This window comes from Corapipo altera, unplaced genomic scaffold (genome assembly GCF_003945725.1).
Source record: "Corapipo altera isolate COAL_440 unplaced genomic scaffold, ASM394572v1 0, whole genome shotgun sequence".
Taxonomy (NCBI): Eukaryota; Metazoa; Chordata; class Aves; order Passeriformes; family Pipridae; genus Corapipo; species Corapipo altera.
The window spans coordinates 13,268,610-13,329,608 of record NW_020884872.1 but is presented as its reverse complement, the minus strand read 5'-3'; the positions used below and the strand labels follow the sequence as shown (position 1 = coordinate 13,329,608).

Here is a 60,999-nt window from a genome sequence, read left to right as displayed (position 1 = left end):
GGGCTTTCCGCGCCCGCCCCGCCTCGCTTCGCCTGCCGCGGCCGGGGGATTAGTCAGCAGTCTGCGGGCAGCCCCGCTCCCGCGCGAACTCCGCGGCGGGGGCGGGGAGCGGCGCTTGCCCCTTCCCCTTCCCGCGGCGGGGCGGCGGCGGGGCTGCCCCCCTGCCCCCCCCGCGGGCGGTCCGCGCCGCCGCTCCGCGGCGAGGGGCGGCGGGTTGGGAAGTGAGGCATCGAGGGGCTGGGAAACTCCTCTCGGGCACGGCGGCGTTGCGGGAGGACGGGCGCCCGAGCCGCCCCGCGCACGCAGCCGGGCGGGCGCGCACACACCGCACACACACGCACACGCGCGGCGGCGGCCCCCGGCCCCCCGCAGCCGCGGCCGGCGGGGAGGCGGCGCCCGGTGGGGCTGCCCCATGGTCTTGCGGGGGCCGTGGGGGAGCTGCGGGGGCCCCGGCGCGGCGCTCGCCCTCCTGCGCGCCCTCCGCACTAGGATGTTGCGGCAGGTCTTGCACAGGGGGCTGGGGACGTCCTTCTCCCGGCTCGGCCACTTCGTCGCCAGCCACCCGGTGTTCTTCGCCTCGGCGCCCGTGCTTATCTCCATCCTTCTGGGCGCCAGCTTCAGCCGCTACCAGGTGGAGGAGAACGTGGAGCACCTCCTGGCTCCCACGCACAGCCTGGCCAAGATCGAGAGGAACCTGGTGGACAGCCTCTTCCCGGTGAACCGCTCCAAGCACCGGCTCTACTCCGACCTGCAGACGCCGGGGAGGTACGGCCGGGTGATCATCACCTCCTTCCGCAAGGCCAACATGCTGGACCAGCACCACACCGATCTCATCCTCAAGGTAACCGCGGCGGGTCCCCCGGCCATCACCGCCCCGCGTCCCGCCCCGCTCCCCGCACCTGCCCGCCGGCACAGACCCACCCGCGCACGCCGGGCTCTGCCGCCGCTGCCACCGCAGCTCCCCGGTCACCTCCCTGCAACAGTTGGGACGCCAGCCTGGCGCAGGGAGCCGGCACCGCGCTCCCTGCCAGCGGGATCCGCTCTCTTCCCCCCTTTTTTTTTTCTTTTCCTTTCCTATTTTCCCTGTTTTGCTTTTACTTGCTTTGGGTGAGCGAGAAGGGCAGTCTGCTTGTTTAAGTAATTTTTCTGTATCTCTATACTCGCGCGGCGGTCGTGCTCCCGAGTTACGGCGTCTCGGGCTTTGATAGACTCAAACTTCAAAAGCAGTTAGGTACCAATCTGCCAGGCTGCCGAGAATGGTTTTGGGGGCTGCTGCTGTGTCTGGGCTGCACTTCTCCACAGAGAGGGGTAGCATAAAACCTTCCTCTCACTGCTCATGAAGGCAAATGACATAACTCAGCAGATTAGCGGGTAGTGTTTTTTCCCCCTTCATTCCCACCCCACCATCACAGAAAATGCTGGCTTCATAGACGAAGAGAAAATCTAGCCCTGCCGTAGATTGCAGGCATGGTGCAGCCTGTGCTGCCGGTTCAAGTTAGAGCGGGCAGCGTCTTTCCCTGTCACTTGAGCAGCACGAAGCGTGCGAGTTACAATCTAACAGGACGTCTCACCCGACTATGTGTCATAACATGTCGGAAACCTGGGAGGATAGATGCAAAAACTGTGTGCTGAGAGGGTCAAGTTCGCCCAGGAAAAAAGAAAGGAACATTTGGAAATAACCAGAGGTGTGGCTAGTTCTATCCTGCACGTTTTTGCTGTTGCCTTGAGGAAACCCAAGGGACTCAGCATTGCTTTTTTTTTCTTTTTCTTCTGAACGTCAAACTGTCAGCCCATATAAAAGCCAATGTTAATTCTTTTTAATTGCTTCAGGGAGTCTCTCTTCTAAAATGAGAAAACAGATGCAAACACCTATTGTAAAAGACTTCAGTCAGACCTCCCTCTTTACTAAACAAGGAAATAACTGTTACAGTGGATTTATTTATATTTTATTTCGACCGTAGACACATACAGAGCTATGGTACAAAGCCACTCAGTATTTTATGTTTTCTTTTTGACATATTACCCAACAGTAATGAGCAAACAGATTTAATGTGTCAACTCACTAAGTACAGTAACAAGAATGTTACTGGCCAATGAGAAAACTCCAGAGAGACAATTTTCATTCCTTCATTTTCTTGTACCATGAATTGCAGTCGCATCCAGTATGTGCACATTTACTCAGTCATAGGATAATAATGATAATGGATTTTTTCTCTGTACTGCCTTCTCTAGGGATCTGTAGTTTTGTCAATAGCACAGTGACACACAAATGAACGGTACTCAGAATCTTTCCGCAAGCAAACTTCTGCATAAGATTTATCACGTCAGCAAAAGAGGTATAACTTAGAAAGTTCTGACAGTATTTAATACAACCTCATTTTTAATGGACAGAATTGGCCAACAGAATGATTATTTTTCATTTATTGAGATAATGAACTCCATTACCGTTTGACTGTTTAGACATTGTCAGGCATATTTGATGCATTATTTCCAGCTCTTTACTTATCTAGTTAGTTCCAATATGCCTTGTGTAGAATAGATTATATTCTTTGTCCTGATTATTTTTCTGTTTGTGGGCAGAGACGCGCTCAGGCAGCTGCCTATCCAACCTTGTGGATAGCTCTGTGGGTCAAAGAACAGCAAAACATGAGGGAGGGCTCCTAGCTCCCAATATTGTAATATCTGTTGTGATACAAGGCTAAATCATTTTGTGTTAACAGGGCCCACGAAGAGAAGGAGAAAGGAAAAGGTGGCCATCAAAGTTTTCCTATATATATGCAATTGCATGAAGGGGAGAAGGGAGCAAAGGCAGCCCCAGAGCCAACCAACTCAAAGTACATTGCTTGGAAATAAGTGTCCTGGATGAAACTGTAGGTAACCCCACTCACATTTCTGAAAATGCTGCCTTGTAGGCACAATCAGGACAGAGAACCTAAACGGCACCATTTGCTTATGTTTCCTTTTCTGGAGGACGATCTCCCCAGGGGAGAGGTTTTGCTTTAGAATAACTGTCAGGTTGGATGCTGGCTCCTCCTGCATGGCTGTTGGTGCGTCTCCACCCACAAGCAGGAGGATGGGAGACACAGGAGGACGGTTGCCCCAGGCAGATGGTGGCTGCTCTTGCACACATCTTCTTGGTTTCCTTACCTGCCATATCCCACCTCGTCTGCCAAGGAGGGAAAAGAACGAGCCCTGAGCAGCTACAGCTGCCCTAGTCATGTGGCAAGGGAAGGAGTTTTCCCCTAATTCAGGCAGCTTTCATTTTTGTCCCCTTAAGTAAAGAGGTACAAAGTTTGGGGGTCTGAGCAGTTGAAATTGAAACATAGCTGGTTAATCCCTCTAATATCCTAATCAATTAATTAGTCAATGAAATAAGTTCTGTGGTGACATCTCTAAAACACTCTGGCTAGCTTAGTGCAATTCCTCATGGGCGCATTTATCAGAGCTGAGAAACTCGCCGTTACTGCAACTGCACAATGCCTCGTTGGCTGGCTGGGAAGAGATTCTGGAAATGGCTCAGCCTCACGACTGTCTCAGTCCCAGGTCTCGAGCAGTGCTCCCGGAGCAGGAGCTGCCACAGGACTCCCCTCTGACAGCACACATCTGCCAGGGCCACACTAGCTGCTCACATGACAGCGACGGGTCTTGCTGAATGTACAAGCTGCTTCACACAAGGTGTCTACTGCTCGTTAGCAGGGAGGCGTGTGGCTGCCTTATATAATAGTTTTGATTTGGAGATGAGGCCAAGTCCTCTTTTATTTAATATTTTTGTGTAAATCTCTATCCATAGTTCTGATAGCTCCCATAAATGCTTGAACCATTCTAAGCGTACCATCCCAATGTTGTGTTTCCAGCTGGCATAGTCATTTGCAGAAGAGAGGGAGAAATCTAAACATATCCTCAGTCTCTGGTCTTGAATAGGTGATCCAATAAAAAGCCTCGGTAGAATCTCAGATATGGAAGAGATGCATCCTGAGACTGATATACTGTGGGAGGACAATAATGAAATTTTACTCGCTGCAGTACCTGCTCTATAGCTAAGCACGGGGAACTGGCATCTTGTGCTTTCGGTGCACAGGACCTTTCCTCCTCAAGATTTCACTCTTGAGAGAGAGAGAGAGGTAGGAAATAAAAACGCTGAACTGAAAAAAGTGTGCTTTTAGCCCTGAATTTCCAATAACAGTTTGGAGAACCAAAAATAATTGGGATATTTGGTGTGGACGATCGTGCAGAAGTTCAGATGATTATGTAAAGTCTGTAGAGATCAACTAAGCCTAGAATCCCACCTAAGAATAGTGTTAAAACAGCCCCCTACCATTTCATAGTGGTGTTTCCACTTGCAGCTAGAAACTTTTTAGGTTGAAGTCATACAGACTCACTGGAAATACAGACCTAGACAAATATTTGAACCTCAGAAAATATGGTCTAATTTAGCCAGGATTTGAGAGCCATCCTTTTGAACCTGTTTGTTCCTCTATGCTTACAGTGAGTTAACTACGTTATACTGCTGAAGACTTTTAAAAAAAATTTAAGGTTTCCTTTTTTCCCCCAGAAAAATATCCTCTTTTCCACTTACATTACTGTGTTTATAACAATAACACAGTACTAATGTTTTTTTGGCAAAAACTCCACTTAAGATGTCAAGACATAAAGATGAAAAGGATTGAAATCCTTACTGAAGGCGATTGTATTTGCAGTTTACCTCTATGAAAATCTGTAGATAAGAGGTTTTCTTCTTTAAAGAAATCTCTACTAATGTAGTTTTTTGGAAGTGCTTATACATCGCTTTTCTCATATGGACTGGCCGTTAATTGACTTAGATAACTGATTAAATATCTATTTGAACATGCAAACGAAGTAAAATTAGGTATTTCCATCTAAAGGCACGTTTATTTAAGAGCTTCAGAATTTCTGATTACTCCAGAACAAAACAGTTTAACTTCAAAATCTTGCAGACCTCATACTTTTTGAGGTTTTATTTCCTCTCTCTGCTCCTTAATTATTCTCTTCCTGTTCATGTGTGCACCAGCACACTCTGTCTGCGGTCTTCACAGATTTCCTCACTTACTTTGTATGTGTGAGCAAACTCCTGGAGGAAACAACCATCTTTAGAAATAACATGTTTATGTTTTATGTCTGTGGTATTTCCAGTTGCTTTGCTGTACAGACATGGCATGCTTAAACCATTATTTTCAAAGTCGGTGGAAGTGGATTGTGGTTGTTCAGTGGAACCAAAACCTGGGTCTGTTTTGACCCTGACTAGCATGAGGTACCCTTTATTTTAAAACTTTGACTACTTCTGAATGCCTGGACACAAGCATTCAGCTGTGGATCTGGCAATGGATGTAGTAGGTCTTCACCTTCTCTCGGGCACTGAAAACACTTCCAGGGAAACAGTCTGTAGAACAAATAGTGCATTCTGCTGACAAATATAAAGGATGAAGTCATGTCTTTAGAGCAAGGCTGTAAGATGAGGGGAAGAGTCCTAATACAAGAAAAACAAGGGTGTGAAAGCAGTAGAAGTGCAAGCCTGTTGTCATAGCAGCACAATGCTGCAGGGCTAAAATGTATCTTATGCGAAAACAGATGAGAATTAAGATACGCAGGTAAGATCTGGGCACAGCTGAGGAAGAGGGAAGATAAATAGCATGTTGCAAGTGTGGAAGTGTGTACAGAAACCCCCCTGAGCTCCAGATGTCAGCAGCAGGAACTCCTCCGTGTGATTCCTGCAGGCAAGAGGGTTTGGTCTCTTTTGGAGGTGCTGGTCAGTGGCTAGAGCAGAAGTCCTAAAAGTTGCCTGTACCTGGGAGGACGACCACATCACACTGGTCCCCACCACCCCCATGCCCTGCTCCAGTAGCACCGGCCGGGACAGGGGCTCTCTGCCCTCCCTCCTGCTTCAGTCTGTGCTGTGATGCGCCCTACAACCCTGTGCTGCAGCCAGCCAGGCAGCCTGTGCTAGGAATACCCCAGCAGTCCATGTTGCCTCACCTTTCCTGCCTTTGGAAGGTCGAACCTCATCTCCCCTGTGACAAACAGATCACATGGGGGACAGGATTTTTCACTGCGTGGCCAGACGTGTGTATGTGACAGGGCATCACCCCTCTGGGAGAGCACAGCAGGTGGGCAGGGCAGGTGTGACAGGTGCATCACAACCATTGAGGCCAGGCCACTAGCACCCCAGGCAGTGCCACAAGGCTCCAGGAGAGCTGCCAGCAATCCCCACTGACACATCTGGGCTTCCCAATAGCAGTGACAAGGCCTTGCCTTTAAGTTGGAGTTTACAGCAGGAAACCCCCTGCTCTCCTGTTGGAAGAGAGAAGGAGGAGCCAAGTTGTTAATTAATGCGATGGGCTGTGAACTTGCAGATATTGAGGTTTCCCTGCAGCACAGAAGGGACTATTCCTCAGGCTTCTGCTGGAGGAGCCCTTGGCAAGAGCCTGCACCGTGTCTCCAGCCCTCTGAGAAGTAGTATAAAGGTGGAAGGGTGTTTATGGAGAGATCTGAGGTGAATAGAGAAAGCCACTGGTGGTTAAACTGATGCAAGATCAGACATAGGAGCAAAGTTTTATTCTTTTTTTCCCCATCATGAAAAAGCCATCTCACAGCTGCACACCAGGCTATGCAGAGGGGTTTCTGCTGCCCAGGCATCCTGTCCTGCAGCAGCAGTAAGCCCAAAAACCAGAGTGGACTTCTCTTGGTGGAACAAATAGAGGCAGATTTACGAAGGTGATTGTCAGAATTAAGATGGTATTGATTAGAAAAGCTTCTCCACTTCAGATTAGAAAAGAAAAATGATATCTAGCGATTTTCTGTAGCTACCAAGAAGAAAGATGGAAATGTAAATGCACGCACATCTGCCACTTTGAGCACTAATAGTTGTCCCTCAGTTGATGACTTGTAGCTTGAACAATTTTTAGATTTTATTTTTATGAAAATTGTTTGGAGAAAGTATAATTCACTGTGTTTTGGACAGCTGTAAAAAATTAGTTACAAAAATAAATACCGTGCATAATTAGTATCTTAGCATCTCTTCAGGAAACCTGATTGTAGGACTGATAGAAAAAGAGCCCAGCTACTCATAGCCATCCTCACTGCATGCTCTCCAGCTGCGACTTCTAATGTTTATCCTGAGCCATTAGGATCCATTGGCTTCCTCTGTCAGTTGTGTGCACGCTCTTCGTCCCTTGCTAGACTGGCATGGTCCAGGAGGCCACTGCCCACCAGCCTCCTTTGAATCCCTGCCCTGGACCCATGGTCAGCAGGGCACAGCCCTCATCCAGGGCTCCCTTGCCTTCCCTTCCTGCACCTTCTGTTGAAAATGTACTCCTGAAAGTTTCATTTTGCCCATGTCTGCAGAGCCCAGAGTGTTTTCTTTCGTGAATTAAGCTGGAAGCTGTGCAAGTTTTTTCCCTCTCATAACCTTTTTATGTTTTATCTGAGGCCATCTCTTAACGTGAATAAAAAAAGTACACTGCAAAGATATGAAATGCCAGAGATTACTGAGATCATAGAAAAAGTGGAGAAATTTATAGCTATCCATTAAAGGCTTTTTCTTCTCTTCATTTTCCTTGGCACAAGTTACCTGTAAAAATAACTAAAAGAGTAAACCAGCTTCACATAAAAATGAAGCATATATTTAAAATTACTGTCTTCATCCTGCTTTCTAGTTTTTCAGTCTTGAACCCAAAACAGTGATGAGATTTTAAGCAGTAATAGATAATGAGTTCAAAGCCTTCTCAGGGTTTCCTCCATAACCATGAGATCAAACATTCTTTACATTTCTTTTTTTTTTAATGAAAGCTGAGATAAAGAAAAAAAAAATCACAATACTTCAGGCTCCAAGAGTCAGAGAAAAAAATAGACTTGGTGAAAATGACAGTAAAAAAATTTTAAGAGTAGCAACACTGATGAGCAAAGCTAATATTTAATTTGAGCCATCAGATACCGACTGAAAGACTGAACAGAGTCATATAATAACAGTAACAGCAAAGTAATAGGGCATTGCAAAGATCATACTCCTGTGAGTAAAACATGTTTATGTGCCAGATCATTGGCAGTACAGGAAGACATCCATATATCTAGCTAGTTTTGTCTTGTTGATTATTTATCAACTGTATGTCAAGTAGCAAAGTATAATCGAGTCCTTACAGTGAGTGGTGTCCCCTATAAACATCACATGTTGCTCAGCAGCAAAGTCAAATGTATTTTTGAGGTATATATGATAAGCAGGAGGTAGTTGTACACATCCCTACTAATGAAAATGATGGCGGCTTCCAATCGGGACGTCTTTTCATGAGCTGGGTGTAGGACCTTGGCAAATATTGAAGGGTCCCATTGCATGTTGCTGTCACTGTCACCACGGAGTTTCCCTGGGAGCAAAGCTGTGCCACCAGTGAGGTGAGACCCCTGTGGGACACCAGTGGCCATTGCTGGGTCCTTGTCCTTTATCCCCTTTGCCTGCAACTTTGATTGGGGCAGGAGATTATGTAATGTGAGCTTAAAGGATTTCTAGGGTTGGATCATTTTGCAGGTGAATCAGCAGTTTCTAACCCCTCCCTGCTGGGATGGGATCTGTTTCCTTCACAGGCAGGCTGCAGACTTTTTTGTTACCTGATTAAATTGACAAAATTCTGGTAATAGCTGCTCACTTTTGAATTAAAGAAAGGATTTCTCAACAAAGCAAGGAGATTACATGTTTTTCTTGCCCCTTCTTGTATCTCTCTGCATCTTTTGCATGGAAGTAAGAATAAAAACAAGCTTTTCTTTCTGTCCTGACCATACATCTCCAAGTACAACCCCTTTGCCTTCAGGTTCAGCTTTGATGCCAGTGCTGAAAGTTGTGCAAAGCTCTGTACAGTGGAGAGCTGTCTCACAGAGCCCAGTGTGGGATTTGGCCATCCCAAGGCACCCAAACTGAGCCTGCAGAGGGGCTCTGGTTCCTGGCACCTGTCTTCCTGTGCTGGTGGCAGAGGTTGGAGGACCAGCAGACAAAAACAACTTGAAGAATTTTTAGCCGTTGCTCTCTGAGGCCCTGGTGCAAAATGTTTTAGCCCAGGATAAGTGAAAGGATTTTAGCTTTCGCTTCCTGGCATCTTCTATGCCCACAGGCAGAACCAGCTGGTGGAGCAGTGCGATTTCACCACCTCTCATCTCTCAGCTGTGCCACAGGCTTAAATGTGGCTCGGTGTGGAGGTGAGACCAACACAGCCCTCACCTGGAGGGATTTGCCAAAAGGGATTTGTCTCCCAATTGAAGCTGTCTTTCCTCGCTTTCTAAAATAAATAGCTGAGTGAGCTTGGGACTTAAAGTAAACAAAGATGTTACCAAGTGCAAATGACTAAAGGCTAGAGGAAGAGAAAACATTGTTCTAGAAATCTCTGGCATGGTGCAGGGCACACATTGGTACCATTTTCAGAAGAGAGGGCAAGTGCAAGTGATGGTCACTGTTTAAACGACAATGAAAGGAAAAGGTGGAAGTTACTATTTTGTGCCTGAGCACTTTCAGGGACCGTGTGCCACCATGGCAAGGGAACTGTGCAGTTCTCATGCTGCAGTGCTCTGGCATCTCAGCAGTAAACTGCTTTTTGGTTCCTTGCACTGCTAGCTAGCTGAAAAAGCTGTGAGTGATGAGCACACAGTGTATGTCTCCCTTCAGGAAAAAACGTTCATTCAGCTTTTATTATTCCTTTAAATTTCCCTTTCTCCTAATAGGATCAGTAAGGATAAGAAAACAGCTAAATAAATGAGAGTCTGGTAGTCAGTCGTTTGTCCCAGAACTAGATGCCAGGTTTGTTCAGAGTATGGTTACTTGCTATTAAAATCCTCTGCACTGAGGAGTGCAATATGCATTATGCATTATCATATTGTCCCCATCACACAACAGCGTTTAGCATACCCTCTTAACAGACTGAAGTTTCCTGGGGGACCTCCTGGTGTACCATAGGCAAGCCAAATTGCAGACTGTGTAATCCCTTGAATTCGCAGGATGTGTGTACCCTTGTAAGCTTTTGGACCTTCTGTTTTCTGTGGAAGCCAGTCACCCAGGGTTATGAGAGTGGGCACTGGATGCAAGTGGAAAAATATATGTGGCCACAGCTGAGTTTCCAGCATGGCAGCAGAAAGGAGAGTGCTGTGGGACTGCAGCTCTCGGCGGGGAAGAGGCAGCAGCCCTGTGGTGCACAGGCGGTCACAGGCAAGTAAAGGGAGAGAAGAGTGAGCCTGCAGCCATGCTGCAGCATGCCCTGCCCTGCCCTGCCCTGCACTGAGGTGGCAGAGGGTTTTTGCTAGGGTCTGGTCTGAAAAAGCAAAGTACAGATATAGTGATGTATTTGTCTTGAGGATGAAAGTCTAAGTCAGGCTTCCCGGAGTGGAATGCTTGGTCATTCTGGGGCAGTTCTCAGCCCCAGAGATGGGGTGGAATGGAGGGAAAGGCAAGTTTTTCTCCTCTTTGGCTGTTTGCTGCCAACTGGAGATCAAATGTTGTGACCACTGGCAAAGCTCAGGATATATCTCATAGCTGCTCTAAACTGCACAAGTTGGCAGCCAGCTCTGGGGGCTGCTCAGCTACCAGGGTGTGCCAGGACACAGAGCTGTCTGCCTGCTTTCCTCTCCACCCTGAAGCCCCATAGCTGGGAGGTTCCATGGGCAGTTTCCCCCCAAGCAGTGCCCAGTCCAGCCCAGCACGGTCTCGCAGAAAGCACAGGCCACTGCTGCAGAACGGGCACCTGAGTCAGAAAGGATCATTGCCAAGAGGAAAGGAGTATGTTAAGTATGACATTTAGCTTCTAGCCTTTCACTAAAGGTGATGTAACAGCTGTGACAGATAAGGTTATTTTATAACCTAAATATTAAAAAGAAAGTGCTTCAGATGTAGAAGGAAGCAAATGCAGCAGAGAGACAGGATGGGTAAATAGCAACACACACTGATAAAAGTTGCATGTCAGTTTAGTTTTTTCTGCACTGTGTCACTCCATGGATCCTCTCTGAAGGAGTTGTATTGTGAATTAATAAAGGCAGGAAATTCCTTCTATTCCTCCTCATTACCCTCAGCTGTGCTTCTTTATATGACGTCTGATTTTATAACTGTTGTCAATGAAAACCATACAGTAGCTCCCATTGTAAAAAAATTAAAATCAGATATCTGTCTTTGATTCAGTAAATCAGGGCATTCTCCTCATGCTATAATGATGTACATTTGAATTTGTATCCCATAACAGCTCTTTCAAAGTGGAGCTTTGCAACCCCAAGCTTGAAAGACGGGAAGAATTATCCATACAGGTTCATTTCTTTGGCATGTTCCTTCAAATATTCTAATTTGTTTGAGGGTTTTTTTATAAGAAAGCTGTGCAGAAGACCCTAATCTGTTGCACGGACAGTTATTTGTTCTCCCATCACAATGGAAAATTTTGCTCCTCAACATGGCCAGGTATCATGTTCTCACAGTACTGTGAAAAGATTTGTTAGTTTAGTTCATTTCTCAAACTTATCTTCCTAAGGTCAGTATTGAACTGTTATTTTTCTGTCAAAAAATAAAAACTACTCAAATGTGGAAAAATACACCCCCAAGCTGTTAGAGAAAAAGACTGAGAATATAGGAATGTTGTAATCTTTGCCTCTATGATGTCACATTATCCTGAGGAACAGAGGGAACATAATTCAATTTATACCCATCACAGATTGTGCAATGTAATCACAAAACAATCAGATTTATGGTACCATATAAATGATGGTTTGGGTATTTTTCTACAAATAGGTCTCAAATACCACACAAAAGTCACTATGACTATTTAGTTTTAACAGATGCAACAGTTTAGCCATGATTATTAGCCATTTTGTCCATTGCCACCAAAGGAGTGTATAAGCTCTACTGCTCTCATGTACGCGATCTTCTATATTTTTTAAACAATGTTTGTCATCAGAAAGGAGCCAGTTCCGTCAAATATCACCTGTTTCCAGCCTCTTTACTGGGCAGAAGAGTCTCCTCTTTGGATTACAGTGGAAAACAGCACATGCAGGTAGTTAAAAAAAAAAATCCCTGTAACCTGGTCTCTTGCTCAAAATCTGAAGGCACAAAATAACTATATCCCCCTTTAGAGAAAAGAGAGTCCTTCTGATTTGGCTGTTCAGCTCCCTTGAAGAGCTGTGGTCTCCCCACTTTGCAGGTGAACGAGGGCTTCTCTTTTGCCACCACACCTTTGCAATGCTCCTCTGCATCAATTCCCTTGGTGTAACAGGGACCAGAGGATAAATCCATGCAGTTCCTCAGAGCAGATCTCGTGATTTGCTCCCCCCAGGGCATCAGATGTGGCATCCAAGTGACCAGCTGTGCAGCCAGGTCCATGGGATCATTGCACCCAGGCAGCACAAGGAGTGTGTGCCCCTCTACATTGTCCCTGCTCACACCTTGAGAGGTCACATCTCCCACCAAGCCATGCACAAAGCAGATGCACAGGAGTGTGCAGGCGGCCCTGACATTTGGGTTGTTGGTTACCCCCTGTGCCACCTAGAGAAGAGTGGAGGGATCTTTCCTGGATCACCTTCTCTGGGGCTACCCACCATGAAGGACATCACAGCCACAGGGAAAGTCTGCTCAGACTTGTGGTGGGTATTCTAGTATTGGCCTCAGCAGCATCCTTATGGAAAATCTTGGAACTCTCTACACAGCTGGGGTGGCACAGAAGGAGCTAAGTGGTAATCATGGTGAGTGAGGCCTTATCATTTTGAAAGAAAAGTTTGCAAAAAAACAGCTTGTACTTTGCTAAGGCTCCAAACATTAGTGAACTCAATATTTTGGTTTTTAAAAACGTTGCTAACCCAGCCTATTAGGGCTATTCCCTTGCCGTTGTTGAGATTTCTTGTATCTTCTGTGTTGACTAAAATGGATTCAGAAAAGGTTGCAGGAGTTTTCTATATTTTTTCAGAAGAAATGGTGATTTTTCTGTCTTTCTCATGCTCAAAAATAACTGAATGCTTTTGGGGTCAGAGCTCAGGCATGGCAAATTTCAGAAGCATGCAAAACAACTTACAAAGAAGGCTGCAGTAAAAGCTGCTAGACCTAACAATAACCTATAGACCCTGAGGTTAGGAGACCCTCGCTAATCTACAGAACCTCTCAGAAAGAGAAAGGGAAAACCAGTGTCCATCTCTGTCATTGCTTCCTGCTCTCAGACTTACCGAGGATTTGATGGGGGAAAGAGGGAGGGGAAAAGAGGGCAAGTTAGTTATTGCCAGCTATCTTTTTCCTGCTGTGCCAACAGTCTCTATACGTAGGGCATGCAGCTGTAGCCCGTCCTTTAAGTGAGTGCTAGTGCCCTGCCACTGCCAGGCTGCTGGCGCATCCTGCACAGGTGGCACACCTGGTCATGTTGCTCTTCTGCCTTCTGTACCTCAAGTTCATTTTTGAGAGAGTCACTGGGCAATCCTGAGCACAACAATGTCCCTGGACATGGTTGGTCTCTAGATTTCCCTTTTGTTCTGGCCTAGATCACTTGAAAGTGGAGGTCTGGACCTTTTGAGTTTGCTTATTTAGAGAGGCCACACAGCAGATGCACATGGCACAGATGCAACTCACAATACAGCAAGACAATACAGTTACCAGCAAAGGACATGGGGGAATAATACTTCTGTTTTGATGCATGTTTCCTTTTTTTCTGCAATGAGTGTGCTATTAATACCGCCATCACCAGAACTTTTGTTGTTGTTGTTGCTTAGATCAAATGGGACAGGGACGGCGGCAAGGAGCTGCTGTTGTTCTGGCTGCTGCTGTGCGAGATAAACTGATGAATAACGTGTGTGATTTCTCTTTCCCTTGTAGTTGCACTCTGCAGTGACCAGGATCCAAGTTCAAAGACCTGGTTTCAATTACACGTTTGCCCATATATGTATCCTGAACAATGACAAGACATGCATAGTGGACGACATAGTGCATGTACTGGAGGAATTAAAGGCTGCTCGTTCTTCTAATCGAACTAATTTTGCAATCACTTATCCGATTACTCACTTAAAGGATGGCAGGGAAGTGTATAACGGGCATCAGCTCGGTGGGGTTACTGTGCACAGCAAGGACCGGGTGAAGTCTGCAGAAGCCATTCAGCTCACCTACTACTTGCAGGCAATCAACTCCTTGAATGACATGGTGGCAGAGAAGTGGGAATCCATTTTTTGTGACACTGTTGAACTTTTCCAGAAATCCAACAGGAAAGTCAAAATGTATCCTTTCACTTCTTCTTCGCTGAAGGAGGATTTCCAGAAGACGAGCAGGGTGTCAGAACGCTACCTGATCACAAGCTTGGTCCTTGTGGTCACCTTGGCCATTCTCTGCTGCTCCATGCAGGATTGTGTCCGCAGCAAACCCTGGCTTGGCCTGCTGGGATTGCTGACTGTGACCCTTGCCACCCTGACTGCAGCTGGGATCATCAATCTCACTGGTGGGAAATACAATTCCACCTTCCTTGGAATTCCCTTCGTCATGTTAGGTAACTATCTCCTATCTCCTCTCTCTCTTTTATGTGTTTGTGCCTACCTGACATTTCCCAGCAAGCAGAGAAGCATCACTGCATGGTTCCCATTGCCTCATCCCTGCAGTGCTGCCCCATGCCAAATCCACACTGCCTCTTTTCCTAAACTGTTTTTACAGTGTCGGGATGTTAAAATCACAGCAGGGGCTCCGGTATGGCATAGCACCCTGCCGTAGGATATGGAGCCTGTGCGGTAGCAAGGAACAAGGATATGTGAATGCCATGCTTTGTGCAGAGCGGGAGCACAGCTGCTGTTCTCTGTGGATGTTTGATTCTGGTTTCAGAGGTAGACCTTCACAGGGGTCCCTGTGCAACACTGACAGTGTCAGCTGTGCTGGCAAACCAGAGGGACTGCCCACACTGGACATTTAGAGAGTGCCGGCTCTTTCAGAGAGTAGAGCGGTGCTGTCCTGGCTTGACAGGCACCTCTCTGTGGGAAAAGGGGGGTGGTTGGTTCTGGGTTGCTTTTCTCCAGAAGTCCCTATGTTGGCTGAGCAAGCGTAGGGAGGGTTTCACAGTCCTGAGGGAGAGAGCTTTGACACCCCTGGTCAGGAACGGGTGTCAGTGCCAGCACATGCCATGACCGAGGGTTATGGAGGGAAGCAGTGTTGGCTACTCCCTGGCTCTTGTGTCAGCAGAGGCATCCTCATCACCCTGGCTTTTGTACTACCTTCGCTCACTGTGGAGTACAGAGTGGTTTCAGTTTGTTTTGTTTTCTTCAAGGGTAGGAAAAGGAGGAGAGAAGGGTGATCTTGCTCCCGACTTGAAGTCAGTGCCCTCTCCTGTTGGCACCAGGGCGTTTGTGGGGATGCTGCATATTGCACCCAAACAGGCAGGAGGACTTCACGGGAGACAAAATGAGAGCTCTGGAGAGTTCACAGCCTCTTTGTTTGTGTTTGTTTCATAACCAGTGTGAAAAGCTCTGTGCGCTGTAGGTGTTTAATATGTCCTTGTTCATGCCATTATTCATTTGTGGAGAATAATGCATGCATTGATTTGATCACAGCTTCCTCAGCTGAAAATCAGTGCTCAGTAATACTTCAGGTTTCAAGTGTGAGAGTGTCTCCACTGGCTTAGTTACATTGTGTAGTGATATGACACAGTTATTTTTATATCCAGCACCAGGTTCCTATGCCGTGGCGGTACTGTAGTACTGTTGCACTGTGGTATTGTTGCACTTTAATTAAAGACTATGCTTCAGTGCATTACACTACCAGTTAATGTACGGAATGTATTCAGTGACAGAGAGAATTCAGCTACATTACATCAACTCTCATTTTCAGATGACATCCATGAAAGTTAAATTATATTGTAATCTAGAGAACATGCAGCATGAGAAAATCGGAGTCAAAAGAAGGGTATTTCTCTGACCTGAGTCTTTGGTTTCTTATGCCTGTGCATGTATTATAAAATTCAATTCTTCAAACTAAGCAGTGTATCTTACATGTAACGTTACATGGGAGGGGATTTCCAGATATGTTACAAGAGTAGCAGAAAAGCAGTCTAAAGTTCAGCCATATGAAATGAAAGTACATGGGGAAAATTACTCAAAAATATGAAATATTACCTTTGTTTAGGGATCAAAGCATCTGCTCACTGGGACAGCTTTTCAGATCTTTAATTTACTAACAGTGACGGTGCTGAGACTTGAAATCCTCAGAGACTTATAGATAACTGTGAAAAGTTTCACATTTCTATTTTAGTACTCCTTTAAGTGCTGAGCTGTATAGCCGTATAGCCAGCTCTGCTTTTCTTTTCCTTTTTTTTTCCCCTGGCTTTTTTTTGGTCTTGCTTGGTTGAAGTATTCCGCTCTTAAAAGGGCATCTCAGCTCTCACTGTGAAACAAGTCAAGATAGAGCAACCAAGTTCAGGTGAATCTTGTTTGCTTCCCCAGCTGCTTAAAATCTCCCAAGGGATGGCAATATCAACAGGTGAACAGAAGGCACTGAAGGCATTTTGGAGTTTTTAATGAGAACTGTTTTAAACTGGCAGATAGCTAGAAAGACAGGGTTGCCTTCTTTTTGTTGCTGCAGTACAGCAGAAAGATTCATCATGCGTTTCAAAATGTATTTCATACCTATATTGTTGTTTCGCTTATAAAAGATATTTTAACTCAAGGTAACTGAAGGCTAGAGACACTAACCACACTCCATTATAGCCTGCTCAACTGCTTCCATTTAATTTCAGTGACCATCAGATTAGATCATAGATTAACTGACCTTTAGAAAGCTAAAGGATTTCTGGCTAACGATGTAGCCCTGTATCTATTACTCATAATCTCAGGGCTAAAAACAAAAATTAGATAGAAAAAATGATTACACTGGACACATTTCAGGCAAGGCCCCTTTACTGGCATACATCATTAATGAAGTTTTCCCAGTTTATAGCAGCTGAGGATTTTTAACTTTTCATCAGCATTGCGGAGGTGGAGGGACACTCTCCAGACATCATCTGCCCTCTGACACAGGACAAGATTACATCTTTCATAACAGATACTTTTCTCCATGCTCTTTGTCTTTTCCTGTGACTGCTTCCTCCTGTGTTTCACTGCACTACCGCTACAGCATTTGCATCATGTCTAACCTGAATTCCCCTTTTGCAACTCAGCTGTCCTCCTTATTTATCCACTGCGTCTGGAGCATAATTTCTTTTCTTTTTCTTTGCAAATTTGGGACCACTCTCACTTGCCCAGTCCTCTTCCATTTCATCTCAGGTTTCCTCAGACTGTGCTAACCAGACTTCCAGCAATCTTCTTGCTTTTGGCCATTCCACATCTTCCATGGAGTGTGGCGCCTAAATCTAGGCACAGGATTCAGGCTGAGGCTTTCAGCAGCAAGTAGAGTAGGAGGATGATTTTGCACATCTTGCATGTGGCACTGCTGTTCATACATCGCCATATGACGTTCATTTTTTTTCTCAGCAGTATGAAATGGTTAGCATTTGGTTGGTGGCACATGGTAATTCACAGATCCTTCATGTCATTTTCTACCCTGTTTTCACAGTCATTTATTCCAAACAACATGTAGAAGTTTGCCCTTGTCCTTGCTGAAATATAGCTTGTTTATCTCACGCCATTTCTCCTCGTCACCGACTTTATCTGGAGACTATCATTGCCCTTCCAAGATGTATTAGCTGAAGTTGGTCAGCAATGTTTTGCAATTATCGACTTTTTCATATTTTCTGGCATATTTTGGAGTTACTTTCTGAATAGTTCATCCAGTCACAAGCCCATTCTAATAATATAGGCTGTATGTCTGCAAAAACGTCTAGTCAAGGTGCTTTCCTTCATCCTGTTTTCTGTGACATCCCTTCTGCATCAGCCATTTCCAAGAACAAAAAAGCTGTAGTGAAGGGTAGCAGCCTCTGTAGATGTTGAATTCTTAACTTTTGCATCAACAGGACAATTTAAAATTTTGAATAGCCATGACTTACCAAATTGCAGTCTTAAGCTCAGGCTGTGTAAGTGTAGTCAGGAATATGTTTTGTCTACTCTGCCTGTTAAATATGACATAACAGTTTAAACACTTCATGCTTTGGTTTTAATCACCTTCATGGTAGTTTATTCTAATTTACTTTACTTTTTAATTAAGGCAGGTAACCCAGCTCACAAAAGGTGTCTCTGCATAGTCTGAGTATGTCACTACTGTGATGATTTTTATGTTGTGGCAGATTTCTTTGTCCCCTTCACTGGTTGCTGAGTGGAAAAAATTAGAAGCCAGGAAAGATGTTGCCAGAGACCTCCTTCCCCAGTAGGCACCAAAAGAGTAAAGGTCCCCTTTGGTGACAGGAGGTTGAGCTGTGAGAGCCAGGCAGGAGACAGTACCTGGGGCTGGCCTGAGACCCCACCAAGGGGCTGTGCTGGGGGCGAGGTAGCAGAGGAGGGCAAGCTGGCTGCAGCCACTGTTTTCTCTGGGGATATTTTGTCAAGTCAAATTAGGAACTGTTAGTCCTCAGCTCTGGATTTATGCAGGTATTTCTAACGTGAAAGTGAAGCCTAAAACCTGGAAAATTGGCAGGCTCCCACCATTTGTCTGGATTTACTTTGAATTAGTATATGCCTCCTTGGTTTTTAAAACTACCATCTACATTTATCAGTGTGTAAACAAGTAATTTAAGGACAAGTTTACTCACATGTCTAGTTCATGAATAGGAATACTTTGTTGAACTAGGGCTATTCATTTTTGACCCTGCGGACCAAAAAAATAAATTCTACAATTTGGTTGAATTTAAAATAGCAGATTATTAATGTCAGCTGAAAAACAGAATTAAAATTCTGATTTCCTGTTGCCTGCTTCATTAAAAACTACAGATGTTTGGTCTGGCACAGATGCTAACATATTCATCATAAGTTTCCCTTACGCATTAAACACTGTTTAATAACTGCCAGTTTTTTAAAAATACCAGTTTCCTGAAAAAAACCCACAGTGTTACCAAACAAACCATTGAACAAGCAGCACTGTCTGAACAAGTTTTTGGCGTGACTCTTTTTTTTCCCGGACGTGGAGTGGAACATAGGCACTCAAAAGAAAATTGCAGCATAGCCTTTTGCACTGAAGAGAAAACTAGCAATGTGTTTCCTATTCCTTCAGAAACAAATACAGCTTATTCAGGGAGAAGTGGCTCTCTTCAGCTGCCAAGTTCGTGAAAAGCATCGGCCCTCTGAAATCACGGTGGAATGCCAGGCGCTGCCAGATATGGGCAGGGACACAGGGCCAGCTCCATGAGCTTATATTTAGCCTTCGATGCTGGCAGGGGAAAACCAGGTAGAAGTTATGAGAGTGGCTTGAGCTTGTAGCATGCTGTAAAAGGAAATGATAGCCAGCCCTGTGTGAAACTCAGCAAAACTTCTTGCCACCTCCTTGCGTTCTCCCCTCACGTCCCACCCTGGCAGCATGCCCTTTCTGGGAAGAGAGGAAGAGAAGGCAATCAACAGAGAGGTCCAGAAAGGGATGACTGGGAAGGAGCAGGTGGAAATGTCAGGCACGACCCAGGCAGGGTCCTCCTGAGGTTCAGTCACAGGTGGAGGAACGTCAAGGGGGAGAAGGAGACTGTTACAGGGCTGTTGTCAGGAGGAAGCACAGGAGCAGGTGAGGTGCAGAACACTTTGTGAAGTACCTGGAGGTACCAGCGCTCATAGTAGCACTTCACAGATGCAGAGAAGTTCTGATAGTTTCTGAGAAACACAAATTTATTGGATGTGCACCTGCTACATGGTTTGCCTGGGGGAGAGCAGTGCTGGTGGAGGAGTGAGCTGGGATACCTGTACAGGGGCTTTACGGATGCAAAAAGTTGGGAGTAGTGGTGATGGGATGTGAGGTCAGAGACAGCTGGGAAAGAAGGTCAGAAGGAAAAATTTAGGAAGCAGAAGAAGAGGGGAGGTCAGTGTATTTGATGATAGAGTAAAAAGCACAGGAGGGCAAGTGAGAGGATTGCTGAAGGTTAAAGACCATGAAAGGAACAGGCAGCTAAACCAAAAAGGCAGCTAACAACTGGCACAAAAACCCTGAGAGGAGGAGGGTGCTCAGGCCAGCACATGCCAACACAGGCGACCCACTGGAGCTGCACTTCAGTGCCAGCAAGGCACGTCTTGGATTCTTCTTTAGTTTTCTGGAAGAACATGCTGGTAGGGAATTGCAACATATGCCAAATACATACACTGAAAAGCATTCATTATCCTCCCTATCAAGCATCCAAATGTTTGCTATATTCAGTAAAGCTGAATAGTCAACATTGGTTACATACAGTTAGTCTCAAAGAGAGAAAACTAGCCCCTCCCCAGGTCTCCCCAGTGCCCTTCAGTCCACACACAGAGGTAGCACACACACCCAAGTGTTTGACTTTGTATAGTATTTTTCCTGCTGTCGGTTAATAAAAATGTGAAGCTTACTGAGTCTCTCTGTTTTTTTATTCCCTAAGCTAAGCTTTCTCACTCTTCCTCTCCAACTGCCCCTCTGCTGTCTTTTCGTGCTGGGAAGAAGGACATCCTCCCTCAGCTAGTTGCCTCAGCTTGCTGACCCCATGTCCCTTTCTCCCATCTCATCCATCTCTTTTGCAATCTCTGGCAGCCTCCTCTAGCAGGTCTCACCCATCTTCCTGCTCCAGGCCACAGCATCTCCTTCCTGATGCCAGCACAACTCTCAGCATCTTTTGGTCTCCTTAAGCTTCCTTCATCTTTTCTTCTGTGTTCTCCTCTCCTCTCAGTGGGTCCCCTCTGCCGTCTTGTTTTGATTTCCTTTAAATTCCTCTCTGATTCTCTTCTCAGCCACAGTGAGGCCCATTGCTCCTACCATTTCCCCTGTATTCTTCAGTAACTTCCTTGGCTCTCAAATAGGTCCCAACTATACCCTGCAGATGTATGTCAGCTGTTTCAGATTTCCCAGTGATTTCCACCACTCGTCCTTTTCTTTTTTCACACTGCCAAAGCACTCCGAGAGTGCCCTGGAAGTACACTTGGTTTTTTGTCACTCCATCTGCTCAGCTTTCCCAGTTCAACCCTGTGAGCTCAGTTACAGTCCTAAAACATTTTGTGGTTTGTTCCTTTCATCCCTCTTCTAAGAAATGCATAAAATTATCTGGGTTTATATACCCCGAGCAGAGTCCCAGGCATGTCACTTTCCTCATCACGCCTTTTTCCTCTCCTTTTTCTGTCCTCAGTCCCTCAGTCTCTTCCTGATGTCTGTAAGCAGCCATGCATCTTCTGCAGTCCTTCAAGCATCACCCAGCATTTCTGTGCCTCACACGGAAGAGCAGAAGGAAGCCCCTGGGCCACCCTTCACTCAATGTGCCAGTGAGTCCTCTCACCAAAGTTAGTGTTTTCCGCCCAAAGGGGAGGTGATTAATCACCTCCTTCACGTGCTGGTCTCCCTCATTCCAGTTCTCCTGAAGAATGATTTCCCGAGCCCCTTGAGGAGCCCAGACAGTATGAAACCACTACTGCATGGGAAGGAAATAAGCTTGAAATGCAAGTGGTGGCAGAGTACTTTAGACACTTGTACTAGCGCTTTCCTGAGCAGTGCAAATGCATTGACCACATGTGACACACAGCCAACATGTGTCCATGTTCCCCCCTCACCACCACAAAGCCCAGTGAAATCCTTGCACTCATATGTTTCTTGTCTTCATAAGACTGACAATGACTCAGATAATTTGCAATGCTTTTTGGAAAAGAGGAGTTCTATCTGTAGAAAGTCAGTCCAGAGAACAGCTAAACATTGAAACCAAGTGCTGTGCAGGCATTGAATAAGAATGGCCATTTCCCCTTGACTGGTGGTGCTCCAATATACATTTGTTTCATGTGAAAACAGGTGATACAGCATGTTTAAATCATTTATGCAAAGAGCAACAGAGAGCTGTTACACTTTTACTGTCTGCATTCTTTTAACTGCAGAGAAGTGGGTGCATGCAATGGTTTAATGGAGAGCTTTGTCAGAGATGTCCCAAACAGTCACAGGTACCGAGAGTTTGGCGCTGGCATCCTGATTTTCTTCAAGTAGTGAAGTTCCTTGAGAGAAACTTTCACATATATAAGAATATACAGGAAGTTCAGAAGTTAGAGAAAAATATCCTTTTGCTATGTCTCCCTGTGTATGTATATGTTTGTGATATACTTTGTGTACAGGACCTGTCAATGAAGACCTGGGGAATGTCAGCAGGAACTGATGATACTTTTCATTTTAGGCTTATCTGTGAGAGAGATGGTACATGTTTTGGGCTTCAACTAAATGGCATTCCCCAAATAGGCAATAGCCCAGAGGCATATGTGACAGAGAGGGGACCAGCCATTTTCAGGTCATGAAATCTCTGGCAGAGGACTATTTAATCCAGAAGTGGATTAAATGAAATTGGAATATGTCTAGATGCTTTGTGGAAAGCATAAGTTGAGTTCCAAACTTGTAATTTTTTTTTTTTTTAAATAGTAGGTTGAATGTGCTTTAACTGAATTTTTGCAACTTTCTGAACATTGTGTTTCACATATGGCTTATCTATATATTGTGAGTAAGAGCAGTGACAAACATCACAAACAGGAGAATTTAAGGGTATGCCTGAGATGTTTTTATTGCAGCTTTGTCACAACAAAAAGGGAATTTGAAGTGTGGTAAACAAATACATATTCCACTGGCCCATATTCCACTAGGACAACACTCCTAGAAGCAAATGATATTTTAGCTTGTGGGCTTAGAAATTTAGAGCAGATTTAAAACATGATTTTGTCCCGGATGTACTTCACTGCGTCTTACTCCATCTTCAGGAGCTGTCGCTTGCTGTATGTCACTTGGCTGGTCTGTAACTTGGTAAACATTAACCTTTCACAGGTGATTGCAGGAGGCTTTCACTTTTAAATACTTCTTTTACACAGCATGCATAAAATCTGTCAAAAAACTCAATCAAGAAAGTCAGTTTGCAGTTTGATCTGCTGATACGAGTCATAGCATGTCATATATGAGATGAACCCGGTGGTACTTAACATACTAACTCCAGATCTAACCACCTCCTTGGCTAGAGAGGCTGGAGGTACATCATGGAGGAATTCATCTTGCAAGCCATATCTGTCATTCCTTTACTATCCTGGCATCGGACTCTCCCTTCCTGTACGGCATCCCTGGTGCAGAGGGTGGTCCCACTACCCCCACACACCCCAGGGTCTGCACCCCATGCCAGCAGTGGTGATGAGCATCTGCAGACCCCTGCCCTCCTCTTCTTGTCATCCTCCGTGCGCCTTTCTCCCTGTCTCTTCAAATAACAGCTTAGACACAGCACACTGTGCTTCCTGGAGAATTTTCTGATGTTTCTGAGTTAAAGAGGATGGAGGAGCATGGGACTTTGGGACAAGGAGACCTTTGAAGGCCAGCCAGAGTCGGACACTCCCCTGCTGTTTGCCCCAGAAGCATGGGGTTGCACATACAGCGCAGGTTTGGCTAAAATGCTTTCGGTTCAGACCTGCACAAGGTCTGGATAGTCAGCAGATGAGTGTCCTATGCAGACATAACTATTCCAGCAGCTAAAACCAAATTTTACTAACGCTCAGCTCCTTCTGTTGCACTGAATGAAATATGACTTTTAACTTTTGCCATATCTTTTGTGAAAACAGAGGAAAGCAAGTCACACACTTAAACAGAGCTGACAGCCTGCTATTTAAACGCCAAAACAAGCCTTTGCTGATTCTTAAGTGGAATTAAATATTAACTTTATATATAAAAGTAGATTTTGAACCAAAACTTAGTTTTCTTATCTGTCTTTCTGAAAATACAAGAACCACTCAGGTTTTCTCTCAAATACATTTCTGGTTTTGAAATGTGTTTATCTGACATTCTTGCTATCACTGTAACAAGAAAATTGCAAATATTACGTTGGTTCAATAGTAAATAAGGGTGATACAAGAGAAAAATCCAGCATTTTCCCAAAGCCTAAATCAGTACTTTTTATTCTATTGAAATCAATGGGACTGTCCAGGATTAACCACATAACTGCTGAATTACACATATAATCATTATTGTAAGCAGCTGTTAATTTAAATGGTTTGGTATGCTTTAAAAAATATTAAGTAGTCAGATTTTTTTCATAATTAATAGCTTAAAAATGCATATACTCAAAAAATAAAAAGTGGTGAACTATGTTACCACCATTGCTGATTAGGGATTTTGGTGAAGTCTAGGACTATGAGTAATGAGGCTTAATTCTACTTAATTAAAAAACTTCTCATTGGTTTTGTTTCTTTTCCCCTTATATAGGTAGAAATTACAGGAACATATGTGTGTATTTCTTCAAAGCTAGGGATTTATATATAGAATGATTTTCATTTCAATAGTAATATGTAGATCGTGCTTTTAAAATTAGCTTGTGACTTGTACCATTTTCTAAACATTGGCTCATCGTTGCTTGTTTGCCACGTCAAAAAATAGTGTTGGGGAGCTTATAGTTGGGGTACCTCATGCATCACTGACTGTGTCCCGACCATTTAGGGTGAGACCTAGAATGTGAGGATGGTTTCTTTTTGTTGGTGCCTTCCTTGTGCAAATGTGTACTTTGTAGTATAATGCAGAAAGGGCTATGCCTGACCAAAACAGACTTTCACAGGAGAACAGAGAGTTGATCCTGTGCTGCATTTTCAAAAGTTAAGTTTAGAAATGTAGAAAATGTAGGCTATTACGGCAGACATTCATTGCCAGAAGACTGAGATCAAAATCAGTCTGGTGTAGCAGATCCATACAAGTTTTATGAGGAACTTAACCCCCTTTTGAGTTGTGCTTGGGAGTGCTACACAAGACCTAAATGAGGCATTAACCTTGTGCTGGATTTCCAGACACACCCCATTTTCCTGACTGTGCATTAAGCAATTTGAGCATGGGCTTAATGGCCCAGAGAGTCTTTCTACAGGATCTATGACTGAAAATATCATTGTGGTCTCGCAGCGTGAAGCACTGAGCACCAGTTGAAGATTTCTTCTCTGCGTGCACCAGCCAATACACTGTGTTGCACGGGGACACTTTCTCTTCAGCGGTGCGCTTCTGTGGGCACAGCCACCCACAGCTGTGAAACACAGCAGATACTGAGTGCATATTAATAAACATTTTGGTTTCTCTTATTTTGTTGCCAAGTGAATACAGCACAAAACACAACTCTCTCCAGAGACTGAGGCAGATTTTTATCTGGTGTGACTGTGCCAATTCACTGTGTGTTTGATGCTGGTAGTAAGTTGAAGAATACATGGGCCTGCCTGGGGCTTTCTGACTGGGATGGCCAGTGCTGTTGTAAACAGGTTGAAGAGATCAACCTGATGCTTGAGGGTGAATGGCTAATACTCAAATGTAAAGCAAAACCAGAGATTGTTCTAATGGTATCATGTCTAGATGCCTAACAGACTGACATACTTAATTTCAGTATGTTTCTCTTTTGGGAAGATCCCAAGTCAGATGTTAATACCTGCAGCTGTAGTACACCTTAGTACCTATGAGTAAAATTTATTTGTCTTTCAAACAATACTTGCAAATACTGAACCTACTCAACAGTATTGTCATATTTTTGAGGTATGTTATCCTACCTGTAATTCAGTTACAATACAGACATGTAGGGTCTGTGTGATAGGAGGTAAATAAAACATTGCAATATGTACAGCCAATGCTTATACCACTACATCCCATTCCATACTGCTCTTCATGTGTTCTTCTTAATCCATGTACCATGCCTGCATATAGCATTCAGGCTTGCTTGGCCTTTGAACCTGTGCTTGGAAGGATGAAGTGAAGTCAGGCTGTGCTTGGGTGGCTGGGATTTCAATCACTTTGCAAATGATGATGCATTTAAGACTACTCAGCTGTCTACAGCCTGCAATCCCCTTGCCACAATTCTCCTGAGATGAACACTGCTGCCTGGAAACACAGTTGATCAGATGAGTACCTTAGAGGATGTTATTGTCCTGTAGGACTCTCTAGTGTCCTATAGACTCTACACTGTGAACTGGGCTCCCAGAAACAGGCAAGTGTAGAAAAAGCAAGTAGGATTCACAGTGCATTTTCTCAGCTTGGCAGAACTGTCTGGGACAGACAAGTCTGCACACTGTGGGATGTCTAATGATAGGCACCCTCTTTGAGGTCTGACATTCACACAGCAAAACTGTAGTGTTGCAGCACCATTTATGGACCACAAAGGTGGACATTGCTTAGAGTAACTCCCAGTTTGTTGCACCAGCATGGTAATGACGGTTTAACCGGTCGGCTCAACCCGTGCCAGTAAATTGTTACTCACTCGGTGAAAAGTGTTATCTAAATTAGGCTTGGTGCTGATTCTGTATGCATGCTGAAGGATCATTATTTTATTTTAGTGAGAAAAGGGTATGAAGCCAGATGTTTGCTTCAGCTGGATGCAAATATTCTTGCTCTGCCTGTCATAGTCAGTAGCACTTTGAACCTGCTATATGTTCCAAGTTGAAATCGTGCCTGCTGGGAGAGGCCACATGAGGCAGGTCGGGTATTCAGTCAACAACTGGTTGATTGCAACTCCTGTGACAAAGGGAGTCTGGATTAGTAGTTTCACTTGGCTTGTCAGAAGATGGGAGCTGATGAGCTCAGTGATCTAGCTGGAAAAAATAAGTCAGCAGGGGGAAATTATCTCAGCTTCTTTGTTGACATTACTGTGGAAAGCAGTCCTAGAGTTGAGCAGTGTACATTGTTATTTTTAATACTGTCAACTAGGAAAATTCATTGCACCTTCATTATATCATATGTTATTGCAGGTACCATTTTGGAAAGGGCATTCCTGCGATATGATATATTCTGATCTCCCATGTACTATTTTTGAACAAGTGGAGTTCTTGAGACCTTGCCTGCATTGGCAGCAAGCTGAGATATGAATTTACAGCATCCTAGCTATTTCATGTTAATTCATCCAGTGTTTGTCTCTGCAGATGATATTTCACTGCACTTTGAATGTGAATCAAGCTGTGCTTCACAGATACCCACGAAGAAAGCTGGTGCAACATAGTTTGCCCTCTGTACCTTCACACCCTTTTTCACAGCACACTAAATTCCTCTTGCAGACAAGTACTCCTATTCAGTGGGGTGATTTCAGGCTTAAATCAACCTAAGTAGGACAACATTTGTCCAGATGAACTGATAGCTTACAAGGATGCATCCATTACAATACAAGCAAAAACCTTAAATCAAAATCCATACCTAACCTCCATAATTCCATTAGAGCATGCTTCCACTTTAAATTTTTGCCTACCCAGTTTACAAGGCTCCCATATATCCTACCATGTCTCATTCCCCATTTCAGCCAGTCTTTTGTGCCATCAGCATCAGGAAAAGATTTCAGTTTAAAAAGTAACCCTCAAAAAAAAAAGAAATCACAAAAAAAAAACCAAAACAAAACAAAAACCCCACAACAACAACAAAATCAAAACACAACACAAAACAACAACAACAACAAAACAAACAAAAAAACATCACACACACAAAACAAAGGGTGCTTTCTAATCCCAACCATTCCTTTAGTTAGTAGCCACGTGGGAGCAGCAAACTTTAGTAAGAGAGGGGAACTAATGCCTGAGAAGGGAGAAACACCCCCTAACTCAGCTCTGCCACTAGAGAAGCCTGCCCCCTTAGGAAGACAGTTTGATGCTTTATTGGCCTTAATTCTGGCAGTTAATGGGCAACATCCATTGTTGGATCTCCAGCCTCACTGAGGTGGAGATCAATCTTTATTAGCATTTGTGCACCTCTGCGTTAAAATGGGATTAATAAAATTGATTACCCCTGAAATGCAACCTTCCACACAGAAGGCTGGAACTTCACAACCTGTAAGTGGTGCTTTATTCAGAGAGATTTTACTCAAATATCAAGCACATACAGAGACATACAACCTTCCAAACAGTAAGGAAAAAAAAACCCAAGACCTAGAGTGTACTATTACTCTCTAGTTTCACAGGTAGGTAAAACTGCAAAAAGAGGAACCAAAACATTGTTCTCAGCCATTCCCCTTAATTTCTCTTACAGAAGTCTATTTGAATATCCAAACCTAAACTTCACGAGAAGATCAAAACTTAACATGATGTTAGTGCAAAATCGAACATATCCCATACTCTTTAAACAAAAAAGCAGGCTACAGCCCTTATTTCAGGGAAGCAGTTAAGCCAAATGAATAGAGAACTGGTCTTTGACTGCAGTGACCAGGAGGTCACTTTATTGCCCTCTCACAAGCTCTGGGGCTGCTTAAATCCCTTAACCCCTCTCTGCTTTGGTCTTGCAGTTTGCCAGTCAGGAGCAGAGCCAACATTAAGCCTGGGCTGCCGATGCCCATTCATAAAGACCCCTTGAGCAACCACTTAACCAGAAAGGATGCATTTCTTTTTTGAGGTTTTAAAATGGTACTAAAAAGAATAGTTTCAGTGCCTGCATCTAAGTAGTATTTTAAAATTAGGTAAATAAATTGATAGTTTTAAAGAAGAGGAAATGTTGCTTTAGTTTTCACAACTTTCTGCAAGGGCTTTTTTTCCTCATGCATGCTCTGCATTGATTTTGCAGAGCATGTGTAATTGCAAGGCTTGATTCTGAAGGAGGAAAATGAAACTTTTTATAGCATTTTCAGGCTACTCATAAAAGTGCTGTGTTTAAGCTAGGCCCAAGTGATTGGTTTAGTTGGTGGTATTGTTATTAAGTTCTAAAGTTAAAGGTAGCCCACCTCAGCCTGTAAAAACTGTAAGCTCCTCAGAATTAACAGTAACTATCTTCTTTATTTTCTTTGACTACAAAAGCCAGAACGTCTGTTCCCAGTCATCCAAGACATGGTAGGAGTATCTCCTAAATGCTAGGTAGGAGAAAAAGAGAATAAGGAAAAACATTTGATCCCCATTTTATCCAATACCTTTCTCCTATCCCTTTAACATTTTCCTTTGCCCCTTCAGAACCTCTTTTTCTTAAAAATACCCTGTCTTTCTGTGTACTCCTTGTTAGCTCATGGTTGTGCAGCCTGACTGTAGGGCATGACCAGTGAATCATAAAAGTAAATGTCAACAGGAAAAGATCTCCAGTAGCCCATTAGCTGTTTGAGATCATATTTGTTATTTACTGAATGACCGTGAATAATGAACAAATTGCTCTAAATGATTGCAGATTTGTGGCTAAATCTCTATTAAAAAGAGAAAATCAGTTAAAGCAATTGCAGAATTTATTTACAAGGAAAAAATTGCCTTCTTCTCATTAATATTATGTAGAGCAGACATAGCACCAGTTAGAGAAATAGAGGTAATTGCTGCAAATTGGTTATGAAGGCAAAAAATGGAAACTTTGAAATAGCAGAAAAGTGAAAAAAATTCTCACAAAGTGCTTCCATGGAGGTATCTGCTCTAATCTCAGTGGGTTAGACTTACATGAGCATCAGTGAGTTAGACAGTGTTGGAGATTGCTACTCCAAGTTGTGTTTACACTCAATATTTAGAGGAGTAAATTAAGTAAATCCCATCCTAGCTAAATACAGCTAATCATTTGACTGCCATGCCTGATTTGTGCATGAATTGCGGCCTAATTTTGTTCTCAGGGGATACTGGTCAGGTCAGTAGTGCCGCTGATGCAAAAAGTGTGCAACTTTCATTTAGGCATATCCTCCTAAAGGTAGATGATAATTCTGTAGCTATTATACAAGTGGACAGAGAAATCACAAACTGTACAATTGAAGGAAAATACCCATTCCTAGCACACAGATTGTGTAGCAAACAACAAAAGGAACCTATCCTAAAATAGAAGAGTATCCAAATATTTTTCTCTTGGCTTTGTGGAGCACATGTGGTGACGCCTCTTCATGCGTTTACTTGAGCAGTTCTCTAAATCAGATTCCATTTTAGGGTAATCTTGAAAACTATATATTAGCAAAGTGTTGTTTTATGTTTCCTACTTAAAGAAACTGTGTGGTATTGGAAGTCATGTTATCAGACATTATCCAAAATCTTATACCTGTTAAAAAGTCATGTTTAGCATCATATTTAACTAGCTCTAATTTCTTTCTCTCATTGCAGAATCAAAGGCTTTCCAAATTAATATGACTATTTGAGTATTTTTAGGCAAGAGCCTATTAATGTTGAAATGGGTTTTTTTACGAAAGCATGCTATAGCTAAAGCTCATGATGGAAGTAATTTGTAATATTCAATGACCTCATTTTATTCTGTTTTGCTCACTCAAAGCTAATGCATATGATGCCATGTGAAATTCTCAGAGAAGCCTGTCTGCAAGACTTATGGGAGCCATAAATGGATTAAACCTCTCACTCCCTGCTTTGGCAAGTGATCAGTTACATTTAAATAAAGGTCAGTCTGTCTTTACAAAGAACACACTGAAAGCAAGCTTAATAGCTTTCCCTACTGAGCCTAGAACATAACTATTTGAAGCATAATTAGCAACAGGGTGCCAGTCACTGATTGTGCTTTTTGCTTGATTTTATGTCTGGGGAGTTCCAGTATTCCCCATTAGCTTTAAGAGGGGGCACAGTGCTAGTTATCAAATTGACAGTCTCGACCTGGCCTCTGAAAGCAGCTGTAAAACATTGTTTGGGAAAATTAAGATGAATGCCAAAACCAGGACCGTAATATTGCTACAAATTGGGCATTCAAGGTCCATGCCGTGACTCTAAATAACAAAATAGGTAAAATATCTGATATACATGAGAGTGCAGGCTTTGTTACCTGGTGATAAGGAGATACATCAGCTGTTCTATTATCTCATGAGCTCTGTATTGTGAATTCTTTATAAAATACCTATTCTTTTCAGCATTAACAGAGTGCCAGCTCTGTCATCTGTTAAAATCTGGATTTCAGGAAGGATGGAGTGAATCAGCTACAACTGCCTCTCCAGTAAAAGGTGCTGACCACAAAAGGGTTATTTTGTGAAGTTAATTAAATATTTAGCCTATATGATGCATTTAAGGATAAACATGATCATAGTACCCTAGAATGTCTTGGGTTGGAAGGCACATTCAAGATCAACTAGTTCCAACCCCCTAATATATCCCATGGTCTTCCAGTTCCCAGAATACCTGATTCGTCTGAGGTTTCTTGACAGCTATTTATAGCCCTTGTAGCAGAAGTGATAATTGTCTACAGGTGGAGAGAACAGAGCTGATACAGCAATTTTGGTACTCTGCAGACAGCCTGAAATTCTAAGAGAGATCTGTGAATTACCTTGACCTGCTTGACTGGAGCATCAGTTTCAAAAGTCCAGTGATTACACTTCAGTGTTATCAGCAACTAATTTAGCACTGATTATGAGGGAAGATGGGTAAGAGCAAAACACAGCTGTTGGGAATTTCTGAAGCTAATCTAAGAGCAGACCAGAGAGGTAGACAGGTGACAGCAAAATATGCAAAAGAACGAGGAGGAGGAATTAAAAGGCAGTAAAGAGGGTTGGATTAGATGGAAAGAGTCTGTTAAGTAAAGATGAACTTAATATGAATTATTATGAGAAAATATTATAGTCTTACATTTTAGGTGTGCTACGAAGACAATATTCTGTTCATCTCTGTAAATCATCACCCTACTTTTACCTCAGCCCCTCTCATCTGGTAGCTGGTCAATGGCTGCGTTCTCAGCTCAGGTCTACTATGAAAGAGCAGATGTCTATGTCCTCCAAATGCATCTTGACTATCAGTCACAAAATAGAAACTCTAAGAGGAAGATGACTAACCAAGGATTAAGATAAAACCATGTACTTTTCCTGATTTACCTGCACTCGAGGGTTAAACAAAGGATTTTAGGTCAGCAGATCTTAATCTCCTTTCGTGAATGGTATATCCATTTTAAGAGTCAATTAAATACATTATCAAATGTAGGCATTGCCAAGGAAAATATGGCTGTATTTGTTTTTACAAGCCCTTAGATATATAAAGAAGACCAGTGCCTTAAGCAGCTCTGTATCAGCTCTACCACTCTGCATCTCTAAAATTTATTTGTGCTTTCTTTGTCCTGCTTCTAGGATTTCTTTTTCCTGACAGAAAATTTGTACAGGACGTGGACAAATCAGTGACTAATTTAACTGACAATTTTCAGCTTATATGGAATTTCCATTTTTTACAGATTTTCTACAAAGCAGCCAACTACTGCTCTGCTTCCTGCATAGGCACTTCAGGTCGTAGTTGTTTGTTTTCACCACAGGTCAGATACCATCACCAGGAAAAACTAATTTGAAAGCATCTTCCATCACAGGCACTCCGAAATAATGAAATGAAACAGCCAACCAGAAAAAAGAGTCGTTTTTCTTTAACCCGTGAATCCCAGTGATGTAGAACTCTCAAGCTCTGGCAGTAAGACTTGCTAGTCAGGTAGCGAATGCACTCCTGTGGCTCAAACCTCCATAATCATTTCTCTCTTCTGCAGGACGTTTCCTTCAAGCACGGGTAATGGCTGTGTCGTCTTTGAGTTTTCAGCATGTCCACATTACATTTTTCCACATGTTGATTCAAGTACTTTAAACACTCACTTTGTTCTCTATTGTAGGTCATGGGTTATATGGGACTTTTGAAATGTTGTCCTCCTGGAGAAAAACTAGAGAAGACCAACACGTTAAAGAGAGGACTGCAGCTGTGTTTGCAGACTCCATGCTCTCGTTTTCTCTCACCACTGCCATGTACCTGGTCACTTTTGGAATAGGTGCCAGTCCCTTCACTAACATTGAAGCAGCCAGGATTTTCTGCTGCAATTCCTGTATTGCAATTTTCTTCAACTACCTCTATGTACTCTCCTTTTATGGTTCCAGCCTGGTGTTTACTGGCTACATAGAAAACAACTACCAGCATAGTATCTTCTGCAGAAAGGTACCAAAGCCAGAGGTATTGCAAGAGAAGCCTGCATGGTATAGGTTTCTTCTGACAGCCAAATTCAGTGAGGACACAGATGATTCAGAGGAAACGAACACTTACGAGAGTCATCTTTTGGTGTGGTTCCTGAAACGCTATTATTGTGACTGGATAACAAACACTTATGTCAAGCCTTTTGTAGTTCTCTTTTACCTTGTTTATATTTCCTTTGCCTTAATGGGCTACCTGCAGGTCAGTGAAGGGTCAGAGCTGAGCAACATCGTAGCGACTGCGACAAGAACCATCGAGTATACGACTGCCCAGCAGAAGTATTTCAGTAACTACAGCCCAGTGATTGGGTTCTACATCTACGAGTCAATCGAGTACTGGAACACCAGTGTCCAGGAGGACGTGCTGGAGTATACCAAGGGCTTTGTGAGGATATCGTGGTTTGAAAGCTACTTAAATTACCTTAGGAAACATAACATATCTACTGGATTGCCCAAGAAGAATTTCACTGATATGTTGAGGAACTCCTTCCTGAAGACCCCTCAGTTTGCCCATTTTTCAGAGGATATCATCTTCTCCAAGAAATACAACAATGAAGTTGATGTTGTGGCCTCCAGGATGTTCTTGGTGGCAAAGACAATGGAAACCAAGAGGGAAGAACTTTATGACCTCCTGGAGACCCTGAGGAAGCTCTCTCTCACCTCCAAGGTGAAATTCATCGTTTTCAATCCATCATTTGTGTACATGGATCGTTATGCCTCTTCAGTGGGAGCCCCCTTACAAAACTCCTGCATTAGTGCTTTATTTTTGCTCTTCTTCTCTGCATTCCTGGTCGCAGACTCTCTGATCAATGTCTGGCTCACTCTAACTGTTGCCTCAGTTGAATTTGGAGTTATAGGTTTTATGACCTTGTGGAAAGTGGAACTAGATTGTATTTCTGTGTTGTGCTTAATTTACGGAATTAATTATACAATTGACAACTGTGCTCCACTGTTATCAACCTTTGTCCTGGGCAAAGAGTTCACAAGAACTAAATGGGTGAAAAATGCCCTGGAAGTGCATGGGGTAGCTATTTTGCAGAGCTACCTCTGCTATATTGTTGGTCTGATTCCTCTTGCAGCTGTGCCTTCAAATCTGACCCGTACACTGTTCAGGTGCTTGTTTTTAATAGCATTAGTCACCTTCTTTCACTGCTTTGCCATTTTACCTGTGATACTGACTTTCCTGCCACCCTCCAAGAAGAAGAGGAAAGAAAAGAAGAATCCTGAAAACCGTGAGGAAATAGAGTGTGTTGAAATGGTGGATATGGATAGCACCCGAGTGGTTGACCAAATTACAACAGTCTAACTTGATTTGTTGGTTGCTTTTTTACATGAGGTCTTACTGAAAACAAAACAAAAAAAAAAGGAAAAAGAAAGAAAAGAAACCAGTACTGACTAAATATCTGGGGAGAGGAAGGAGTTTGGAAATTTTCCCTCCCTCCTCTAAGCTAAATCCAGGAATATTCAAAATTATGGGAGAAATCAAAAATAAATTAAAAAAAAAGAAAAGAGCCAGGGGACTGTACCTTGCTCAATTTTCACACACATGCAAAGGGGAGTTGAATTTTAGATGCATGAAGTAAGATCTAATGAGAGCAATTGGGTTCCTAAGCAGTCATCTGCATCGCCTGTACTGCAGATGCTGCAATTATTGTGGCTAAACCAAATCATATTGAAAGGTCAACTGTCAAGGCTGAAGTAGCACTAAATGTTCGCTGGATGTAAAGGCTTTACAAACTTTCTGCACAGCAATAACTCAAGTCAGTGAGTCAGCTCTTATAAGTCTTAGCCATCACATTTAATTTTTCTTTTTCTCCCCTAATCTAAACATTTATGCAAGACTATATAAAAGATAGCAAGCTGTACTGGGAAAGAAGGCAGTACACAGCAACCAAATGCTTTCCAAACACTTTTATGTTATAAATCACTTCTTTTTTTTCTAAAAATATCATTATTTTAAAATGGAAATCATCCCTTGTAACATTTTTAATCATGGTTTTATAGCTGTTTCTTTTTCTTATAAAAACAAAAAAGAAAAAAAAGAACAAAAAAACCAAAACAAAACAAAAAAAAAAAAAAAGAACAAAAAATCCAGGTGACTCTGTCACTCTAGAAAATATATAATTCTATTTTATACATGTCTCGCTACTAGTTAAACATGTAATCTGCTTTACCAACTGCAATTTTTTTAGCACTCTACGAGGACATGTGAGTGGATCTAGCAGCAGATAGAAGATGGTGTACTGAATATTTCAGCACCAAAATCCATGATACAAACCTCAAATACTAAAATGTCATCAAGAAAGTGAATGTTAGGGCTCTTTTAGTGAGAGCCTATTTCAGGCCATTCACTGGTAATGCACACTAAGAGGATTAGTGGGTAGTTTTACATAATGTATAACTTAATCCCTCAATCTTCCTAGAGTACCTGTAAAGCAATAGACCTTACAGCTATGGGCTCTTCCAAGAGACAGTAGACCGTGAGAGTTGTGTGGAACAAACCGAAGGCTGGGACTGTGGTTTAGCAGCAGCAAGTTTAACAACATCCCCAAAGAGCCCATATCTAAGGGGCCTATTGAAAACATCACTTCTGAGAGAAAAAAAAGAAAAAAACCAACTTAAAAAGATTACATTACTGAGTCTTTTTGGAGCTGTGAGTTCTAAATCAATAATTCTGTCAGCATCTGTGATGTGGAGTAATACAGATAAAGCAGCATCTCTTTCCTCCTCCGCCCCTTCCACCCTTAAGAGCGACAGGCTCATTACTGTAAGGTTTTATCATGTGGTTGAACCCCAGTGGGGATATGTAAGCCAATTCTGTAGGTTTTGCTGAGAGTATTCTGACTATACATTGCCTGTGAAAACCTGGTATCGGGAAGCTGACTGGTGTGTTGGGTGGTCTCATGAATATATGGACTGTTGCTTTGTGGTGCAAGTTGAATGTATTACAGCCAGATTCCTTTTTACAACTCATCTGGAAAGTAAGAGTACTTGAAGTTTTCAGCACTTGGCATAAGGTTTGCTTCAGTGACAGTATGTGGAGGGGAAGGGATATTGCAGGAGCCATGAGGCTTGGACCACTGGGAGCACTGTGGCTTGGGAGGCCGCCTGTGGTACTTGCACGGTCATTAGCACGTCTGTGGTCACAAACCCAGGGTATGCTTCATTGCATGAAACATCTCTTTAGCATCCAGTCTCAGTGACCCCCAAATACCCTGTGCGAAACCCGCAAATGCCACTGAGTGAATGTTAATTTTCAAGCAAAGAGATAATTCTGAAGCATTCTTCCTAGCAGAAAAGAAGATAACCAGATATTTTGCCCTGAAGCAAAACGCTACATGCTCACTAGCAAAAAAAGTCAGCAGCACAGCTGGCAACATTTACTTTCCCCTGGATACGTCCCTTCTCTGACCAGAAGAAAGGAAGCTGTGTCCAGGAATGCGCAGGATCTTTGCTTAAATAAACAACAGTTGCTGTGGTAGCAGCTGGGAAGCTGTAACAACAACTTCAGCCTTGGCAGAACCCAGGTGGACACCTTGAAGACAGCCAAATGAATGTAAGACTAGGAAAAAGATCTGTTTCCCCTGTTTTCTTTAGAGTCAGGCTTGGGGCTATGTTTTCCAGCCAAAAATCATTCATTAAATATACTTCACTCTAGATTTTCTGTGATTATCACAATTTCATTTAAAGAAGAGTCACCCTATCTCCTGGCTGTTCAACAAGCAGCTGCAGTGGCTTTTAAACTTCTGAGGGCATTAGCAAATTAGTTGAGAGTTACAGAGGAGTTGCAATTCCTCTGCAGCAATCTACTGACTTGTGGAACACTTGGAAATGGGATATGTGTGAAAGAGGTTACTTTTACACTGCAGAGAGAAATACATGGCAAACACTGATTTTATACCTCTGCTATCCCTCATGCTATGACTTGCAAACACCAGACACAAAGGTGGTTACCATAAACCTCTTAACATCTAATTGCTGTGCATAGACAGGAGTGTCTTTAAAGAGATGTCCAAAGACAAGCTTGTAGTTTCAGAGGCCTCTCCTTAAATTTCAGCATGTGTGGCCTTCAGAGATCTCCAAGAAAGGTGATAAAACCAGGGATAAAATCACTCCTATATCTCCAAACCTGTCAGAAAAAGGATGTGGAGGCAGTCCTATGACTGCAGAACAGGCTTGGGTGTCCAAGAAGGCAGGGTGAGAAGTCAGGCAGTCCACCCCCTTGCCCCAAGGCAGAGTCAACAGCATTTAAATCATTTCTGAAGGATGTTTGTGCAGCTCCTTCCTAAAAAATCTTTTTAAGGGCATATTCCTTTCCTAGCAGTTCCCCCCCCCAGTGCCATGTTACCCTCTCCAGTAACTAGTAACTCCTGTTAGCTGCCTAGGACTGGGTCAGAGAAGAGGAACCATGCCCCTCTCTGCACAGGGACAGGACAGGCAGGAGACTGAAACATCCTCAAAAGAGAGAAAACCCAGATCAGAGCCAAAACCAACTTACATCTGTTTTTCACTGTGTTTCACCTCAGGCTGCCATTTCATTCCCCCCCTCCAGGGTTGGCAAGGTAAAGCCATGAAAGTATCCAAGGTGCACTCATCCTGGGTCGGTGAGGTTTCTGCCTGAATCCTGATGTGTCTGAGGGATGCACCAAATATTCCTTCTCTACAGGTAGCTTGAATACCTCAACATGAACCAGAAACAGCGTGTTCTCAAGGTTTCAGACTATGCTAAGCCACTTTGGCCTTTATCCCCTTCAACATTTTCCTCTGGAGCAACTATCTTCACCAAAATCAGTTGGTCCTCCCTGCGCCGATTGATCAGTAGGTGCAGATGCTGTGCTCTGTTCTCGGTCCAAAGCACTCCCAGTGGCTAACTGTGCATAAGAGTTTGCCTTTACTGGTGAGCCTCCATTTTGGAAGACTACCTAGGCTTAAGCAGATTTTTGTCATACTCTTAAGTGGCTTTTTTAGCCCAGGTGTCACTGTGGTTTTGTTTGCAGTAAAGGTTACCCAATTTTTTTTATAAATTCAGTGAGTAGAACAGGGTATTGTACACTGTCATGCACTGATTAAAATCTAACAGTGAAAGTTTTAGCTAAGGCTGACAAGACTATCTAGGACTGTGGCCCACTGAGGACATGTATCTTCTGCAAACATAAAATTCCATACAGTAAGGTATGGTGTACAATTTATTTTTAATTACAGGGTAAGCATGGGGAAAAAGAGCAAACCAACGTGCAAATGGCCCTCAAGATCAGTCCAGTTTTCTTGTAACATAATTTCTAATGTTGTCTTAGTAGAAGTCCACTTTCAATTTACAAATATTCTAACGAGAGGGGGAAAAAAAAAGAGACAAAATTTGGTAGAGCTGGAATAACTATGCTATAAAAATTAATTGATGAAGGCAGAATTTGCTGCCCAAAGCAGAAATATGAAAGTGTTCTAGTTAGATTAAAATTTGAGTTTGGAAGGTTGAGAAAAACCTATCTGTCAAAGAAAAAGAGATTCTTTTCCAAAGACAAGCAAATACACTTATCATGGTCAACTGTGTGAACCTGGAGGGAAAACGGTATCAAAGTGGCTTGAGGTTATGTTGAGCCATGGGAGGATTTGCATCTGCTCTTAAAAGCTTTCTAAGCCAGCACTGAATACAGGTAAAACATGTACTGTAAATTGAAAGGTGTACTTTTAAATGCTTTTCTCTAGGCTGACTATCCTCCTGTGAGCCATGAAATCCCCCCTCAGCCAACACCTTCTTTATTTTTATTCAAAGGGAAAACAAAACAAAGTGGTGGCATGACTGGGCAGAGATCAGGAGAATCAGAAGGAAGACTGTGACTTCTCTGAAAAACTGAGAGGCAGCAAAGCAAGTGGGTTTTGTGATAGAAGAACCAGTTACTTCACAACTTAGCAAAATGGTGGTTTTTCCTATTTGTTTACTTCGGAAGCAGGTAGCATGTTAAGGGAGATGCAGGGAAGGGAAGCTGAGTTAATAGGAGTTAACTGTGGATTTGCTGTGGGCCCCAGTAGCTCCTCTGGCATGGCTGGGAACTGGCAACTGGATGGGAGTGCAGGAGGGGCTGGGACAGCACTGCTGTGTGGACGCTGGGGATGCCAGACCAGGGGCTGTGGTGGTGCCATTGCCCTTGTCCCCATCCCACGGCCGTGCCTGGTGTTCCCCAGAGATGCACAGCCTGCAGAGTGCACTAGCTCCCATGTGGGCATGGCTCACTCCTCCCATTCCTCATGTTGGGACAGCACTGCTGGGTTTTGATGAACCAGGACTTGCATGGTAAAGCACGAGCCCTCTGGGAACACTTTCTGGAAGATCTTGGTTGGAAAGAATTACCCAGAGCCTTTTTCTCCCCTACCATTGCACATGTTAAAACGCAGATCCATACTAGTCAAATTGTGCAATTAGCTATGTAGGGACAAAGTATTTCTTCCATGGCTTTTTCCTTACATTTATCACTAAAAGTACTTGTCATTTATTTTCTTATAAATATTGTGAAATAAGTAAGCCTTCCTGGGGTACACACAGGGCTGATGAGAAGGAGGCAGAGAGGGGAGAGAGCCCCTTCCCCTCCCTAAAGGTAGGAAGCATCTTCCACCATTGCTGCAGGGCACCCCCAGTGACCCCAGCTCAGTGCAGGGGTGGGGACAACTTTATCCCTCCTCCCCAGTCTTATTAGAGAACAGGGAGGAGCTTTAGCTCCAAATTGCAGTGGGTATGGGCCCCCAGGGAGCCCTTGTGAAACCCATCCACTGCCAGGAAAGTGTAATGGTGAATTTCTTGTTTGGTTGTTGTTTTTTTTTTTTTTGAGAAAGATGTGGCAAAAGTATCGCAAGAGGGGATTTGAACACATATTCCTGTCCATGGTGCATGGGTTGGAGCAGAGTGGAGTGCCCTGACAGGCCACCATTTGCCCTGTGGTGGTCTTGGCACAGCTTCCTGCCTGGAGAGAGGGCACCTCAGCGTCATGAGCACCTGCCTGGGGCAGCCACTTCTCAGGCACAAATTGTTCCGATGTTGGCGTTCTGCAAGTCATTACCTTTTTTTAATTTTGGAAAAAGGAAAAAAAATAGATCAGAATAAACAATTCTAGGTTATTTAAGCTCCAAGAAGTCTTAACCTGCGCGTCAAATAAATGGCTTGCAAGATGTCAGGGGGTTTCTTTTGGGCTTTTTTTTAATCAATTTTTACTATTTTTGTATTAATTTAGGGGAAAAATTGTATAATGAATCTCAATGTATAGCATAAGCCTGAAATAAAATGGCTGTGTCTCTCTTTGCTTCCTGTGCTCCCAAACTGCTACAGAAATCCCTTGCCACCACCAACGTAACAAAATGATTTTCTTGGCCTAACCCAAATAATCAGAATGTGCGTCCTCTCCAACTCCCCTCAGAGAGGGGTGGTAGAGTAGTTCAGGGGCACCTGCTGCAGCATAGAGCCAGCAACATCCAAAAGATAATGGGCACACTGCTTCTCCAGTAGGCCCTCTTGTTCCAGGGTACACACTGCTCAGTAGCAAGCATAGGGAAAATGCATTCCCCATCTATTAATTTCCATGTTTCTGGGACCTAAGTCCTTTTTTGGGGGGTTCCTAGACAATCCAGCATCAGAACCCCAGCCTGAGCAGGCAAAGCAGCAGCTAAGGTAAAAATCTCCAACTGATTTGATCAAAAACTTGGAGTTCTCTCCTCAGACAACAACTAGACCTACTGAAATCTGGTAGGTAGGTAGACCTGAAGTATTACTGTTGAACAGAACTACTATTATTAAAAATTTTCTTATCAAGACCTTAGCATCCACAAACTTAGGAAGCCCCGTCATCACTGAGAGACCCACCTCTCCCACCAGCAGAACCACAGCTGCTGGCCCAGGATCTTCTGATGACTATGCTCCACCATCTTCCCATACCCAGACAGATCACCCATTTACAGTTTTTCCCTAATGTTTTGGAGAAGGGGAGCAGCACCCCTATAGGCCCACCTGGACCAACTGCTTTGATGCAGAACCAAACCAATGCACCAAGGGACACGGGTGACCATCACATCTGGCTGTAGCAATTAGATATTATTCACTTTATTGTAAAAAGCAGGTGAGCCAGATCCAAGCCTAAGTCAGTGAAAACAATAGCAGGCCTGAGAGCAGGTGGGTTTGGGCTGCCAAGGGCTTTTGACCACTTTAATTTAACGGAAAGTTTGGGTCTGCAATTTAAAGGTGACTCCTGTCACTTTTTACAGCTCCTGGCCTTGTCCCTTTCAGTTGTTCTTTCTCACATTGCCTTAAGTTCAGAATCCACAAGCACTGTTGACAAAAATTCTGTCTGAAATTGAAACTCAAATTGTATCAATTTTTCTTATGGCTAATGTAATGTAAGAGAGGCTATGTCTAAGCATGGCACAGGAACCCAAAGAGCAAAACTGCTGTACTAGGCTGGTGTGCCTCATTGGTGTTAGCAAGAGCTCCTTCATGCAATTCTCCATAGATCTAATTTACAAAATTCAGGCTTTCCAAATGTGTAATCAGCACTTTTTATTCTGAAAATTCATCTGTATGTATACCTTCAAAATAGAGGCATGTTAAATCTGATTTTTAGGTTATCAAGGAATACAGTTCAGCCCAACAAACATTCGTGAGCAGCATCTCTGAATTCCGTGTGCAATTCTTACACTGCTACATACAAATCAGAATATTTTCATCCCAAAATACCACATTTCCTTATTTGTACAGCTAATTTGCACGCAGAAACTAGGCAGAATTGCAGACCCAAAACAGTGAAGTGTGCTAATGTTTACATTCATCCTGTAAATATCACTTAAATATGTAAAGGTTAATGGTAATACCATTGAGAAGAACAGGATTTTTTTTTTTCTGACTTCAGTTTACTGGCAGAGAATAACTGAAATGTATGCTGAGCACCTAGCTAAAAAGAACCAGGGAATAAGAAATCTAACAGTCCATCAGCAGAAAAAAAAAGTCCACTTGAAAATTTATACGTATGAGAAATCTAAGAGCAACGTTCAAGGCCTTAGCTGGGTGTCCAGACTATGTAGAATAGCATATGTTAGAAATGAATGCTGAATATTCCATTCTGATTCTTTCTGACCACATTGAATCCTCTGAAATATGCTCTGTTCTGTGAGGAGGCATACTTTTGAGCAAGACTGACATTTATCTTTGTAGAAATTACTGAGTTGCACAGGTGAAGTTTGCTGGAAACAAAATTTTAAATGTATACAAACAAACTGATGCCAGAAAACACAAGTTGTAAAAAACATACCTTCACATACTGATTATATTTCATAATAAGCAATCTGTTCCTTGATGCTACAAGTGAAAAATGATTTTATATTTGTCAGCTATAATCAGAAAAATGAGATGCCCCACTAATGTATATATAGTGCATACACCCCCATACAAATTATGTATTTCTTATACGCCCAACTCAAGTTGGCTCTGTATAAAGAGGAGGAAAAGCCAACCTAGAAACATACTTGAAAGCTGGTAGGAATAATAGTTTAGCTCTCCTGAAATTAGTAATGAATCAGCAGGGGAGGAGCAACAGAGAAGTTGGTAAGGGGTTTAGGAACAAAGAAACTTCCTGCAGAAATGCTGTTGAGAAAGGAGAATAGTCAGGTTTTATTGTGTCAGGAGGATGGGAAAGATCATGTAAAAAACTTCTGTGTTGCAAAGGGAAGGAAGGTCTAAGGCAAAATGAAGAGTGGGAGAAATTATATAAGCGTTTGTAAGATTGGCAGCTGTAAGGTATATTAAGGCTGTCTAATAAAAGACAGGGTCTGTCCGTATAAGGAAAATAAAAATTCACAGCTGCCTAATTATGTGATTTCAAATGTAGATTGAGTACTTCATTGCTTTGGAATAAAAGGAGGATATCATCTGTAATCTAATCTGGAGCTCAGAGCTGGAGACTTTAACATGATATATAAACAATATCATACAGAAAAAGAGATCGGTCAGATGGATTCTGGCTCATAACTTACTGAGAAATGGCAAATTGAGCCTCACTCTTCATTTTACTGCAACTATTACGTAGAGAAGAGCAGCTGACTTTACTGGTTCTGAAATAACCATACCTTCCTGATAAAATACTCATGTGTTGGAAGGATTTCTTTTCTTTTCTTTTGAAAATGCAATCAATTTTCTTTCTGGACAAAGTGAGCCCTCAGGCAGATTACCTGCAGCGAGAAGTGGGAAATACCAGCTCTCTTAAGGTGATTCCTGAGTCAAGAACATCCCTCTTCAATTGAATTTCTCTCTTCTCTTTCCTCTCAGCATGCTATTGCAAGCTGTTCCAGACTTGTCTATTGACAGTTTTACCAATTGGTATATCGTACCCCTCTTTGCAAGAGAGGTGGAATTCTGCCAAGCCTCTCTTGGTGTTAGCTCCAGGGGCAGTGGCCACGTTATAATTTTTGAATTATTCCTGCTCATTAGCCCCTCTCATGGGAGCCATTTCTTTCAGTTTCTTGGATCTTACTGGAAGAGTGGCTACAACAACTTTTACAGGAATGCCAACAGCATTTTGCTAATCTGACATGCCTCTGATATATATGAGTGACATAACTTTATTAGATGTAGCAGGAAGAAGCATTCAAAGCTCAGTGTCAGGACATCATATTCTATTTAATATCACCATCTCTGTAGATGTTATACACAGCAGATTTATAATATGGAAATTGCAGAAATGGGGAGAGTAGAGAGAGAGAGAGAGAGAATACCATTTAAGCTGCTCATTCAGCGCTTTCCAAACCTCTCCATCAAAGGAAGAGTTCCTGCCTCACAGTCAGGGGTGACACCAAGCCTGAAGAATCTAATTTGCAGGAAAAGGTTAAAAGAATTTGGCTTAGAAAGGGGAAATGTGGAGCTGAGAGATGTGACTTCAGAATTATGGAAAGGGTTGCTAACTTTAGTGAGTTGTTGTTTGGTTTTTTTTTGCCCAACATGTGCTTCAAAAGCCAAAATCTCAGAATACAAAATGTTTGAAGTGAGAAGCAAATAATAAATTCATGGAGAACATTTCACAGGTAGAAATGACAAATACATATTGAAAACTGTAAAGTCAAGGCAGACAAAAAATCAACTCAGATGTGAAATGCCTAAGTTTATTGTAGAGAACTCCATAAAAACCTACACAGAAAAGCTCCCAAATGTACTCACAGCCCTAGAGAGCTCTTCAGGTGGTCTGTTCCAGCACCAGGCCAGAAATAAGGTAAGAGTTTTAAATTATTGACAGCTACAACCAACAGAGCTTTAAACTGTGGAACCTGGGTGAGGGAGAAATGGAAAAAAAATGATGGGAAAAATACTTTAATGACATAGTTACTCTTTGTGTGCATCAACACTCCACCAGCTTCTTGGGAGTTATAGCTAATAAAACTTGTTTAAAGCGTGGACCAGCACATTCCACATTCCAGGCAACTGTTTTCCTCTTCCCTTTGAAGGCAAAGGCTGAGTTTCATTTTGTTAGTCTGCTTTCAAGGCAGATCATCCCTCTGACTCTGCCTGACTGACAAAGGACTTGATACACAGGGGTGAGCACAGACCAGCACAGGAAACAGCCCAAACATGAGCCATGGCAGGGCAAAGCTTTGTTACTCCATCAGAGAGCTGCGCAAAAGAGGGCATTCAAATTTTTAATGTACTTTAAAAACTTTTAGGAAAAATTTGCCTCTGTGGTACACTGTGGATGCATTAAGATGTAGATGTGCTATGGATGCTATCCAGGCATGCTTATGCTTTTCCAAAGCTAGGTAGCCTCAGCCTTTGGCTTCGTGCCACGCAGTCCCTCTGAGATTCATATTGTAAGTTTTATTGAGATACTTGTTTGGTGAAAGAGATTTTGTTTAGATCAAACTGATCTTCTTAAATATGAGCTCTTTTATTTACCCCAGAAGGCTTCCACACCTGACATCTCTATCCTCTGTTAGTACACTTGGAAATGAAGATGGCAACAGTGGAAAGGAGAGAATTGGAAAGCAAGTAAAAGTCCCATTATTTCAGTTAAGTGACAGCTAATTTTGTGAGGCTCAATTACCAGTGATTTTGTGAGCTTCATTTTTTCCACTACAAAATTTTGAAAAGGTGCTCAATATTCCACTCCTAAGCCAGGAATAACTATGGGTTTTCAGTATACTCCAAGCAGAGTATCATGTTGTCCAGTGGAAATAAAGCATTGGGAAAGGGAGAAGAGGTGGATGGAGTTGGTCATTTGAAATTTTCAGCATAAAAGATAGGGTTTTCTTTTTAAAAAAAAAAAAAATTCACATTTTTACCTTTTTTCTGATAGGAAAGTCTTATTGAGTCTGATAAACTTGAAGTGTATAAAATCATTTACAAAAACTGCATGAGGGGAGAGGTGTAAGGTGAGCTGAGAAAAGATATATCTCTTCTGACTTTCTTCTATAATGTCTTCTTTATCACAGATCCAGGGAACAGCAGTATGGCCACTATCAAAGCAGTGGTGTAACTGTGGATAAAATTGTGTTATGGAAAAATAAAGTGATAAATAGTTAGCTGGTAAGACATGTACCCACCAGGCTTCTTTCAAAATGCTGATGAAGGGAAGGAAGGTATTGAGCTCCAATTCCAGTGACTGGAGAAGATAGAGCTTCCCAGCAAGGCAGTAGCAAATGCAAACAATAGCAAACATTGCACTTGTATAGAAACACAGTTTTGAATGCAGAATTGGCTGATCCAGGGAAAATAAAGTCAGGAAAGATTGTGAAAGTCCAAAACCTCTCTACATTTTTTGACTTCTTGTTATGGCTTATGTGTAATGTCACCAGATCCCTGGTGCTCACACACCATTCAAATCTTTAATTGTTTTAGACATAGTTCCCATTAATATAAATTCAGCCAGTGAGCAAATATAAACCATACTCAGGTGGCCATTCATAGATCTCAAGTAGTCAAGGGTCATCCTTTACAGCTACCCCATTCCTAAAATGCATATAAAATATATGTATTTCACAGAATAATGAGAAAAATCTATACAAAATTCTGATCTACCTGAAAACAATTTGCTTTAAACAGGTCAAACAGAATTGAAAAATTGTTTCCGGCAAATAAGCTCTAAATGTGAAGGGAAAGTAGTTCTATTCAAGCTTTTTGAAGAGAATGAATGAGAGAATGAATGTGAAAAAGCACATGGAGTGCAATTTAAAGAAGCAAGCAAGCGAATCATGACCAGAGAATGTCTATAAAACCTTGGCAGTTGACCTTCACTGGGTGAGGATGGTAAGTGGGTCTGGAGAATCAGCATTTCATCAAGTGGTTGAGAATATTTTTACCCTTTTCAAAATATGAACCAGCTCATCAGGTAAAAACCGATCATGCAAGGTTTGTCCATTTGCCTTCTCTCAGTGAGCATGAAAAAAAAATCTTTTTAAATGAACCTGTGGTCTCTGCTGACTTTTGTTAATTCCAATATATTTCTGTTAACTGCTAAGGGGAAGAAAATCGGAAATAAAAATGCTCCAAACCTTTATTACTTTTTCTTTTCTCAAGAATCCTGCACCTCTTATTACCTTCTCCTTTTGCTATGCCAGGTTTCTCTTATGAAATTCCCCAATTTTGGCCAATTGACTCAAGGCTCCCCTAATACATTCTTACAATTGTAAGCACTCAGGGGTTCCACTAAAAGGGTGGCTGGATGCAGCTTCAGGACTAATTGTATCCTATGAGTTATAGAATTATGCACCAACAGCTAAAAGGACACAATTACAAGGTGAACTATTGTGACACACACTGTGTAATGTCATACAATCAAATGCAATGTTTAGTAAACATGAACCTCTTTGCCATTTTGTATTTATTTATACAAGTTTAAAATAAAAAAAAAATAAATAAAAATAAAGCACACATTTAAAAATACCCCTTTCTCCTTTGTGTCTCTGCAGCATTATGCAACTTCCCGAGGAGGCCGACAGGTAGGCAATGACTCGGTCAGTGCCTGGGGAACGAGGCAATGACTAGCGAGGAATATGCAATTCTTGTTTGATTGAATTACACCTGCAAAAAGAGAGATACAACCTTCCAGAAAGTGTGGGAGAGAAAAGGAACAGCTTACTGGGGATTTGCTAGGAGCTGCCTAGGTGGGAACACCAAATTTCTGCAGAAGTAGGAGCCTTAACTAGGTCACCGCCTAAAGGACTGCGTTTTTCCAGCAATGTGCCAGTAATGAAACACCAGAGGGTTTCTAATATGTGGGATCTCCCCTTGGCCATAAAGCCAAGGAAAGGGGAAACAGGTCTTCCACTTAATGGTTGGGGAATGGATAAATCTCTGGCATCCCTTCAAAGCAGGGAGATGATGCACAGCTCTGCAGAGAGTCGGGCTCCTTCCAGTTTGCCCAAGGAATCATGGGTTATTCCACCAAGTCTCCATAACATGCAAAAACTCTGCTTTGCAGACCTCCAGCAGGATTGTCCCTCTCTCCTCTAGGAGTGCCAATGCACATTTCTAGACATTTTGGTCTTTCTTGAGAGAAAGATTTTCCTGGCACCCTGCCCTCCTGCAATGCCACCCTCCTTCTCTCTCCTTGCTTGTTCTCATCCTCATTTATCTCACACATACGCACATAAAAGATTCCAATGCAAAAGGGTGATCTCAGTCCATTCCCCTACAGCCTAAGCCAGTACAACTTCCACTGGCAAAAGAAAGCAAACCATAATTCTGGCAAAATGATAATTTTTCTCCTTTCCTCAATACACCACAGGAAACAGAGAAAGATGATCTAATGACTTATGTCCAAAATACTGCTGAGGGAGCAAAAGCCAAGCATGCTACTAATTTTTACAAAAGATGTACTGTGAGTTTAATGAAAGTACAATGGGTGGAGAGGCCATATCATTAGTTTTTCCAATGGTTACAGAGTCACAGTGTTTTTTGTGGTGGCAGTTTTGGTCTGTGCTTTGAATACAAAGCAATTACAGTGTCAAATGGCACTATTTTACAAAAGAGAAGTGACTATGAAATTTAATTGTGTTCAAATCCCAGAGCAATTGTGGTACAATAGGAATTATCATGTCAAATTTCAACTCCATCTCTACATCTGCACTGTAGGTTGTGTGTATGCTCACATTTTGTGCACTCACTGGTACCCTTAGCAGACATATCCCACGTGGACTGCTCAGGGCTAGCTCCATTCAATGTTTTCACTACTACCAGCATGGATAGTGGATGGGGGAGTATATTAATAAAGCATTGTCTGTCTAAGTTTGGAAGGACTGCACAATTTTGAAGCCTGACAACAGAGTCAAAACCTACTCAGACCCTTGAAAGAATGATGTGAAATCAACTGTAAGAAATTCAAAAAAGACAAGTCCACAAGGGAAAGAGAAATCAGTGGTGCAAACATAAAATATGGAAAAACTGATTAAACAGCACTTTTGCGGAAGAGTATCAGAGGTTGCACTTGGTCACTCCTTCACAGTGAATAAAAAGAATGGCAAAGCTACAAAGCCAATACATCTAATCCTTACCCAGTTTATTAAAAGAATCACATACAAAAGACATGGAAGACATTTTTTTTTCTGTTCTCCTTGGAGGTGATGAATCTTCAACTGAACGCTGTGGGCATGACCCTTGGAAAGAGTACGGAATTGAATGAGAATGAGGAGTCAGGAAAATGCACTTTCTGCAGGAAAGCCTACTTAGTTTAGGAGAGATGAATTTGAGAAGAACCACAGTAACACTTTTTCTGTATGAAAAGGATATGTAAGAAGAACAGGTATAAAATGTTTCTTTTGTCCCCTGAAGGTGGGACAAGACACAAGCAGCTTAATTTACAGCAAATATAATTCAATTTGAATATCCTAATTCCAAGAATAGGCATGCACTGGGAATATGCTGCCTAGGCTGGCTGTGGAACCATCTTTAGCAGGGTTTAAAGAACAGGTTACACACAAAATTGCTTGAAACAACCTAGATACTGATTCAGCCCTTTTTCTACAAGAATCCTATGTTTTCCAACTTGAGTATGATATAGCAATTTAAGTTGCCACAAGCTATGTCCTTTTAAATTGGCTCAGATTGTATATTCAGAAACAGAGGCATCTGAATTTCTTGTTTTGTTATTTAATGTAAAAGCTGGATTCTTGGCCTGTAGAGGCTGGGATGTGTTAAAAAAACCCGAGAGATTTATGTATCTGTTGCTAATACTTTTAAGTATGGTAATTTAAAAATTTGTAGCAATTGAACCACAAGTAAGTGGAGAAAATGTGATGTCTTCTACTGTTTTCTGATGCACTTTAATATATAGCTGTGAAATTTAAGCTCTTTGGCTCACAGAAAATCTCTACAATAAAACATTCAATAAGGAGGGTCCATGAAGTACAGAATAACAGCAGAAGAAAGAGACAAATTAATTTGCTGGATAGACAATTATTGGAAGCTTAGGAGACAAGAAATGCCAGATTAAATACTTTCTCCATTTCTTTCTTGCAAATCAGTCTTTCAGTGTTCAATGAGTTCCTATCGGCCTATGCAAATAATTCACAATGAATAATTTATCTGATATTTTTTCTGTTTGTGGAATATCTAAAAGTAAATTGGTTTCCTCTCACATATTCATTATTCAAAATTATATTAGCACAGCCTTAGGTGAGTGTGTTTTCGCTGCAGTTGCTTTGCTCCACAATTCAGTTTTCATATCCCTACATGCAACAAGTGTCCCACTGAATTCCTTTTATTATTGGGGCAAAGATTCCTTCAAGCTGAATTAAGGTCCCACTTTCAACAAGCTCGGCAGGGTCTCTCTCTCCACTGTTACCATGGAAGGGGCTAACCTCCTGATTTGAGCATCTGAATCCGATATGGGCATCTGGATTAGGTTGGCCAGTGGGAATTACCACCAGAGCTTAACTAAGGACCCTCTTGAGTTCCCACTTTCCAAATTAACTGGCTGAAGTGAAGCAAGATCAACCAGGGAAACAGAAGAAGCACTCCTCCAGGCATCCCATTTCTGACACTGATGTCGTCTTTATCTTCCATTGGCTGAGTTGTTCTTAGTCAACATTGTCATAGAATCATGGAATCATTTAGGTTGGAAAATACCTTTAAGACCATTAAGTCCAACTGTGTATTATGTATATGCTTACACTTGGCTTGTACACAAGTGGTAGGAAAAGGATTATGACCTTAGTTTCAAATCTTGTTTTAACAGTTCCTACCTGAAGGACATTACCACTATACTGGAAGTCTCCCCCGTTTCAGGTACAGTATATGGATCAACAGGAGGAACCCTCCTTCTGCTCCTTGGAGCCAAGAATTAAATGCTTGTGTGGAGAACTTTCAATTCACCTCTGTCCTGAAGTTTAGGAATGCCAGACAGACCAGCTAATATAACAGGCATTGTTTCTGTCATGTAACACACTGAGAATGCCAAATGATGACAGAGAACTGGCAAGGTCCTTCAGCAAGCAAATTTGGAATAGGAAGGAAAGCTTGAACAGGACTACAGTTGTTTTTCCAGTCAAATCTTTTGATAATCACATTATACAGAGTCAATGGAGACAATTAAGGGGCTCACTAATGGAACACGATGGAATATTTGTGTTGCTATCAGCACTTGATAGCAAGACACACTGTATTAGATGTTTAGTGTGTCCAGCTCCATCAAATGTCTTTGTTAACATTTTCAGAAAGCAGAATGTAATATCCACCACAGCATTTGCCTTTGCAGAATCATCTACCTCAGACTTCCTCTTTTACCATTTCAAACTGCTAGAAAGAGTCATTCAAAGTTATCAAGAATATTTTTACTCAGAAATGGAAAGGCTCATTTTCTTTACTGCTATAAAAAGCCAGCTTAAACTACTGGCTGCTTTTGGCTGGCCTATTAATGTAAAAGTGAGAGAGCTTGCATGGGGGAGATAAAAAGGGGCAAATGAAAGAACAGAAAGTATGCAGGGAGAGAAAGATATTAACATAAGAGGGGAAGAGTCAAAGAAATAAGTGGAATGGGGGGAAAAAGCAGAAAAATAAGGCAAAATAGAGTGATGCCCTCAGTAGAAAGGAAGAAACAGTGAAAAAAACCAAGAATATTGGGAAAATGCAAGGATGATACCAGATCTTAAAATAATTCTGAGAAAATAGATAGTGATGTCAAAATCCCAGTAATTGAATTTTTGCCTTGAAAAGCCAGTGACAACTTTGCTTAAATGTTTAGCCACATAGAATCAAACTCCACTTCTCTGACAGCATGTATCTCTCAATGAAGTCAACAAGAATCAATAGCAACAGCAGCATTCAAATCCATGCTGTTTTCATCACAGAAAAGGTAAAAACAATACTCTTTCCACACCTGCACCATTTTTCCATTATTTTGTAGCCTCTAACACACTTTCTAATATATGTCTATCCCAAAACCACTGTTGTTAGCCTTCCTCTATTGATGGCATCCAGCTAAAGAGAAACCAGAGAGAGAGAGAGCTCACATATTGAGAGCTCACTGTTCTTAATAAATAATCATTAAAGGATAGATTTGCAGCACCACAGCGTTGTCCAACACTCAGTCTGTATGTCTTGAGTCAGCTGCTCTGTACTGTCTCCCTATTCTTGCATAATTGAATACTATATCTTACCTTTCTTTTTTTATTGTGCAAGGACTGCTCTTGTCTGAAAAATATTGTAAATTCATTCAAATTTCATGAATCCTCATCAGGCCTAATGCAAACTACTGGTACAGGAAAACCAAATAAATGAGTAAAACTACACGTCTCCACTACCCATCAATAGGGTTTTTCTGATGTTTCTTTTAATTGCAACCCAGGCCTGCCTAGCCTTTCCCACCTCCTTTGCAAAGGATGCTAAAAAATTTATGAGCAGCCAAAACTTACTGTCATTTCATTATCTCAGACTTACAACACATCGCATAAAGTGAGTACTCAAATGCTTGAAATCATCACACTGAGACCGCATTTCTTAGACCAATGATGTTTCCATCCGTTCACCCAATGGCTCTGATGAGACAACCTGCAAAGAGGGGCCAGGCAAGGAAGTAATAATTCACATAAGAATTAGAGAAATGCTTCACAAGTGGCACCAGTTCAAAGATTTTTTGGCAGTTTAGACAAAACCTGAATATCGTCATCACAAGAGCAAATGAGTGAGTAGGTCTCCTTTCAGACAGTGGTGAAACTCAGGTGATCGTGGTGGTGGTGGAGGGCTATGGGTAAGCACAGGGGGACACAGGGAGGGGCGGGAAGCCGATGATGTCTGTGGCAATCTGGATGGGGCGGCAGATGGCCAGAGGGTTTCTGGAGTTTGTGGGGGTACCTGTTTCCTACCTTTCCATTGACCTCACAGGTGCAGATGCACGATCTCCAGCTTATTTTGTGTCTCTAGTGTGGCTCTGGTCTCTAACAGGGGCACAGCACAGCACCAGCCCCCCAGCTCTGCTCCCTCAGGGACCCCAATCCATGCCTTCCAGTGGAGGTGGTGAGGCTGCCAGATTGTCCTTGCACTGTCCCGCTGCAATGGCACAACTACCAGAGGGGGGGCCCCACTCCTTCCCAGATATATGGTTTCCACCACATCAGCTCAGGTGCTGCACACCAAGGAGGGAACAGGCAGGGGCACTGCAGGCTGCCCAGTGGCCCTGCTTGTCTGCTGGCACACAGGAAGGTCAGCACATTGTCCCCGTGCATTAGAAACACTAATGTTGGAAAGCACATCCTAATATGTAGTGGACTTGGGTCTTCAAGACAATCTTGTCTGTGCAAAAGCCTAATGATTCTTCATTTTTACATCAGTGTAGATACCAGAGCCATGATAATCTGTAGGAAGCCATCAGGCTTGCAGGCTTCTCTATATGTCTCATTTGGGATGGGAAGACAGATAATATACAATCATGTTGATTAGCTAGAAGGAGTGACTTACATTTTCATGCACTGTGTGCTTTGTACACCTAAACAACAGAACAAATTCAGATAAACTCCCGAGTGGCATATATAGTCAAAAATATCTATATCTAGGCCCTAAAACAGGGAGAGGATTTGTCTCCCTTTTAGAAGGAGCAAGCATATAATATTGAAAGAAACAAAACTTACTTTTTCCCTCTGGAAGTCTTTTAACAAAAGAATGTGTCACAATGATGTACAGCAGGTAGAAAACTAATTTGATAAAATAAAAATATTTAATAAGTATTATTTTTAAGGACACTGTCCCATAATATTTTTGGTTATGATGCAAAAGTATATCTTTGATTTGCATGATATGAACCTTTCCAGAAACACTCTATTAGTTCTAAAATGTCACACTGTAAAGCAGAATCATCCATCAGAATGCAGAACAAGCAGGTTTCTTAGTTAGAGATAGACAGAGTTCACCAAAGCTAAGAGGTCAGATGAAAAGAAAAAGGAAAAATTTCTGCATTTTTCAGTCACCAGGGTTGTGAGAAAAAAACCTTTCTGAATTCTTCCCATTTATGTGACCATGATGTACCTGCACAGCCCAAGATTTCTTGTACACAGAAAGCAGGATGCATTAATCATGAGGAACAGAGGGCCTGGAGCTGCACTGTGCCACTCCACTTGAAAAGCCCCTAAAATATGCTTGTGCCAGATCTGCCTGGGCTGAAAATTGTGTACTGTTCACAATGGTGTATCTGAAAAGAGTAAAATTAGATGTATGCTCTCAGAAAATTTACTGCACATCTACTCCCAATTTCTTTCCATTTCTGCCCTACCACAGGGTTGTAATTTCCATCTCTGTCTTAAGCATGCTCCTTCTGTATCTTTCATCAGAGCTACACAGGTCCTGCCTGCCTTTCTCATGCAAGTTCACCTCAATGAAATCACTGAAGTAAATAGGGCGAGCAAGATTTTCCCATTACCTCGTGGGGAATTCATCTGCTGAGGCTTCATTTTCTGTAATGCATGGCTTTCGTTCCTGGCCTCCTCCACACAGTTACGCATCTAGGCACAATGATAACCTGACTTTCTCTCCATGTACACCTGCCAGATGGTGGTGTGTATCAGCTCTGACAGTGAGCACTGAGCAATACAACCTGTTTGTTGTAACATTGGAGCAAGAACAGCCTCGGCCACATTCCCAAGCATTTACTCTTTGTCTGGAGTTCCTCGGATATTTCAGTGCCAGCCATACATCACAACTTTAAGAGCTGAGGTGACAATTCAAAATATGAAAATCATTGCAGAGTAAATGAAGCAAATGATCATTTTTGACAAATACACATGAGTGTGGCACTCAGAAATCTGGCTTGAATGTCTCTAAATAATTAAATTTATCTACCTCAGTAACTACATTTGAATTGCAAATTAATTCTCCAACTCAGCCCTGCCACATATGTACCTACTGGTACCTAGGCTCTTGCTGACTGCTAGCCCTGAGGTGCATGAGCCCTTTGGGCAAGTGCATTTCAGTGCAGAGAGCACACAAGGGTGAGGACACCCGGCTTTGCTGCACAATGTTTTATCAGTCACCCTCCTTGAGCTTTCTTTTGGTGCTTTTAACTCAGCACTGCACAGTGCAGGACACCCATAGACCAGGAACAGCTGGCAGTGCCAAGCACAGAGCTCCTGAGGCAGGGATGCTTTTGCAAACCTGGCTTAGCTCCATCACATGTGTTGTGCTATCCTCTAATTGCATGGTCATAAACTAGCCTCTCTGCCATGCTCTTGTCCTTCCTCTTTTTACACAGAATAGATGGGGCATAACTGCTCACCTGATATTCCTCACTGGGGGAATGATGAAATACATTGTTAATTGTTTAACATCTTTGTTTGGTGCTCCACTAGCATTACTCAAATTCCATCATAGAGAGAGCGTTATCCATCTCCCTACCACTCTTCAGCATATGAGCAATGACTTTGTTCTCCCAGATGTCCTGTGAGATGAAGAGACTTCCTTACATCCATTTCGCAAATAGATGCTTGAGGCACAGAGGTATTAATGTCAACAGGGCTAACTCACTTGAAACGTTTACAGTTTGACTTTCTTAGAGAACCAGCCATTTTATTGCACTATATTTCTCCAAAGCAAAGCAGAGTTTCCTGGTCTCCATTGGAAACTCCAAGCATTCTTCATTTCATTTCAACAAGTCAGACTGAAGGGGTCAGATAAGAAATCCAGAAATTGAAGAACACACAGGCATCACCTGTGAGAGAAATGTCTGTGAAGTGAGGTGATTTAAATCCCCATGGAATTTGAGCACATCAGAAAGAAAATCAAGTTCTCCAGGGCAGTATTTAACAGCCCATCCCAGGAGACTTCCTCTTCTTCCATCTTATTCACTGCACACATTCCCAGTTCCTGCAGCAAATAATGCAGAGGTCCTGGAGGCAACAACCTGTTTCTCTCCATAACTGTGATACATTCCCCAGCCCACGTATCCTGAACTATTTGCAAGTCCATGGAAAACCCTGTGTAACCCAAGACTGCACTTATTACCATTCAGGATAGTAAAATCATGTGTGCACAGGCAACTTGAAATCTGATTTTTTTTCTTGTCCCACTACCCCCTCTGGTGCTGTAAGAAACCCCTTAGGACAAGTGAAGGAGGGGCCAGGATGTTCCTAGGTTTCATGCTTGCAGCCTCAAAGTGCCCATGGGGCAGAAATAATTCCCTGCTTAGGTGTCACAAAGATGCCAATGGGAAACAGCCTCTGGTTTCCTAGCAAAAGGAGTAAGTGAACCCTGGCACTCTGACCTATTCTATTCCTCAGGCCAGATTCAACCTTCCAGGCAGCTTGTGACTCCTGATGCCTTCAGTTCAGTCCTGCCTGAGTCCTGTCTTCAGCCTGCAGGGTTCAGTCCTGCCTCCTGCTCCTGCCTCCTCATCCCCATTCTTCCCTTACCCATTCCCGTGTCTCTCTTCACCACAGACACAGACATAGTGAGCATGCACGGCCCCCGAAAACAAAATGTAATAAGACAGCAGAAATCTCAGTCTTTCAGAGATATTTTCACAGGGAAAGTAAGGGACAGATCCTGACACCAACCCAGGTCGTCATCCAGCTTTCCAGCTTTCCAGCCCTGCCCTAAACCTCTACCTGTTCTAAAGTGTTGGAGCTTTTTCACTTGAGAAAGGCTGTCATCTCTTTCTTGTGAACAGCCAAATTTTTTCAGAGAGCAGAAATTTTGCATGTTTTGGCAGTGAGAGTTTTAAATTTAAACTCTTAAATCTGGCAAAGTTATGAAACATAGAACAACAATTATATAAATATTGCTGTATCCTACAGTGAGGCTTGATTCCTGGCTTCATTACTTAAGGAAATAGAAAGAATATGCATGTGGTCTTTGGATAACCAGACAACCTCAACTAACAAAACAGTAACTAAATGACTACAGTATTCAGTGCAATTTTCTCTGCCAGGTGGCCAGTCCTCTGCTAGTCAAAGATTGAGGGGGGAATTCTCTCTATAGTGTCCTTTCTCTGTATCTGAAAGTAAAACCCAAAGCTTTTTAGCAGCCCTTCCAATTTATCCTTTCCACTAACAGGCAGCATCCTCTCCAAAATCTTTTCATCTCTCTCTACAATACTAAATTACACGGTCCTAATCTCAGCTGAATCAGATGATTGTGCCCGTCTGTACTGTAGAGGCACTTGCAGACTGCTTCACTCAACACAAGCAGCATCTGCCCTGCAAACATCATACCTGCTATCCACACCTAAAAGTGGTTACGGCTGACTGACAAGCATTACTTTTGTAACATTAGCCAAGCTGTACACTATTTATTTATATAATCTGTTTTATGGGTATGTGTTTATTTAGTTACTAATAATAAATAATGTATTAGAATAATATAATGTAATGATAAATTATATAGTTGTTTTTTTTATTTTTTTCTTTATATAATCAGTTTATAATCTGTTAGCCTAATTACACCTCTAGGTGTAGATGGAAGTATGGGACAACTATAGGCTATCTGGTATTATCTGCCATAGTTACTGGCTACAGATGTCACGGGTAGCCTTGGGAAGGGGAAGAGGTTAATATGAGCATGGTCCATGTATTTTTAGAAGGAGTTTCCTCTACTCCATCAAATGAAGAAAGGATGTTATAGTGATTTCAAGTGACACCCTTACTGCAGCTAGATATAAAATGCTGGGCCATACTGCCACTTTTCAAACACAGACAGACCTAGCTTTCTGCAGAACATCCAGCTTGCCATTTAGGCCCAAGCCTGAGGTCTGGGACCAGCAGCCAGTCTGGTGAAGCTCCCAAGCTACCTCACTGCTGTGATGGCCAAACTCATTAACAGCCACCTAGATTAAGATGAGATGGTGCTCTGGCTGGATCCCATGCACCTGTAGCTTCAGGTTGCTTCCAGTAGGACAAGGGAAGCTTTGGAAAATGGTTCAAGCTTTGCAGATATTTATCTGCAAAATAACATACAAGAAGTTAAGGAGCTGCTGTCTCAGCAGGGAGCTCCCTCTCACTCAGCTGGAGGCCACAACCATCACTGAAACAGCTCAAACTTGTTAAAAAACTACAGGCTCTTTCAAATGTCAGTGCCAGTTCCCTGGGTTCATTCACACTGGCAGTTAGTTTCCCAGCACCACAAGCACAGTATTCAAACTCCCTGTGTGTCGCCAGCAAAACTGATCCAGCAGGAGCTTGAAGACTTCACCACCCAGCCAAGACCCACAGTTCTGGGCTGGCAGACTCAGGAAAATAAATGTGGGGTCTGGCGCCTGCTCCTGGATTCAGGGCAAACTTGCAGTATATATTTCCCTGAATGATTAATGGAGCACTCACAGAGCTAATCAATAATAAGAATAATGACACCTCGTCTGTGCTTACTGTATGCAACAAATACATACCGCTTAAGGCTGGCCAGCCCTGGCTCTGCCACTTTCTGAGGATGGCAGGGAGAAGGACTTTGTCACAATTACAGTAACAGTGCCCAGGACAAGCTGTGGCTGTGAGAGGGTGTCCCATGTACCCTGGCTGGGCACATGAGGTTTTGGTGCAGGCAACCTCTCCCAGCTCTGACCACAGCAGAGGGTCAAGAGCTGCTGGTGCTCTCCTGAGATTCATGAGTGCCCGGTAGGCTCAGGGAAACTTCCTGACAGCCCTGCACTTGCAGAAGTCACTGGGGATTGGAATTAGGTTACCTCTAACGTCCTTCCCAGCCCAAGCCTTTCTATGATTCTATGAAATCTGTGAAATATCCTTGAGGATATTTTAAATAGAAAGTATACATCTTCTTTTACACTCTGATTTCTGAGTCTTCGGAGTGCCCTTGTCCAGGCTGGTCTCTTTGACTATGAAAGCCTCCTCATAATGCAATACAGTGACATGAGTTCAGATAGAGGACCTCCAAGGAAAACTCTGAAAGCTGCAACTCCAGCAATAAAACTCCCAGAGCCAGGAGCACTGCAAAGGCATCACATCCAGACCCTCAGCACAGTGCTTACCAAGGGCCTCTCTGGCTGTCAGGCCCTTTGCTTTTCTTCCATTTCCATTCCACCACCTCTCATCAAAGTGACAGGTGTGAGACCATGGATCTCAATTAATGTCTGTTAACTCCTTGGATGGACTTTGACAGAATATGAAATGTTATTATTAAATGCCTGAAAACAGCTAAAGAGAGGATGAAGTGTACATATATACACACATGTGTATATATAGGTATGTAGGCATGTATGCATAATTTTTCTCCAGAAGCCAATGAAAAATTATTGGCTTTTATCTCCTTCTGAGATAGTTATTTTATGATTAGGTACAGCCTTGACAATTATTCCACTGCTTGTTATATGAGACACTAGAGTGTCTCATATGTAAGCAATACCTTTCCAGAAATAATTATCCTTATATATATAAAGTTATATATGAGCTTCTTTGTTTAGGCATCCTGCAGGTTAATAAAATCAAGAGCCAGATGCCTTGAGACAAATTAGCTATTTGCTGTCAATAAAATATTTTGCAGCACACTTAATTTATAGGAAACACTGATGTCATTAAATGCTTTGGGCTGCCTGTGCTGCTCATCCCCACAGAAGCACTTGTCATTGCAGCCCTACTACCACACAGTATTAGTGTGTAAGTATAGAAGAGTTTATCTAAATAAGAGTCATGAGCAATATAAAATGGTTCTGCACTGAAAAGATCCATCTGATTTTGATTTTGCTTAGTCACCCTCCAATTCATTTTTCATCTACGGGATTCACTATATTCACTCATAAAACCAGGATGTTTTTACCAATGTTTGAATAACGACAGTGCTCTGCAGCTGTTTGGCACTCCTGAAATGGCATTTGTGATGGTGAAGATCCCTCTGACAAGACCAGATGCTCATAGAATCATAGAATCCTTTGGGTTGGAAAAGACCTGTAAGATCATTGAATCCTCATATGAGCCACATCATTGTTAATAGACAACTTGAGAGAAGAAAAATTCTAAAAAAAATTTTAAAAAAGACTTCGAAAAACCCTCCTATCACCCTAGATTTTTCTTGTATATTTACAATTCATCTAAGGGTTGTTTTCCTCTCTGGATCTTGGTTAAAATACTTTTGTGCTCCTGCCTAATTCGAAAGAAATCGTTGATATTCATTTGCAACTAGCACAGTTAATTTTGGAAGACCTGTTGCTATGCCGTAGTTAAACTGCATTATGTTTTATTGTGTTGTTTAACATGCGAAACGTGGTATCACCCTCAAACGTTTACCACATACTCTTTTAAAACCTGACATTTGTGAGGTTTCTCAACAAAAAGAGTAATTTAAGCTCTAAGTGCTAAGTAATTAAAAATTACTCCCAAAAAGCCTATGTTTTGAGTTCTCTGCTTTATTTAAGACCTTCTACATTGACAAGGTCAAAACAGAGAAAGTGAAAACATGCAAAAAATGAACATTTTGTGGCTTCTCAGTGGCTCTGGGTTTATTTTACTCTCAAAATTCAGGCTTTCAGCAGTCAACCATTAAACAAAATTTCTGACAGTTTCTCCCATTCTTCAATGCTGTATGAAAAGCCTTCTTAACAAGGTCAAGAGAGAAGTATGATGAGACCTGTTTACACAGGACCCTCTCTGAGGCTGCAAAGCCAAGGACATGGATACAACCTCTCCTGGGCTTTTTTCTTTAATATAAAAAAAAAATTGGCAGGCAGGGAGGGGACATTCACTAACCATTTGTTGAGGACAAGGTGGAAGTCCTGAACTGGCTAATAACTGATTTAATAGTGATGCCTTAAACCCCTAATGGTTTTTTTATTTTTCTAATATTTGTAAGACTTGTAAGTTTTATAAGTAGTGGAAGTAGGTTTTAAAAGCAGAAACCCTTCCCTTCTTTGTCCCTTGTCCCTTTCCCTGTCCCTGTAGCACCCTTGTTTACACATTCCTTAACCCTCTTACCCCATTCTATCCTCCCTATATCACTCATAGCCCCAAATCTAATAGAAATGTTTAGTCTTTTGTCAAGGCAAGGCCTAGACAGTTGACAGAACAGCATATCTGGGCCTAAACCACAGAATACGGTCAAGAATTAGGTAACTATGTACCCTTTGTGCTCTGATGATGATGAAGGTGATGAAGTAGGTGGTCCCGAAATGCACCTCAGACCCATTTTAAGGGGGTGGACCCCGGGGCGGTCCAGAGAAAAGGCCACAGGGTGGACACATCTGGGATTGGATGGATGGTATTATAAAATGTAACCTCTCGGGCACAGGGGCACGCGCGCGTCTTGTAACATCTTAGCCTTGGCAAATATCTCACCCCTAATTAACTGCTCCGGAGATTTTTTCAGCACCTAAATCCCACGGCAACAATAGAAACAAAGAAATCTGGTTTTTAATCAAAGCTTACAACTCCCATGGAGTGCCCAGCCCACTTTCCATATCCCTTCAATTTACAGTAGACTGTCCATGACTTGAACAAGCTGGGTTTTTGCACTCCCCTCCTGGAATAATTTAACAACAAAACCAACCAGTAAAAACAAACAAAAAAAATCCTCTTTTTTTAAACAATTGTGACCTTTTCTCAAGAAAATGACAATTTTGATAGAAGTTTATTGTTTTTCTCAGACTTCTGGTGACCAGGAAGGAAAAGGTCAAGTTCCCACTGGAGCATTTTTCATCTGAGAAATTTTGAGAGGAGGGAGAGCTCAGCATGTTGAATGTGAAGCCCCAGAGGTGACCACGTCAACCTGAGCACTGGCTGCCAT

The 60,999-nt window shown here is 42.4% G+C and overlaps 1 protein-coding gene across 1 annotated transcript; it reads left to right on the top strand.

Annotated features, from left to right (window-relative positions):
• The first annotated feature begins 380 nt into the window (after positions 1-380).
• Positions 381-45,172, top strand: PTCHD1 (patched domain containing 1). The gene is made up of 3 exons (XM_027637202.1): positions 381-841; positions 13,817-14,477; positions 32,495-45,172. The coding sequence occupies exons 1-3, from the start codon at positions 413-415 to the stop codon at positions 34,147-34,149; spliced, it is 2,745 nt and encodes a 914-aa protein (XP_027493003.1). The 5' UTR covers positions 381-412; the 3' UTR covers positions 34,150-45,172.
• The last annotated feature ends 15,827 nt before the right edge of the window (positions 45,173-60,999 follow it).

Excerpts from the sequence above, each read along its gene's own strand:
- PTCHD1 (XM_027637202.1), top strand. The coding sequence starts at position 413 with ATGGTCTTGCGGGGGCCGTGGGGGAGCTGCGGGGGCCCCGGCGCGGCG. Across the intron at positions 842-13,816 it reads ACACCGATCTCATCCTCAAG|TTGCACTCTGCAGTGACCAG; the intron begins GTAACCGCGGCG and ends TTTCCCTTGTAG. Across the intron at positions 14,478-32,494 it reads AATTCCCTTCGTCATGTTAG|GTCATGGGTTATATGGGACT; the intron begins GTAACTATCTCC and ends TCTCTATTGTAG.